Raw genomic sequence first — 65151 nt, forward strand, 5'->3', positions numbered from 1 at the left:
CTGGGCCCCGGGCCGGACCTCGTGGAGCAGGCCAGACCCCTGGAGAAACCGGGGCCTGGTCCTAAGGCCCTGGGCGGGGGTCAGGCGGAGCACGCTGGACACCCTGAGTACCGGGGCCGGGTTGCAGGATCCTGGGCCCTGGGTGGGATCGCGTGGAGCACGCCAGACCCCTGGAGAAACCAGGACCCGGTCGCAAGGCCCTGGGCGGGGGTCAGGCAGAGCATGACAGACCCCTGGAAGAGCCGAGGCCCAGGTCGCAGGACTCTGGGCCCCAGGCTGAGTTGTGCAGAGCACGCTGGACCCCTGGGGAAACCAAGCCCAGGTCACAGTGCTACTGAGTGCCTGATCCCACAACCTCCTCAAACCACACATACTGTCTTCTCTTATTAAAAAAAAAAAAAAAAAAAAGGAAAAGGAAAAGGAAAAGAAAAAGAAAAAGAAAAAAAAAAAAGAAATATATCGGAGAGGGGTCAAGAAGGCCATGGCGATTGCCAGGATACTGGAGATGCAGACAAAACTTATCCAAATGAACTGGAACTTTTGGAAAAATTCCCCGTGAAGGAGGACTGCTTCTTCTCTACATTGTTAAGAATCTTGGACATAACCTGTAAGGAGAGAGTTTAGCGGTGACCAAGGAGAAAGGCGGTGTTGAAAGCGGTCTCTGTGATGGCGGTGGAGACTTGTATTCAGGAGAAGCAGAAATCAGATCCTACCAACCTTATTTTTTGGAGAAACTATACCAAATGTCAAATGCTACTGTCACGCATGCTTAGGAACACTGGACAACATGGAGAGTGGAAAAAGAGCTTGGGAAAGATTTGAAATGGTGGAGGCAGTGACAATGGCAGTGGCCAGTACTTAGGGGAGGCAGAGATCTGATGCATTACATCTGGAACCTTTTAAGTAATAACCCCAAAGGCAGAATACTACCACCATGCACCGAGAATGTGAGACAAATGGCTGGGCGAAGAGGGTGCTCGGATTGGAGCCTGCCGAGGAGTGAGGCCAGCGACGGACAGAGCAAAGCTGGGATTGGACAGGCAAGGCCGGTGCTGGAGCCTCCAGGGCCGGGATTGGAGCCTGCTGAGGGGTTAGGCCAGTGCTGGGGCCAGTGAAGCCGGGATTGGAGCCTGCTGAGGGGTTAGGCCGGTGCTAGGGCCAGTGAAGCCGGGATTGGAGCCTGCTGAGGGGTTAGGCCGGTGCTGGGGCCAGTGAAGCCGGGATCGGAGCCTGCCGTGAGGCAAAGCCACTACTGGGGCCTCCGAGGCCGGGACTGGAGCCTGCTGAGGGGTTAGACCAGTGCCGGGACTAGCGGCCGACATTGGAGCCTGCCGTGAGGCAAGGCCGCTACTGAGGCCTCCGAGGCTGGGATCGGAGCCTGCCAAGAGGTTAGGCCGGTGCTGGGGCCTGCGAGGCCGGGATCGGAGCCTGCCGAGGGGTTAGGCTGATGCCGGGGCCAGCAAGGCCGGGATCGGAGCCTACCATGAGGCAAGGCCAGTGCTGGGGCCTCCGAGGCCAGGATCAGAGCCTGCCTAGGGGTTAGGTCGATCCGGGGCCAGTGGCTGGCATCGGAGCCTGCTGTGAGGCAAGGCTGCTACTGAGGCCTCTGAGGCCGGGATCAGAGCCTGCCTTGAGGCTAGGCCAGTGCTGGGGCCACTGAGGCCAGGATCGGAGCCAGCTGAGGGGTTAGGCCAGTGTCGGGGCCAAAGATACCAGAATCGGGGCCTCCCATGGGCAAGGCCGCTGCTTGAGCCAGCAAGGTCTGGATCAGTCCACCAGGTAGCCAGTCTACTACTGGGGCCATCAAGAGTGGGATCGGTACTTGCAACGCGGCATGCACAGAGAAATATCACAGAAAATAAAAACCAGATGCTTCCCCTAATCAGCAATTACTAGGAGGGAAGGGGCAACAGGAAGTGGTTGAGCTATAGAAAGGGCCCTATAGTGAAGCAATTAAGGTGACCAATCAGAGGGTATGGAATATGGGAGGATGGAGCCTCTTTAAAAAGCAGGAGGTACATAAACAAATGTATCAAAGTTAATCACCAAACAAGCATGGGATGGAGGGAGGGGGAGGGAATGGGATGGGGACTGGATGAGGGCTAATTGGATGATGTGTGCTTGTATATCCTCTCAAGTCTTGTATTCCAATGTGATGTATGATTACAATGCACCAATAAAAATAAAATTAAAAAATTAAAAAAGAAAATAAATCAAAATAAAATATTATAAAAGAAAAAAAAAACTCACTGATTTAAAAAAATCTCAGCTGGGCGTGGTGGTGAACGCTTGTAATCCCAGCATTTGGGAGGCTGAGACCAGAGGATTGCTGGACAGCCTCAGCTACTTAGTGAGGCCTTCCATAACTTAGTGAGACCCTGTTTCGAAATAAAGAACAAAAAGCAGGGCAGGGGTGTAGCTTGGAGGTCGAATGCCTCTGGGTTTCATCCCCAGATCCGCAAATAAAATAAAAAATGAAAACACTCCTTCATAGAGGAAAACAGGGTTATATATTGTGACACTTAGGCCTGTATAAACATTACAAGAATATTCCTTTATACAAACTGTGAATTTGTGATTATGTGGCAAAGATCTATTGCACACATTCTAAAATATCAGAAATGTTTTCAGCACTAACTACGAAGAAGGTGTAAATGGGTGCTTTCAAGAGAGTGCTATTGGAAGTTAGTAACTAATATAAAAGTGGCACTTCACAGTTAAAAGAGGAACTTAAGCTTGGCTTAGTGGTGCATGCCTATAATCCAGGTACTTGGATGGCTGAGACAGGAGGATCCTAAATCTGAGGCCAGTCTCAGCAATTTATGAGACCTGATTTCAAAAATAATGATTTTAAGCCGGGCAGGTGGTGGCACAGGCTTGTAATCCCTGCGCTTGGGAGGCGGAGACAAGAGGATCGAGCAGGTTCGAAGCCAGCTGCGCTGCTTTAAGAGACCCTGTTTCCAAATAAAAATATGAAACAGGTCTGAGAGTGTAACCCGAAGGTAGAAGGGTTTCCAGGAACCCCAGTACCACCAAAAAAAAAAAAAAAAAAAAAAAAAGAAAAAAATGATTTTAAAGAAAAGGGTTGGGGATGTAGCTCAGCGGTAGAGCATTCCTGGGTTCAATTCCTAGTACACCCCCCCCACATACACACAGGCGCACACACACAAGAGCATGAGACATTTATAGATCCATCTCTTTTTCTCTCCTCTTCTTCTTCTTCTTCTTCTTCTTCTTCTTCTTCTTCTTCTTCTTCTTCTTCTTCTTCTTCTTCTCTCTCTCTCTCTCTCTCTCTCTCTCTCTCTCTCTCTCTCTCTCTCACTAGAAATTGATCCCAGAAATGTCAGATCTCTGAACTACACCCCTAGCTCTACTTTATTTTTTATTTTGAAACATTGAAACATGGTCTTGCTAAGACGCTGAAGGTCTTAATTGCTAAGGCTGATCTGGAATGTGCAATCCTATCTCAGCCTTCCAAGTACTGGAATTATAGGTATGTGCCAGCACGTCCTGCTTCAGATCCACTTTTATCTACTTTGTTATTAAATAATGTGGATGAAAAAATGCCTCGAGAGGGATTTTCTAAACGTTTCTAACTAATTAAACAAAAAGAGCCATAAGCCTCCCTAAGGATGCCGAGTTCTACAATAATCTAAATAAGAAATAATATCCTAGCCCGGAGTAGTGATGCACGCCTGTCATCCCAGTATTTCAGAGGCTGAGAAAGGAGGATCACAGGTTCGAGGCCAGTCTCAACAATTCAGCAATACACTCAGCAACTTAGTGAGACCGTGCTTCAAAACAAAAAAATAAAAAGGGCTGGGGGTGTAGCTTGGAGGTAGAATGCTTCTGGGTTCAATCCCCAATACCAAAAAAAAGCAAAAGACAAAGAAACAATATCACACTACGAAAACAAACTGTTAGAAAGAAAGCTGAATCCCAATGTCAAAGCTTTGGGGACTTTTCAGGGTGAGAGTTTCGCTGTACGGAGCGTGGACCGATCCTGGAGAGGACTACTCCAAAAAGAGAACTTGGAACACTTTCTCTAGGCCGGTGACTTCTCTAAAAAAGGCTTAGCGATGGATGGACAGCAGCCCCCCACAAATCCCCGGCGGGTTGGGATTCCTCAGGTGGGGGTCTGTCACCTGAGCCACAGGTGTCAGCGACGGCTGCAAGGACCCAAGACCTCGGCGCGGGCACAGGCGAGCTCGGGCAGTGCGAGCAGCGGCTCCCATCTCAGCCGGCTCCCGAGTCCTCGGCGGCTCGGCCGCGGGGTCGAGCGTCGCCACAGCTCACCTACCGTGTCCCCGGCGCCTCGAAAGCCACCCGCCGCTGGGCGGAGGAAGGGCCGAGCGGGCTCCGGGCACCGAGGAAGGAAGCGAACACTGCCCCGCCGTCCGCCCCGGCTCCCCGCGCGGGTCCCGTCGGGGTCAACCGACACCACCCACCGGCGCCGCCTCTGCTCGTCCAGAATTTGAAGGCAAATCCTCCAAGGCCACTTCCGGTGCTGGGGGCCGTCCGGGTGTTTCTGCGCACGCGCGGCGACGCCCCGGGAGCGAGGACGCCGAGCGGCGTGCGCGCGCCGGGCGGGGCGGAGGGGCGTGGCCTGGGGCCCGGTCGCGCCTGCGCAATCGGCCGCGCTCCCGTGCCGAGGCGGGTGCAGAAGGGCGGCGCGGTGAAGACCTTCATTGGTAACCAGCTGGAGTATCTCGGTAACTTTTACCCGAGCGCTTGCTCTCTTTTCCTCCGGTTTGACTTTTAATAGATTCCTCGAAGGTTAGGAAGTCAGAATGTCTATTTTACACGTGCGTGTCAAGGGTCAAGCATTTCGTTTATGACAAACCCTGTTTTAGAACCTAGTAGACCGAATAGACCAACTGGGGCCCCTGTCGCGGAGTAACAGGGATAAAATTGGACGTAAACAAAGACACTGGGATACGCTGCTGGCGGAATTGTATTTTTTCATTTTTTTGTCATCGTTTTAATATAACCAGACAAGTACAGTTACGATGTTTCGCGAATTACAGTTATCTACAGAACAGTGATACTGGCCCTGCTTCAAGACTCCCTCTCCATCCTCTACCGCCCCCTGGAGTAGGATGAAGGCATTTAATACACGTTTGCTTTTAAGAGGGCATGGTAATTAAATTTTAATTTAAAACTTCCCAAACGCCTGGCGTGGTGGCGCAAGCTTGTAATCCTAGCGCTTCGGAGAATCGCACAGGTTCGAAGCCAGACTCAGCTACTGAGTGAGGCTCTCAGCAACTTGGTGAGACCCTGTTTCCAAATAAAGTATAAAATAGGTCTGGGAGTATAGCCCGGAGGTAGAAAAGCTCCTAGGTTCCACCTCTAGTACCACAAAATAAATAAATAAATAAAGCTTTGCTTAAAAAAAATTTTCCCAGACAGTTAATGCCTAGTTATATAAAAATAATTAAGGGAGCCGGGCGTGGTGGCGCACACTTGTAATCCCAGCATTTGGGAGGCTGAGACCTGGAGGATCGCGGTTCCTGGACAGCCTCCGCTACTTAGGCCCTCTGCAACTCAGTGAAACGCGGTTTCAAAATAAAGAATAAAAAATAGGGCAGGGGGTGTAGCTCGGAGGTCAAATGCCCCTGGGTTCTATCCCCAGACCCACAAAAAAAAAAAACAAAAAAAAAATAATAATTAAGGGGAAGTAACATCCATTCAGTTATCAGTTTGGGGGCATCTACTATGTTCCAGTATACAACGGACAAGAAAAACGAATGTTTCATGGGGGTTAAAGTCTTATAAAGCTGGGTGTGGTGGCACACGCCTGTAATCCCAACATGAAATAAGTTTCCTTATTGTAAGTTTGAGACCAGCTTCACCACTTTAGTGAAACTCTCAACAACCTAGAGAAAACTCGCTTCAAAATAAAAAATATAAAGGGCTGGGGCATACCTTGTAGGTAGCATGCCCCTTGGTTCAGTCCCCAGTAAAACGCACACATAGCACCCGCACAATGCTCATCAACCCGGGCATGGTGGCCTAGGCCTGTAATGCCTGCTACTCTGGAGGCTGAGGCAAGATGTAGCAAAAAAATAAACTAGAAAGAAAGGCTGGGCAGCAGAAGCTCTGGATTGCAGGACTGTTCTAAGGACTTGGCAAGGCCAGTGGGGAGTTTTCCAGTCAAAGCTCCCTTCAGAGGAATCTTGTAACAATGGGTCTCAGTGTCCCTGCTGGCCTTGAAACCAGTGAAGCCTAGGTACAAACAGGATGGATTCAGAGCACAGCAGCAGAGGCTATTAATTATTCTCTCTGTGTAGGGGTGTGTTTTACTGGGGATTGAGCCCAGGGTTATTCTACCTATTAGCTACAGCCCTAGCCCTATTTTTTATTCTGTATTTTGAAACAGCTGAAGCTGGCCACGAACCGCCATCATCATCATTTTTGTACTGAGGATTGAACCCAGAGAGGCATTAGTTCTGAGCTATAGCCCAGCCTTACTACTACTACTACTACTTTGGTACAGGGGATTGAACCCAGAGGCATTCTACCGCTGAGCTACCCCTCCAGCCCCTTTTTTAAATGTTGAGACAGGGTCTCAGGAAGCTGCCGAGGTTGGACTCAGATCTGCAGTCCTCCTGTCTGGCCTCCCAATTACTGGGATTAAAGGCATGTGCCACTGCACCTGGCTATCTGTTGTACTTTCCACCAAACACTGGGTTTCATTTTCTTGGCTACCAAAGGTGCTTTTCTGTGGTCATCTTTATCCTGTGTTGTGGATTGTTGTAGATTTTCAGTTGCTTGAATCTGTAAATTTATGTCCATCATGTTTGGGGCCAAAGACTCCTTTTTTTTCCTGTTTCATTTTCCTACTGAGAGAGAGGTATACTTATTATCATCATCATCATCATCATCATCATCATCATCATCATTGTGGTACTGGGGTTCCTGGAAACCCTTCTACCTCCGGATTACACTCCCAGACCTATTTTATATTTTTATTTGGAAACAGGGTCTCTTAAGCCAGCGCGGCTGGCTTCGAACCTGTGTGATCTTCCTGTCTCCGCCTCCCAAGCACAGGGATTTCAAGCGTGCGCCACCACGCCCGGTCGAGGTATACCAATTATGTGTATGTTATGAAAGGCTCCATTTAGAAGAAAAATCATAAGCCCCTAGCAGCTAGCTAATAGTTAAAACAGCCAGCTAATAGTTAAAAAGAAAAAGTATATTTTACTGCAGCTTACAGCTTAGGGATGTAAGATATGCGATAAGCCCACCCCATCTTATCTATACTGTCTGGGCCAGAGCGCCTTGACCCGGGAGCTTACTGACTGCACCTGGTATTTTATCTAACACTTGACTACAGAATGTACTTTTCAAATGATTCTGTAATTTTCTGTATACGCATGCAATTTAGCCCAAAACCCCCTAACTAATGGTCTTTTCCCTATAAATACCCTCAGTTTCAGTGGCTCGGGGCCGAACTCCTATACAAGTCGGCCCCAGTGCACTAGCTCCTTAATAAACCTTTTACCTTTTACTTTTGCATCAAGGAAATTAAAGTTTCTCGTGTGTTCTTGCTGTCGTCGCTTATCCCGAGGCTGATTGAGGGTCTCCCCTCGGCGGGGGTCTTACAGTTACAGGTTAACCTTTTGTTAATTTTCTTTTGGGTGGTACTAGGGACCGAAAACAGGGTCATTTTTCTTCTCAATTACATTCTCAGTCCTATTTTATTGATTTTATTTTCTGTTTTACTTTTTTTTTGCAGTACTGGGGAGGGAAACCAGGGGCATTCTATCTCCAAGCTACACCTCCAGCCCTATTTTTTATTCTGTATTTTGAAACAGGGCCTAAGTAGCTGAGGCTGGCCGCAAACCGCTATCCTCCTGTCGCAGCCTCCCAAATGCTGGAGTTAAAAGCTTGCACCACCAAGCCTGGCTCTATTTTACTTTTTGTGTGTGGTACTAGGGATTGAACCCAAAGGCATTCTACCTCTGAGCTACACTCCGACCCTATTTCTTCTTTCTTTCTTTCTTTCTTTCTTTCTTTCTTTCTTTCTTTCTTTCTTTCTATTTATTTACGGATCTGGAGATGAAACCCAGAGGCATTTGACCTCCGAGCTATACCCTCCTACCCTAGTTTTTATTCTTTATTTTGAAACAGGGTCTCACTAAGTTGCAGAGGGCCTCACTAAGTAGCTGAGGCTGTCTGCGAACCACGATCCTCTGGTCTCAGCCTCTGGAATGCTGGGATTACAAGCGTGTGCCACCAACGCCCACCCTATTTTATTTTTTCAAACAGGGTCTGTTGAGTTGTGGAGGGCCTTGCTAAGTTGCTGAGGCTAGCATAGCTTGATCCTACTGTCTCAGCGTCCTAAATACTGGGACTATAGTTGTGGGCCACAACACCTAGCTTATTTTTTATTTTGAAACAGGAGTTCACTAAATTGCTGAGGCTTCCCTCAAGCCTGTGATCTTCCTGTCTCAGCCTCCCACATACTAGGATTACAAGCATTCACAACTATGCCTGGATTACTCTTTTTTCCTTTTGCAATGCTGGGGACAAGTGAAATCCAGGACCTAGTGCACTAAGTATAACTCCAGCCTTAAACTGGATAATTTCTTCAAATTGGATAATTTGGTTCTTTTCATTTAATCTTTCCTGTCATCTTTATTCTCTCAAGCCCATCAGATATTATTTTCAAATTCCTTTTGGTTATTTATTTATTTATTTATTTATTTATTTATTTATTTGGTGGCACTGGGGGTGGAACCTAGGGCTTTCTACTTCCAGGCTACACTCCCAGACCTATTTTATACTTTATTTGGAAACAGGGTCTCACTAAGTTGCCGAGAGCCTCACTACGTAGCTGAGGCTGGCTTCGAACCTGCGCGATCCTCCTGTCTCAGCCTCCCAAGTGCTGGGACTACAAGCGTGTGCCACCACGCCTGGCTTCATTTACTTTTTGTAGTGATAGGGAGTCAAACCCAAGGCCCCATGCATGCCAGGCACGCAGTCTACCCCTGAGTGACATGCCTAGTTTGGTTATTTCTTGTAGTCTCTACTTCCTTGCTGAGATTTCCTATATTCATATTTTTTAGAATATTTTTCTTTACAATACATAGTTAAAAGAGTTGTTATAATGACCTTGACTGCCAAGTCCAGATGTTGGAAATAGGATCTTGGAGTCAGCCTCCACTAGAATAGTTATATTTTATTTCTTTTTGCTTTAAGTCATTTATTCCTTCAGTTCAACAAACTCTAGCTGGGCGTGGTGGTGCATGCTTGTAATCCCCGCTCTTGGGAGGCTGAGACAGGAGGATTGCGCAGGTTCGAAGCCAGCCTCAGCTACTTAGTGAGGCTCTCGGCAACTTAGTGAGACCCTGTTTCCAAATAAAGTATAAAATAGGTCTGGGAGTGTAGTCCAGAAGTAGAAAGCCTCTGGGTTCCACCCCAAGTACCACCAAAAAAAAAAAAAAAAAACCTGTGTTTTTTTTTTTTTTAATGAGTAGGAAGGAATTTAGGTCTAAAGGCTTTTTGAGTCAGCTACAGAAATATCTCCTGGAAAGCAATTAACTGACCCTTTTGGAACCCCTAAGAGTTTTTAAAAAATTAGTTCAGGAAAGGTATCAGATGTTGAAATCACAGCACCCATTTTTAAGTCAGTAAACCCAGAATTTGGAGATTAAGAGCCATTCCTTCCATACTCAGTTACCCTGGGGAACAGAAACCTAATCTACTAAAAAATGATTCAAACAGAAACCAAACAATGGTGGTATGTTTAGTCAAAAAGCCCCATGGAACTTAACAAGATGTTGAGGATAATTTGACCACGGACAAGAAAAATGACTACACAGCCAGGTATGGTGGCACATACATGTAATCCCAGCATTTGGGAGGCTGAGACCAGAGGATGGTGATTTGTGGACTACCTCAGCTACTTAGTGAGGCCACCTGCAACTTAGACCCGGCTTCAAAATAAAGAATAAAAAGTAGGGCAGGGGGTGTAGCTCAGAGGTTGAATGCCCCTGGGTTCCATCCCTAGACCCAGAAAGGAAGGAAGGAAAGAAAGAAAAGAGAGGGGAAGGAAGGAAGGAAGGGAGGGAGGAAGGAAGGAAGGAAGGATTCTTTATAGTATCAGATAATTTGAATTGTATCCTGGGCATTGTAGATACTCTGTATCCTGTGATGTCTCTGTAGGTGTTTTTCTTTTGTTGAACACTATGGTAACTTGGCTTGGATCCTTTTTTCTTGAAGAGCACCTCAAATGTCAGTTTGGTTCTTTTATTCTTAGGATGTTTGGATTCTTTCTTGCACATACATGGTTCAAGATTCTGCCAGAGATTTGGGCCTTTCTTAGGCAAGAGGTCATCAAAGGAGGAAAATTAACTCATGTTGTTTCATCTGCCCTCCAGAACTGGCCTGGTATTAGTTCCACTCCAGGATCTTTGAGTAGTTGTTTTTGCCTTTTTCCTGGAGTTTATAGATGCTATATGTAATAGAGTAAATCCATTAAGAGCTGACTTGGGCCGGGCGTGGTGGTGCACGCTTGTAATCCCTGCGCTTGGGAGGCTGAGACAGGAGGATTGCACAGGTTCGAAGCCAGCCTCAGCTACTTAGTGAGGCTCCCAGCAACTTAGTGAGACCCTGTTTCCAAATAAAGTATAAAATAGGTCTGGGGGTTTAGCCCGGAGGTAGAAAGCTTCTGGGTTCCACCTCCAGTACCACAAAAAAAAAAAAAAAAAGAGCTGACTTGGTTGTACTAGAAGCAGTATCTAAAATTATCTTTTATATAGGCTACATCTACATCAAGTAAGGAAATAAGCTGGGTGTGGTGGTGCACACTTGTAATCCCAGCATTTGGGAGGCTGAAACATGAGGATCGGAGTTTGCGGACAGCCTCAGCTACTTAGTGAGGCCCTTTGCAACACAGTGAGACCCTGTTTCAAAATAAAAAATAGGCTGCAAGTGTATTTGGAGGTAGAATGCCCCTGGATTCCATCCCCAGTACCGCAAAAAACAAAAACATAAATAGAAACAAACACAATGGAATATAAGAAACAGGGACTCGGTGGGGCAACTGAGGCTTGGAGGATGGGGGCTTAGTACAAGGGCAGAATGGACACTGGGGGACAAGAGTTGCCCGTCATTATTCTGTCACTCGGGAACGAGGTATGAGAACTTTTCTTGTGGCAGAGCAAACTCCTTTCCTCCCCAGGGGAAAACCCAGCTGTCCAGATTCTGAGTCCAGCAAAATGTTCAAGATCTCTGGGTAACTCTTATTGAAAGGAAGGAGATTGGATCCTGGAAACAGTAACTGCCTATGCTTCCTGAAGGCAGCGGTCGCTCTGCCTTCACACATAGACACTCATTTGTGGGGCAGGGGGACACAGTAACGTGTACTCACAACTTCAGGCATGCCAGAAGTGGTCCATGATACAGTAAAATGAATATATGAATAATGCAGTTTAGGTCAGTTAAGTAATATGTAACAGCTTCATGTAGATAAAAAACAGATTTACAAGGAGATACAAAACTGCTATAAAAGAAGACAAGAACGATGGGAATGCCTGAAAAGAGGAAGAAATCCTAGTATTTCATGTTCATGTGAGGTAGAGGTAAGATACAACATCTACATATTTTTTGACCTGGTAAGCATTTCATGTGATAAAGGAAAACATTAGAGATTTCATACTTTAAAAGTTGTATATTTAAATAATATTAAGTGTAGACCTTTTTGTGTATGTGTGTTACTGGGAATGAAACCCAGGGCATTCTACCTCCCAACTACACTCCCAGCCCTTTTCCTTTATTCTTTATTTTGAAACAGGGTCTCACTGAGTCGTAGAGGGCCTAAGTAGCTGAGGCTGTCCACGAACAGCTGAGGCTGTCCTCCTGTTTCAGCCTCCTGAATGCTGGGATTACAATCATGAGCCACCATGCCTGGCTAAATGTAGACTTTAACAATGAAAAAGTTTTAAGCTGAAAATCTGAAGGAAGCCTTTTTTTTTTTTGGTGGTACTGGAGGTGGAACCCAGGGGCTTTTCTACCTCCGGCCTATACTCCTAGACCTATTTTATATTTTATTTGGAAAACAGTCTCACTAAGTTGCTGAAAGCCTCACTAAGCTGCTAAGGCTGGCTTCGAACCTGCAAGATCCTCCTATCTCAGCCTCCCAAGCACAGGGATTACAAGCGGGTACCTCCACGCCCGGCTCTTTATTCTTTATTTTAAAACAGGCATGGTGGCGTATTATTGTAATCCCAGCATTCTTTATTTTGCCACTTATTTCTCACTAAGTAGTGGAGGGCCTCACTAAGTCGTTGAGGCTGGTGGCCTTGAACCTGCAATCCTCCTGTTTCAGCCTCCAGAATGCTGGGATTACAAGTGTGTGCCACCACACCCAGCTTAAAATAAATTTCTAAATGAAAAAAATAACATACCTAAGCAGCTTAAGTATCACCTTTCCACACATAATTGAAAGACTTGAAAATTTTTTTATTATCCCAGCAAACATTACACTAGAGGAAATGATTGGGAAAATACAAATAAAAGTCATTAAAAACAAAGGCTGATTATTCTGTTACATTCAGAAGTATGCAAAACAATTTAGTTATATTGCAAAGCTGTAATTCCTTTTTCTAACAAAGCATTATTTTATAAAACTGTAATGTTGCCATTGATTTCATTTGAATACAAAATACGTATATACACAATACAATATAAAAGTAAACTGTGTAGTGCCTTCCATAAAGGGATATATTAAGGCTTTACAAATATACCAATATGTTGACCCAAATTACTTTTTCTTCAGATTAAAACAAACAGGCTAAATGTTCACTTTAAATACCAAAGGGATGTTTTATTTTGTTTATTAAAGAAAAATTTCTAAAGTACCTTGGGTAACAGCAGCAGCAGTATCTAAAAATCCTCCCACTGTATTCTCTAATTTCTAACATATTATTAAGTCAGAATAAAATATTTCCACTCACAGTTTTGCACTTTGCAACAGCAGAAGATAATAACTTTTTTAAAAAGTCAATCTCAAAGTGACTTCTTAGTCATACATTCTATAGTTCTATTACAAATAAAAAATGTATAAAAGATACAGCAATAGGGCCTGCCTTAGAATGTCACTGGATAATACTTAACAGTATCTACAATTACATAATTATAGAACACATTTTATAAATACTATTGATATGCATAAAAGGGGTAAGTATAAGAAAGACAGCATTTTGTTAAGAGAAAATTAAAAATGACAACATGTAAAACCAATGTTTTCACTCCATTTCAATTGAGAGTATCCAGATTTTTTATATTGTTCTCATCATTTTGATTAGGGAGCACCATATTCTACACTGGAGGAACTAGATGTAGTGCAGAAATAACAAGATAGCTAATAAGTACACCTAAAGTATTAAAACTGTGATACCAAAGGCTTGTATACTGCTTCAGACAAGCACAAAAAACTTATGTCAGAAGAAATTTTAAAAGACTAATATAAAAAGCACAGTGTCTGTTATATTTGGGGAAAAGGGCAGTACGGATCTCGTGGGGAGAGAGGGAGAGTCAGCACCTTAGTTTTTCTACCATGTAAATGTAACAAAGTTGGTTTTCTACTGTATTGCACCACAGTCCAGAAGTAAAACATTAAATGAAAATTTAAATATATCTGCCTGAAAAAGCTCAAAGGATAAGAGGGTTATCTTATAAATGTGAGTACCAAACTAAGAATTCTTTAACTAGTTTTGCATAGGATTTTTATAGAACTAGACCAAATATTCCATTAAGTGAAGACTGCATTTTAATACATTTTCTTACACTTCTCTGATTAAAAGCCAAACATTTTAGTGCCCTCAGTATGGCATGTTTTAAACTCCTTAGTGTTGTACCAGCAAAAGAGAGGCATTCATAGAGTCACCTTACCACACGCTACAGACATTTACCATCACAAATTACCAGTACTTATACAAGATGTGCTAATCCGAGTACTCATCAGTAAGTTAAAAGCAAAGTTCTTATTTTAACATGTCAGTTTTTTTTACACTACGGAGGTATTTAACCTAGTTTGTGACAGGTTTCATCCTGTCCAGAATCTAAAACTGACTAAAACATTTTATATGTATTCATTGGTGTGCATTTTTTTTTTCTGGGACCAGAATCTAGGCCCTTTACTAGATTCTCAAAAGAGCCAGTGACCCAAAAGATCCACAATCATAGGCAATGGTTTGCAAGCTGAGCTCTGAAAGGACCACCTATAGAAAGGTGGGAAGTGTCAAGTAACAAATGTTTTCCCCCTCTGCCCCAATCCAACTGGAACAACTTTAATTTATAAATATACATAAACCACATGTGTGTATGTATATATACATATACATATAGATATGGTTTCCATTACCTTTTATATGAGGAAAGCTGAAATTCTGGATCACTAAAATATGGACATTAAGTTTTGATAACACAACTGTATATCAATGAAGCTTAAGAAAAGTCAACACATTACTAAGGGCAGGACAGAGCCCAACTCCTCTTCCTAAAAGATCATTTCTATGTATTTTGGTATGAAACTACAATTCTTCCTTAGAGCCTCAACATTACATAAACATGTTGAAAAACATACTACTAACCTTAAATAAGTTAGATGGAGCTGAATTTTCTACTAAGACCACTATGTAACTTTTCCCAATTACTAATCGCAATCTCAAGAGTTAATAATTATATTTTCACCAGTTAATCTGCCCTCAATTTAAAATATTGCCAGAGTCACATTTTCATTTGTCAATAATAATCTGTATTTGTACCACTGTTCTGAAAGAAGAAACCAATAGCTTTGATGACATAATCAAGACTAATCACTACATAGAAAAAGTACTTTCTTGTGTGCAGTGCTGGGGATTTAACCCAGGACCTGGTACATGCTAGGAAGGCAGGCCTTTACCACTGAGTTATATCTTCAGCCCCTGCAAAAAGTACTTTTTAGTGAGTAACAACTAATCATTTCTAATCAAAGTTTCATATAAACTGTAAATAATTCCTATGCTTAGGAGAATGGAAAAATTTTATTTCAAAATAAAAGTATGAAAGATCATAGCTTTTACTATTTGAAAATTTTGGTTTATGGTAACTTTTTCCCCCTTTAACTGGAAGCAGCATTAATACCAATATGGAAAAAAAGTAGTAGTACTATGCCTTCTTTTAAAGCCAGTAATTATTGAGATAAAATGCCAGAAGATTAAATATTTCACAGAGGGGAGAAAAAAGACAAATTGTATAATTTTCCTTCGGATGAACATACTGACTATTTCCACCCTGTATTTCTTAGTTCCAGGATATGACTTATATAGATTATCCTTAGGCTAGGAACATTCCCCAAAATGATGGCTTAATTTCTCTAGCTTATTCTATACCAAAAAAAAAAAAAAGGTTATGGGGTGGGGATAAAAAGAGTTCTGTAAATATGCGTATCTTTCATATTTGGTTAAAGCAAGATCAAACTAAAACTGTCTTTCAAAAACTTTTCAATTTAAAAATTATTTAGCATATATACAAATAGATATCAGGCCTCTCCTTTTAAACAAAGCACTATTTTTACTTTAAGTACTTTAAGTACCAAGAACTGAGTATAATATTCAGTTCATAACTTACTTTCCTTCTAACAATTTTTTTTCTAAATTACTGATTAAAAAGGCTGGAATAAATTAACATTTTAAAAGGATTTTCCATAATTTAGGAAAATAAAATATTATATACAGAGCATATACACAAAGCTCTGCCACATTTGCATAATTTTACTCTCAAAACTTAAAAAAAATCCCGCATTTCAGGCCTTTTTGAAATTCTCATAACAATTATTTCTTAGTGTGTTACACATATACTAGATCACGATTTTTGATCTCTGAACCTGTATGTTGATCATCTTCATCCGACTGTTGATCTAAGCCTTGTGAATTAATGTAGTCATATTCAATAGGCTTTGGGTAATTATATGGGTAGCCATTGTCATCAAAAAACCTCCGAAAAGTAAATTCATAGAAAGCATGTTCAGGGTGCTTTCCGTTTTTATACCATCCGTTGAGAGTGTCATTTACATTTTCTTCCTCATTATCATCACTCCATAACTTATCAGGATCAACAGGATCAAAATTTGATGTATCTGTTGGATGTGTAATTTTAGGAATATATGAAGCTGACTGCTGTCTCAGATCACTGGAGAAATCAATTGTTTTAAAAAATGGGTGAGCTTTTATTTCATCAGCACCATTCTTGCCTAAACGATCTTCTGGACCTCGACAAAGTTTAATGATCAGATCAGAGGCTTCAGGACTCAGTTTAGCTTGTGGAGGAATGTGAAGAGATGTCTGCCAGTTGATAACCTTTAAAAAACAATTTAAAAAATTATGAGGGAAGAGAAGAAAGATGAAAATTTCCTCCAAGTTTTATAACAAAAGACTTACTTTATTTTTTTTAATAAACTGCATGGCATTTTACCCTCCACACATTTAATAATGAATCACTGCTGGGAAATAATTTTTTCTCCTAACCCCTCCTTCCCAGGCAACTTAAACTCACACCACAAAGCTCACAAGTTTTTACCTCCTCTGCTAAGCCCTCTGGCACAGAAGGCTACTTACATTATTTCTACTCTGTCTCCCGTATACTATATATTTACTTCTATCATAATATTTTTTTTTTCGGGTCTGGGGATGGAACCCAGGGATATTCAACCTCCGAGCTACAACCTCTGCCCTATTTTTTATTCTTTTAAATTTGAAACAGGGTCTCACTAAGTTGCAGAGGGTCTAAGTAGCTAAGGCTGTCTGTGAACCACAATCCTCCAGTCTCAGTCTCCCGAAGTGCTGGGATTACAAGCGTGTGCCACCAAGCCCGGCTTCTAGGATCCATGTTTTGATTGTCTTTGTGTTTCCCAGTACTTGGCAAACTACCTGGCACAAGTTCAAGAAGACCAAGTTCTGGTTTTATACAAAATGCAATGAGGAGCCAGCTGGACATGGCGGCACATAACTGTAATCCTAGTATTAGGAAGGCTGAGAGAGGAGGATCATAGGTTCTCAGCCAGCCTCAGATAATTAGTGTCATATTGTTCCATCACTTATTTTAGATAGGATAAATGAAAATATACAACTAGCTTGATACATTTTTCATTTTTATTACTTTTTATTATAAGGAACATTTAGGAACTTTTAGTTTAACATTAAAAAAATACTAAAAACATCAAGAGTTAATTCAAAGATGAATCAGTATAAATTATGTTAAACCAAAGCAGAGAGAAAAAATAATAAAGCATAAGAGACAGAGGACAATATCAAACAAATATTTTATACATAACAATTAAAATTCCATGTTGTATATGGTGGTATATGCTTGTAATCTCAGTACTTGGAATGCTGAGACAGGAGGATAGCAGATTTGTGGCCAGCCTCAGCTAATCAGTGAGGCCTTCCCAACTTAGCAAGACCCTGTTTCAAAATAAATTAAAAAAAAAAAAAAAAACAAGGCTAACAGTATAACCCAGAGGTAGAATGCCCCTGGGTTCAATCTCTAGTATGAAGAGAAAAGAAGAAAAATCTCAGAGAGGGAGAGCCAGGCATGGTGGTGTACACTTGTAATCTCACCCCTTGAGAGACTGAGACGGGAGGATCGCACAGGTTTGAAGCCAGCCTCAGCTACTTAGTGAGGCTCTCAGCAATTTAGTGAGAACCTGTTTCTAAGTAAAATATAAAATAGGTCCAGGAGTATAGCCCAGAGGTAGAAAAGCTCCTGGGTTCCACCCCCAGTACCACCAAAAAAAAAAAAAAAAGAAAAGAAAAGAGAATGACAGGTAATGTCCCAAAATGTCATCAAGGACTTTAGTGAATACCAATCAAGATAACTGCACAGAAAACTGCACATGGGCACATCATACTCAAACTTCAGAAAACTTAAAGAGCTGAGTGTGTTGGAATCCCAGTAACTTGTGAAGCTGAGACAGAAGGATCTTAGAATTTTGGGCAGCCTCAGCAACTTAGTGAGGCCCTCCACAACTTAGTGAGACCCCACTCTGTTTCAAAGTAGAAGATAATTTGGGCTTGGTGGTCCACACTTGTAATTCCAGTACTTGAGAGGCTGAGACGGGAGAATCACAGGATCAAGGACAGTCTTACCACTTAGTGAGACCCTTTTTCAAAATAAAAATAAAAATTTGGAGCCAGACATGGTGGCACATGATTGTAATCCCAGTACTTGGGAGGCTGAGACAGGAGGATCACAGGTTGGTGGCCAGCCTCAGCTACTTAGTTAGGCCCTATTTAAAAATAAAGAATAAAGCCCGGCGTGTTAGCGTATGCTTGTAATCCCCGCACTTGGGAGGCTGAGACAGGAGGATCGCACAGGTTTGAAGCCAGCCTCAGCTACTTAGTGAGACCCTATTTCCAAATAAAATAGAAAATAGGTCTGGGAGTATAACCCAGAGGTAGAAAGCCTCTGGGTTCCACCCTCAGTAACACAAAACTACATACACACATACATACATACATACATACATACATACATACATACATACAAAAAAAATAAGGCTGGGGGTGTAGCTCAGAGGTAGAATACTCCTGGATTCCATCCCAAGCACCACACACACACACACACACACACACACACACACACACACACACACAAATTGGACTGGGGGTGTAGCTTGGAGGGACAATCCCCTTCAGTTCAATGGTAGGTACCACTATAAATAAATCTCCTACAAAAGTCATAGTGAGGTTCCAGATTTGAGTGAGAGAAAGTGATAGAGCCAGGAGAATCCCTCATAGTTATGGCTCAGGGAACTTCCTGAAAGGAGTTTCCTGCAGAGACACAGGTGACCATAGGGCACATAGGTCCCTAAAACTGAGTGAATGCCTTCCTCCAGTTAGTAATAAGATCACTTAGCATGGGGTCCCAAGAAGATGGTTTCAAGTCCTGTTGCTTGTTTTCTCTCTGTCCTCTTGTTACATTACTTTGGATGCTGGTGTTATTATGAGACATATATATATAGCAGAGTGGGAGCAAATAAAGCCTCCTTTTCTTTTCTTTTTTGCGGTACTGGGGATGGGACCCAGGGGCATTCTGCCTCTGAGCTACACCCCCAGCGCTATTTTTTATTCTTTATTTTGAAACAGGGTCTCACTGAGTTGCAGAGGGCCTCACTAAGTAGCTGAGGCTGTGTGAGAACCGTGATCCTCCGGGCTCAGCCTCCCAAATGCTGGGATTACAAGCGTGCGCCACCACACCTGGCTTTTTATTCCTTATTTTGAAACACAGTCTCACTGAGTTGCAAAGGGCCTCACGACATAGCTGAGGCTGTCTGTGAACTGCGATTCTCTGTCTCAGCCTCCGGAATGTTGGAATTCCAAGGGTGCACCACCACACCCAGCGAAACCTCATTTTCTGATGAGAAAACAGAGAAGGGGAGCCCTAGGTAACTGCAAAGTTCTATGAACATTGGAAAGGGAGATTTAAAATCAGTCCCATAAAGTTGTTTATGAACTGCTGGGGTCATGCTTCAAACCATATGTGGATCTAATGCTAAAGAGTACACCAGAGACTTTGAGAACTAAACCAGGAAAATGCCACAGCCCAGAGAGAAATCTGCCTAGTTTTATACAAAGGCTCTGGGATGAAACATTGAAAATACAATGGAACTTGTGGCCTGAATTTAACCAGGTTTTAATGCCTGCCTAAATAATACAAAATATGCATAAGGCTTTAAATAAGACCCAGAGGCTCATAACATAATATTCAAAACTCCTGATATAATCCAAAATTATGTGGCATACAAACGATCAGGAAAATTTCAACTCACACAGGAAAAGACAATACTGTTGAAATGACACTATGGTAGAATTATCTGACAAAAAACATTATAATAATAAATAACAATAAAAATAAACAAATAAATAAAAATAAATAAAAAACAAATAATGGCGACTACCCTGGAAATAAAGAAAAAGCATGTCAGCAAAGCAGGTGAAGATATATAGAAATACCAAATGGAAATTTTAGAAATGAAAAATAACTAACAGAACTCAAGTGGATAGGCATAATAGCAAATGTCAGAGAAAAATGTAAGTGAACTTAAGATATTAATAAGAAAAAAATTTTGCAGAGAGAACAAGGATTTAAAATATGTATAGACCCGGGCATGGTGGCTCACGCTTGTAATCCCAGCATTCAGGAGGCTGAGACAGGAGGATTGCGCAGATTCGAAGCCAGCCTCGGCTACTTAGGCCCTTTGCAACTCAGTGAGACCCTGTTTCAAGATAAAGAACAAAAAAATAGGGCTGGGGTGTCGCTTGAAGATTGAATGCTTCTGGTTTCCATCATCCCCAGTACAGAAAAAAAAAAAAAAGAAAAAAAAATATATATGTATGTATAGAACCTCAGGAATCTGTAGTAATATACCAGAAGGTCTAACATTCCTGTCACTGAGTCTCAAAAGGAAAGAGTTTGTGGCACACAAAAAAAATATATATTTTTGTGTGTGGTACTGGGGATGGAACCCTTCTTCCTTTGGGCTACACTCCCAGACCTATCTGGAAACAGGGTCTCTTAAGCCAGCGAGGCTGGCTTCGAACCTGTGCCATGCCTCCCAAGTACGGAGATTACAAGCATGCGCCATCACGCCCAGCTACACAAAAATATTGTAAGAAATGATACCTAAACCGGGCATGGTGGTGCATGCCTGTAATCCTAGAGCTTGGGAGGTTGAGATAGGAGGATCTCAGATTCACAGCCAGCCTCAACAACTGGTTGATAGGGATAGAGGTATACCTCAGAGGTATAATGCCCTTGGGTTCAATCCCCAATAATACAAAAAAAAAAAAAAAAAAAAAGACAGCTCTAAACACTCTCCAAAATGATAGAAAACATAAACCAACAAACTTAGGATACTTAACACCAAATAGTATAAGCCATAAGAAATCCATGCCCAGATACATCATGATTACAATACTGAAAACTAAAGACAAAAATTACTGAAAGCGTCAGAGAAAAATGATGCATTACTCAAGGGATATGAGACTACAGTATGTGTTAAATTATGGAGGACCTGTTTCAAAATTAAAAGAATAAAATAAAATAGGGCCCTGGGCTTAATCTCCAGTAATTTCCCCTCCCCATTAACATAAATCAAGGGTAGAAGGAAGTAGATTTTTTTTATTATTTATTTATTTATTTACTTTTTTTGTGGTACTAGTCATGGAATCCAAGGACATACTATCTCCGAGCTACACCCACAGCCCTATTTTTTATTATTGATTTTGAAACAGGATCTCACAAGTTGCAAAGGGCCTCACTAAGTAGCTGAGGCTGTCCTCAAAAAGTGATCCTCCTGTCTCAGCCTCCCAAGTGCTGGGATTCCAAGCATACGCCACCATGCCTGGCAGATATGGATAGTTAAAGGTCCTTCAATGACTGAAACCCATACTACTATGGTTTGACTCTGGTTTGGCCTCATCAAAACACATGATGAGGCTTGGTCCCCAGTATGAAAGTGTTTAAAATGGCAAGGCCTATAAAGAAACATCTGAAGCAGGGCATGGTGGTGTGCACCAGTAACCCCAGCAATTTTCAAGGCTGAGGCAGGAGGACTGATGTTTGAGGCCAGACTGGACAACTTAATGAGATGCTGTTTCAAAATACATAAAAAAGACAGAGGATGTAGCTCTGTAGTGAACCCTGTGCCTAGTATGTACAAGGCCTGAGGTTTAATCCCTAGTACTTTAATAAATACATTTTTTTTTTTTTTTGCGGTACCGGGCATGGAACCCAGGGGCATTCTACCTCTGAGCTACACCCCCAGCCCTATCTTTTATTCTTTATTTTGAAACAGGGTCTCACTGAGTTGCAAAGGGCTTAAGTAGTAGCTGAGGCTGTCCGCGAACCATGATCCTACTGTCTCAGCCTCCCAAATGCTGGGAATTACAAGTGTGAGCCACCATACCCGGCTCATATGTTATTTTTAAAAAGGCATTTATATGGGCCATGAGGGTTTGGCCTTCATAAAAATAATAATAATGCCATCTTGCAGGAGTGAGTTTGAGTTGTTGCTCTCATGGGACTGGATTAGATATCATGAGAGGAAATTATTATAAAACAAGGCTGCTGGGCATGGTGGCCTACACCTGCAATCCTAGAACTTGGGAGGCCGAAATAGGAGAATCACAAGCTCAAGGCGAGCCTCAGCAACTTACCATCCTGTCTTAGATCCTGTCTCAAAATAAAAAATAAAATAGGGCTGGGGGGTAGAGCTTGGAGGCAGAATGCCTGTGGCTTAATTCCCCATTACCCCTGCCCCTAAGAGCAAGCAAGCAAACAAACAAAACATTGTGGGCAGTTTCTCATTAAGTGCCAGTGGTATTTTCAAGTAGAGATACAGATGTATGCTTGTGATTTGGGGCTAGAATATACATGGAAAGTCATACAGGTGACTAACAAGGAGTAAACTGGAATAAATCTTCTAAAGACCCTAAAGATCTTTATAAGGACCTGGGTGTGGTGGTGCAGGCCTGTAATCCCAGTACTTGGAAGATTGAGACAGGAGGATCATAGGTTCTCAGCCAGCCTCAGCAACTTAGCGAGGCTCTCTACTGAGACCCTGTTTCAAAATTTTAAAAAGTAAAATAGGACTGGATTGTAGCTCAGCAGCAGATGCCCCAGGGTTTAATCCCTAAGAGACTCTCCCAACACACACACACACACACACACACACACACACACACACACACACACACTCTCTCTCTCTCTCTCTCTCTCTCTCTCTCTCTCTATATATATATATATATATATATATATATATATATATATATATATATATATATAGTTGTATGAGTGAGGACAGGAATATTGGGATGATGGGGATTAGAGGTCATACATGGAATGTTAGTGGGCTAATATACCTTTATAAATTAACCTTTCAACTCCATTTTAAGATGCTCCAAGTGAAGTACAGTTTGAAAATCCCTAACCCCAAACCCCAAAATCTGGAATGCTCTAAAACCCTAAACTTTTAAAATGTTGACATGATGCCACAAATGCATTCTATGCTTCACCTCATGTGATAGTCAAAGTGAAGGTGCAGGGGCTGGGGATGTAACTCAGTGCTAGAGCACGTGCCTAGCACATATGAGATCCTGAGTCTGATCCCCAATCCTGCACCAAATTAAGCGAAACAACAAAAGCCCATAAAACAGCTCTAAAATCACTGTTAAAAAAATGCCTTCAGGCTCTATGTATAAGGTGTACATGAAACATAAATGAATTTCATCCTAGGACTTGGGTACCATATATATATATATATATATATATATATATATTTTTTTTTTTTTTTTTGGCGGGTCTAGGGATGGAACCCAGGGGCATTCAACCTCCGAACTACACCCCCTGCCCTATTTTTTTTTTTAATTCTTTATTTTGAAACTGGGTCTCACTGAGTTGCAGAGGGCCGCACTAAGTAGCTGAGGCTGTCCATGAACCGCGATTCTCTGGTCTCAGCCTCCCGAATACTGGGATTACAAGCGTGCACCACCACGCCTAGCTCACATGGAAATATTTTTAAAAATCTAAAGCACTTCTGGCCTCAAGCATTTCAGATACTCGACCTATACTAATAAAGTTTCATGGTTTAGAGACTCTGATAATTCTGTTAGTATAGGTTGTATATCTTACCTTCATTTGTGTTTCTAATGGTGTCTGTGCCAAGAAAGGAGGTTGTCCCACCAACATTTCAAAAAGAATAACACCAACACTCCACCAATCACATAACTGTGTATATCCTAAAGATACCAAAATTATAATTATTCATAAGCACTTCTAAAATGCTCAGAATATAACCAACAACATTAAATCATCAGTTTACACTGCAAAATAAATACTTTTTCTTTTTTTTTTTTGCAGGTCTGGGGATGGAACCCAGGGGCATTCAACCTCCGAGCTACACCTCCTGCCCTATTTCTTATTCTTTATTTTGAAACCAGGTCTCTCTCACTGAGTTGCAGAGGGCCTCACTAAGTAGCTGAGGCTATCCGAGAACTGGGATCCTCCTGTCTCAGCCTCCCAAATGCTAGGATTACAAGCATGCACCACCACGCCAGGCTCAAAATACTTTTATCATAAATCTGAAAAATAAGGCATATTCCACTCTAGGTTTTGGCTTGTCCAAAGGTCTTTTGAGATTTTTTATTAAATACAGCTTTACCTGTTCTTAGCAACACTTCAGGTGCAATGTAATTAGGGGTCCCAACCAAAGAATGTGCTAGACATCGCTGATGCTGGCGTGCAGCCCTTCGCTCCAATGGCTTTAGTCTATCTCCACATCGACAGTTGGAGGGGTCACCCCACTCGTTACTGAAATCCATACTATCTTGCCGTGGATGGTCTCCTGTAAAGAGAAAGAAAGAAAAAACTTTATGAAAACAAGAGAAAAGCTAAAGCCAATGGTAATCAACGTTCTCCTTTGTAACAAACTGAAACATGAACTATGCCCTATCACTGATGGTGCTTATTACTAAGGCCTAATTTTCTGAAATATCAATAGGAAAAGTTGTACACTAGGAAAACCAGAAAGCTCAGCAATTTACTCAATGTCAAATGACAATCTGAGTCATAAGTAACATTACGTATGTTCCACAGAGGGACAGCCATATGAGGACACAGAGAAGGTGACATCTGCAAACCAAGGACAGAGGCCACAGGAGGAATGAAGCCTGTCTACATCTTAATTTTGAATTTCTCCAGAACTGTGAAAAAAAAAGTGTGTGTGTGTGTGTGTGTGTGTGTGTGTGTGTGTGCGCGCGTGTGTGCGTGCGCGCGCTTTACAGGGTTTAAACCCAGGGGCATTCTACCTCCCAACTACATCCCTAGCCCTATTTTTTATTTTGAAACAAAGTCTCACTAGATTCATGAGGGTCTTACTACTTATTGAGGCTATCCTCGAACCTATGATCTGCCTATTTCTGCCTCCCAAAGAACTTGGATTACAAGCATGGGCCACCACACCCAGCTTAAACACATAGAACTATGTACATAAATGCTTTCTACTTCTGAGCTGCACCCCCAGCCATTTTTATTCTTTATTTTTAAATGGGGTCTTGCTAGCCGGGTGTGGTGGCACACACTTGTAATCCCAACATTCGGGAGGCTGAGACTGGAGGATCGCGGTTCGCAGACAGCCTCAGCTACTTAGTGAGGCCCTCTGCAACTTGGTGAGACCCGGTTTCAAAATAAAGAATAAAAAATAGGGCAGGGGGTGTAGCTCGGAGGTCGAATGCCCCTGGGTTCCATCCCCAAACCCGCAAAAAAAATTAAAAAATTTTTAAAAATTAAAAAAAATAAAATGGGGTCTTGCTAAGTTGCTGAGGCTGGCCTCAAACCTGTGTTCTTCCTGTCTTAGCATCCCCAATACCAGAATTAGAGGCATGTGTCATCATGCCCAGCTACATAAACTTTTGGGGTTAAGCAAATTGCATAATAGTCACACAATGAAATACTACAAAGCAGTGAAAATAAAATTTATATGCAATAACATGAAGAAACCTTAAACAACAACAACAAAAAACTCAACACAGTATATGGAATGATCATATTTAAATAAAGGTTTAACAGCAGGCAAAATGAAATAACACTGTTAAAGGATATGGACATATTATAAAAGTATAGAGAAAAAGAACTAATTATGAAGTTCTAACAAAATGGTTATCTCTGGAGGAAAGAAGGGAAGTGATTGTTTAGAGTTTCTAAAGTACTTTTTATTTTGGTGAATATAGGCTTCATTTAAAAATTTTTTTAAAGTGAGTGTGGTGGTACACACCTGCAATGAGACCAGGATGGCAGGTTTTTGGTTTCTGGGTGTATGTGGTACTGGGGATTGAACCCCAGGATATTCTACCTCCAAGCTATAACCCCAGCCCTTTATTTTTTATATTGAAACAGTCACTAAGTTGCATAAGGCCTAAGCTGCTGAGGCAGGCTGCAAACCTGCAATCCTGTCAGCCTCCCAAGTACTGAAATTACAGGTGTGTGTCACCACACCAGGCCGACTGCAGGTTGAAGGATAGCCTCAGCAAGTAGCAAGACTCTCAGTGACCTAGGGAGGCCCCGTTTCAAAAATAAACAAACAGGGCTGGAGAGGCGGAGTGCCTGTGGAGCGCAATCTCCAGTAACCCCTACACAGACATTATTTTTATTTTTTGAGTGTCTACAAAGATTTTATCAAATTATTGAAAATGTTGGCATTTAAGTATTCATGTGTATACATAAAATAGTTACATGGACTCTTCAAGTCACTGGGGTACATATGCATACACATGAGCCCCACAAGGAAGCAAATGAGACCAGGCCTGGAGCCACAGGACTTTAAAACCTGGATGTCCTAAGGGTCTGAGAGCAGAGCAGCAGACTTTATTTATTTATTTATTTATTTATTTATTTATTTATTTATTTATTTATTTATTTATTTTGCGGTACTGGGAATGGAACCCAGGGGCATTCTACCTCTGAGCTATACCCCCCAGCCCTATTTTTTTTTCTTTATTTTGAAATAGGGTCTCATTGAGTTACAAAGGGCCTAAGTACATGAGGCTGGCCTTGAACCAAGATCTTCCTCTCTCAGTCTCCTAAATGCTGGGATTACAAGTGTGAGCCACCACGCCCAGCTGGCAGGCATTTTAAAAACATATCTGACATTTCAAAATAAAATTTGTAAAGAGCCTTATCTCAAAAATGTGAATTAGAATTAATCAAATAAAAAATTCTTTTATTTTGTAAGCCTAAGTGCCTAAAGGATTTACCCAAGCTTATCCAACAGAGTCCAGACCCAGATCTTCAGCTCCCATCTAGTGATACCATTTTGCATTTTACTTCATAAATAAGTAACATTACTATAAACTAAAATAAATTTTGAGTTTGCTTACCACTCTGATAGTACTTAGAATCATGTGTCCATCTGAAGCCAGTGCAGAGGCCGAAGTCTGTCAATTTAATATGACCATCACGATCAATCAAAATGTTATCGGGTTTAATATCTCTATGAATAAAACCCATTTTATGAACACTTTCAACTGCACAGGTAAGTTCTGCTATGTAGAATCGTGCCAGATTTTCTGGAAAGATGCCCATTCTAATTAACAGGCTCATCATATCACCCCCAGGAATGTAATCCATCACAAAGTATAAATTGTCCTTATCTTGGAATGAATAATATAAGCGAACTACCCATTCATTGTCAGCTTCAGCCAGTATATCTCTCTCAGCTTTTACATGAGCAACTTGATTTCGAAGCAGAACATCTTTCTTCCGAAGAGTTTTTGTTGCATACAAAGCCTTTGTATCTACTTTTCTTGCTAGACAGACTTCACCAAATGCTCCTATTCCTAGTGTCTTTATCTTCACAAACATAGACTTGTCCATTTTTGCCCTCTTAAGACGAATGTAATTAGACTCTTTCTGGCAAAGCATCTTTCTCATTTGATCCTGGGCATCTTGAGATAATCCAACCTAGGTAAATAAACTAGATGTTAAATGAGGAAATGTCTTCTTCAATATTGAATATTTTAAAATGCTTATAAAAAATTGGGGCATAAATTTAAAGGTTAATGCATAATAATCTTTAATAAAGCATGTTAGAAAACTAGAATGTATTTCAGAGAAAACTAATGACCAAGAGTGCAGCTTAAGATAGCTAACAGTGTATAAAAGGTGAGTATGCAAATTCAGCTGAAGAAAACAAGATATTAACAGTTTTCTATTCTTTTCTAGCAGAGTACTCAAAATATAGGTTCCCAGTGTGCAATAAATAAATGTCTGTTAACATGCATCCTCAACTCTCCATGCATATTCAAACAAAATTACAGGATAAATTGCCTTGCTTTTCTTCTTTTTTTTGTGCTGGGAATTGAACCTAGGTTCATTCTACCTACAAACTACATCCCCATCCCTTTTTATTTTTAAGTAAGGTCTTGCTAAATTGATGAGGTTGGCTTCAAACCTGTGATCCTCCTGTCTCAGCCTCCCAAGTACTAGGATTACAGGCGTGGGCCACCATGCCTGGCTCTAAATGGTTCTTTTTGTGAAATATTGAGGCCTCAAATATTCCTCTCATTTTATTTTGCATGAAAAAAAAAATTCTTCCATCCCAGCTCTGGGATGGAAGAATTTTCTGAAAAAAAAAATCATGTGTTATGAACAACAAAAGAATGTTTTCTCTAACTCACTAAGCCTTTCTCTGTTCTCAAGAAATACACAATAGTATTGACAGTTTTTCTTTTCTTTTTTTTAATCTTTCTTAAAGATTAGAAAAAGTGGGCCTTACAGCCCACTACTATCATCACATAATGCAAAGTGTTTCTATCTCATTTAAAAAGACAAACTGGTTAAAAACAATCTCCCAGATATTTTTTAATATTTCAAAGAATAGTGTGACTTACAAAGACACATAGGTATCTCTATAGAGAGACAAATATATATATATATGATAAAATAACTTCTAAGTAAATACTTGGATTTCTTCTGGCTAACTATTAAGAACTGAAGGGTCTAACCAGAAAAGGATTTCAACTAGAAAAGTAGTCTAATTTTAGAAATGCCAAGACTAATTCAAATACAGCAACCTCATGCTTCTGTTAGGATGCACATTTACATGCAAGTCTTTTCAGAAGAGCAACATGCCAGACGTAGCATAGAACTTTTTCTCTTAAAATCTTACTTGCCTACACAGTAATGGAGGCTACAGAAGTCAGCAAAGCTTCCAACACCATAAAAGTTTAAATCAGCTATTAGTGAAAGTGAAGAGGAAAAAGGAAAAATAAACTAAGAAAATACATACAGACTTTAGTAAGAAATCCCAAGGACTAAAAGAACTATAATATGGTTAAGTCACAGAGATTTATCATGTATTTTTCATCTAACATAATTCAGTTTATATTAAGAATAATAATGCTATACTATACAATGAGATTTGTAATAATTTTTTTTTTTTTTTTTTTTTTTTTGGTACTGGGGATTGAACCTAGGGGCATTCTACCTCCAAGCTACACCCCCAAGCCTATTTTTTTTTTTTTTTTTTTTTTTTTGCAGGTCTGGGGATGGAACCCAGGGGTTCCTCTGAGCTACACCCCCTGCCCTATTTTTTATTCTTTATTTTGAAACCGGGTCTCACTGAGTTGCAGAGGCCTCACTAAGTAGCTGAGGCTGCCCGCGAACCGCGATCCTCTAGGTCTCAGCCTCCTGAATGCTGGGATTACAAGCGTGTGCCACCACGCCTGGCTCCCAAACCTAATTTTTATTCTTTATTTTGAAACAGAGTCTCACTAAGTTGTGGAAGGCCTCACTGATTAGCTGAGACTGACCATGAACCTTCAATCCTCCTGTCTCAGCCTCACCAGGCACAGCTCGGAATAACCATTTTAAAAGAACTCTGGCCGGGCGTGGTGGTGCACGCTTGTAATCCCTGTGCTTGGGAGGCGAAGACAGGAGGATCGCGCAGGTTCGAAGCCAGCCGCGCTGGCTTAGGAGACCCTGTTTCCAAAAATAAAAATAGGTCTGGGAGTGTAGCCCAGAGGTAGAAGGGCTTCCAGGAACTCCAGTACCACCAAATAAAATAAAATAAAATAAAAAAATAAAAAAATAAAAAAAATAAATAAAAGAACTCTGAAGTATACAAAGTTGTTTAACCAAAAGGTTGATCTTGGATTTCTAGTGGTAGATGTAAAATTAGGAAATAAAATCTAAGCACATGATAATCTAAGCACATAATCAAAACGATGATACAATATCTAGTGAAGAAATTTAAATGAGATCATAAGACAGATCAATCTAAAGTGAGTCTTTATATATTCTGATCTCCTTTTTAGCACACCGTGTGTGTGTGTGTGTGTGTGTGTGTGTGTGTGTGTGTGTGTGTGTGTGTTTGATACCGAGGGTGGAACCCAGGGGTTTTTCTACCTTTGGGCTATACTCCCAGACCTATTTTATACTTTATTTGGAAACAGGGTCTTACTAAATTGCTGAGAGCCTAAGTAACTGAGTGAGGCTGGCTTCCAACCTGTGCGATTCACTGGTCTCAGCCTCCTAAGAGCTGGGATTACAAGTGTGCGCCACCACACCTGGCTTTAGTACACTTTTACTTAATAAGTTTAGCACATTTTTCTCTAGGACATTATAATGATGAAATTAAAGGGGGAAATAACTGAAGGGCTCTATCTTTGACAATCTGACTCAGATATTTGTAGTTGATTTTTAGTTGTTATTAAAATAATGAGTGCTGGTGTAGTGGTACACGCTTGTAATCCCAGCATTTGGGAGGCTGAGACTGGAGGATCGGAGGATAGCGGTTTGCGGACAGCCTCAGCTATTTAGCGAGGCCCTCCACAACCCAGTGAGACTCTGTTTCAAAATAAAGAATAAAAAATAGGGCAGGGGGGTAGCTCAGAGGTCGAATGTCCCTGGATTCCATCCCCAGACCTGTAAAAAAAAAAGATAATGTGTTAAATCTAAAAATAACCCTTGCTCCGATTTCCATATAAAGGAAGTATGTACACCTAAAACTATATAATGTAAATATATTTTCTAAAATTAACACAAGAGCTTTATTACCAGAAATTCTGAATAAATCTTGAAATACTGAAATAAGATGATATAATCAAAAATACTTTAAGCTTGCCAACTTGATAATATATTACATTAATCTCTAAGAAGTAAGAAAAATACTAGAGCACAACTTTTAAAAATAAATACAAAAAACAGATGGCCAAGTATAAAAAGTTATTTTAAAAGGTTTTACCCGCATCATTTCGTTCTCTAATTGTGTTTTGCGATGCAGACGTTGCTGATGAGATTTGAGGACATTTTCTACATGCTGCTCCATAAAAAATTTAAATGCCTGAGGAGAGTAGCTCTGAATGCGAGATTCCCTCCGCTCTTCATCCTTCTTGTTTTTCCTGACGGTGAGAGGTGAGGTTGTAATCTGTTTTTTTTCTTTATCCCCACCATCAACATCTTCAAAACTTTTCTCACCCTCATCTTCCTTAGGCAAAGTGGGCTGGTCCTCTTTACTGGATTTATTTATTGACTCATATGGAGGAACAGATGGGTTTTGGTGTAACAGATGTTTCGGATAAGGTGGTGGTGGACCTTGATAGTTTGGAGCTTCAACAACAGGTGGCATAACAGTCATATTTGAAGTGGTACCCTCAGAAAAAGGGCTGGGTTGAACAGTTTGAATTGGTTGTGCAATCCAAGAAGGGTGGGTAGGTGCTAAAGCAGTCTGCAGCTCTGGTTTTAATACACGCATGCTTTTCACAGGCTGTTGAATAGGAGCTGGTGTAATTGCAGTGACTGTTGTAGCTGAAGGCTGAGAATTAGCAGAGTGACTTGTTCTGTTTCCTAATGGATTGTTAAAAGAATTTGACCTCACTGGTATGTTAGGCTGCCATGGAGGAATATCATGCCCGCTGCTCGGGGATGACTGGGCAGGAGCAGAAGATGACTGAGGCCAAGTTGTTTGTAGTCCAGGTACATTAATGTTATAAAGTTCCATGTTATGACTGTTTCTGTTTGGCACCATCATAGACTGAGGAATATTTCCATTTGTGTATGAAGAAGGAGCAGCAGATCCCCCTGTCTGTAAGGCAGAAGGGTTTTGTCCACTAGCTGGGGTCAGAGGATATGGTGGGGGTGGCTGCCGATTCACAGCACCTCCAGGGACAACATTTTGATGTATCATAAAATCAGCCTGACCACCACCATTCTGAATTCCTGGTCTCCCGGGTGGAAAATTAAATTTGTTAGAACTCTGCATGATGATTGGTTGTCTGCCAACGGGAACAGAACTAATGGCCCTCTGTCCCTGATTGGGAGGATTCATGGGAGAAGTGTTAAGAGGTGGTGGAGGAAAGCCCTCTTGCCATGCCCCAGGTGGGACAGGAGAGATTCGGGACATTCCATATTCCAAGTTCCCTGAATAGCGCTTCGTTTGAGAGTTTGGTTCCCATGAGGGGGGCGGTGGAGTTGTTCCTCGTGGAGGGGGAGTCTGGCCTCTTGGAGGTGGTGGAGGAGTGACACTCCTTACTTGAGGTGGTGGTGGAGGGTTCACTCTCTGTCCGTTGCTAGGGTGAGCTTGAGTAAATGATGTTATACCAGATCCAGACAAAGGTCTTCCTACATCTGTCTGTGAATTGGGACTTTCAGAACAATAGGCCACACTTTCCCCAATAGGTGGGCCATGTCTCTGAGTAACTAAGGACTCTTTAGAACCTTTCCAGCTTTGTTTTCGGTTAATTGATTGTTGCACACTCCCTAGGATCACAAAAGAGAAAAACCGTGGTTTTAGCCTCTTGTTTTTGAAAAATTTTAACTTGGAATCCTGAAAATACTAAATAACACTCAACTCTCTTTCAAAAATTATAAAAACGGAGCTAGGCTTGGTGGTGCTTGCTTGTAATCACAGTACTTGAGAGGCTGAGATAGGAGAATCACAGGTTCATGGCCAGCCTCAGCTAATCTGTGAGGCCTTCCACAACTTAGTTCCCTGCTTCAAATAAAGAATAAAAATAGGACTGGGGATGTAGCTCAGAGGTAGAACACCCCTGGGTTCAACCCCCAATATTGGAAAAAAAAATTTTTTTAATGGGGGAAAAGTTTAAGAGATGTTTTACAAAATGGTAACTATCGCTGATAACAATGTACTACATTCCTGAAAATTGCTAAGAGAGTAGACTGTGTATGTGTGTGTGTGTGTTTGTATGTATGTGAGTGTGTCTGAGTGAGTGAGTGAGAGAGAGAGAGAGAGAGAGACAGAGACAGAGACAGAGAGACAGACAGACAGACAGACAGACAGAGACAGAGAAGGAGAGAGAGAGAAAGGGGGGGCTCACTAAGTAGCTGAGGTTGGCCATGAACCCTAATACTCTATCTCAGCCTCCCAAATACTGGGATTACAAGCATGCACCATAAAACCCAGAGAGAGTAGATTTTAAGTTTTCTCACTACAAAAAATAAATAAATATAAGCTCGGAGTTGTGGCACATGCCTGTAATTCCAGTTCTTGTGAAGCTGAGACAGAAGGAGTATAGGTTCAAGGACAGCATCATCAACAACTTAATAAAATCCTGTTTCAAAATAAAAAGACTGGGAGTGCAGATCAGAGGCAGAACACTTCTGAGTTCAATCGCCAGTACCAAAAACAGAGGAAAAAAAGAAAAATGATAAAATTCAATCTTTACAAACTTGCTTTTTTCATCGTAATGTACTTTCATTCTCATTGTAAATTTTGATAGGGAGACTATAAGTTTATACTGTCTAAACAGCAATATCTTAAAAAAAACTTCAAAATTTTGACAAGCACTTAAAATTTACTCTTAGGAAATCATTAAGTATTTATAAAGATAGCCAGGCGTGGTGGCGCACACTTGTAATCCTAGTACTTGGGGAGCTGAGACAGGAGGACTGCAAAGTTTCAAAGCCAGCCTCAGCTACTTAGTGAGGCTCTCAGCAACTTAGTAAGACCCTATTTCTGAATTAATTAAAAAAAAAAAAAAAGGTCTGGGAGTGTAGCTTGGAGGTAGAAAGCCTTTGGGTTCCATTCCCAGTACCACACACACACACACACACACACACACACACACACACAAAATTTAGCCACACGGGTTTAAAAAAAAAAAAAAGAAACATGGCAAATGTACAAAAATAAGAGACTAGTTAAAGTATGTGATAAATCTATTATTATTATTGTTATTATTATTATTATTATTATTATTATTTATTATTATTATTTTGGTGGTACTGGGGTTCCTGGAAGCCCTTCTACCTCCGGGCTACACTCCCAGACCTATTTTATATTTTTATTTGGAAACAGGTCTCTTAAGCCAGCACGGCTGGCTTCGAACCTGCGCGATCCTCCTGTCTCTGCCTCCCAAGCGCGGGGATTACAAGAGTGTGCCACCACGCCCGGCCTGTGATAAATCTATTTTAATGGGCTACTAGAATTATTCTGTAAAGCCGGGTGTGGTGGTGCACGCTTATGATCCCAGCATTTGGGAGGCTGAGACAGGAGGATCATGGTTCACTGACATCCTCAAGCTACTTAGTGAGGCCTTCTGCAACTCAGTGAGACCCTGGTTCCAAAATAAAGAATAAAAAAATAGGGCTGGGAGTGTAGCTCGGAGGTAGAATGCATCCCCAGTACCAAAACAAAACAAAAAAACAACAACAAATATATATATATGTAGTAGTCCTGGTGATACAGCCCAGTGGTAATAAGTGCATGCCTAGAATGCATAGGGCTTGTTTGATCCCCAACACCAAGTATACCAAAAACATCTTGTACTACATTTAAAAACAAAGAAAGCTAGGCATGGTATATTAGATGAATAAAGTAGGATTTATTATGATCCCCTTCTTTTGTCTAAACCATAAGAATCACAAGAACACACACATACAGTGGGGCATGATGGTACATGACTGTAATCTCAGCAATTCAGAAGGATGAGGCTGGAGGATTGCAAGTTCACGGCTATCATGGAAAACTTAGCAAGACTGATCTCAAAGTAAAAAAATAAAAACAAAAGAGCTGGGAATGTAGCTCAATGGAATAGCAGCCTGGGGTTCAATCTCAAGTACCAAACAACAGCAACAACAACAAAACAAAACACACACACACTCCCACTCATATTTTCCATAAGAAAAAAGACTATAAAATAACACATCAAAATAATGGAATTAACAGAGGTATTTCTTTTGGGCTTAACTTTTGTCTAAATAGTCTATAATAAACACATATTACCCTTAAAATATGAAACTAAAATACAAAAAAGGGCTAGTTTAAATTATAGTATTGGGGAGCATGATATATTTTATGTAGTACTGGGGATTGAACCCTGAGGCATTCTGCCTCGGAGTTTTATTTTTTATTTTTTTACGGGTTTGGGGATGGAACCCAAGGGCATTTGACCTCCAAGCTACACCCCCTGCCCTATTTTTTATTCTTTATTTTGAAACTGGGTCTCACTGAGTTGCAGAGGGCCTCAGTAAGAAGCTGAGGCTGTCCGCAAACCGTGACCCTCCAGGTCTCAGCCTCCTGAATGCTGGGATTACAAGTGTGCGCCAGCACGCCCAGCTCATATTTTATTTTTGAAACACGGTCTTGCCAAGTTCTGAGAGTCTCTCTTGAATTGCTGAGGCTGGCCTCAAACCTATGATGCTGTCTCAGCCTCCCAAGTACTGTGATTACAGTCGTGTGCTACCACACATGGTTACTTACCAACTTTTAAGGCTGATGACCCATTCTCCAATTAATTTTGGTACAATACTATATTATTCTCTTAATTTTAGGCTTTCATTTACTGAGATACTTTTAGGTTTTCTAAGATCAAAGACTTGATAGACTTATGTGTTTTAAAAGTATACCATGAGAGTTCAGAAAAAAAATGTGTTGATGAATCACCTGGTTTCATGTTGGCATTAAGAGGTCTGGCAGCTGCTGCAGCCATCTGTTCCCGCCGAGAGTCTTGGTAACTCATTTTACTAATGAATTCAATTGCTGCTTCTATACTTCTGTTATTAGTTTTCTGAAGTGCTTGTATAACCATATCCTGATATGAGGTTAGAGAAAACAAAACAGAAATAAATTTTAAATCTTATGATTTGTAGGAGAAAAGAACACTGGGTTACATGGGAGCCAAACCATAATCCCCCTCCCATACTGAGGATGGAATCCAGGGTATTCTACCTCCAAGTTATACCCCTAACCCTATTGTTTGTTTGTTTGTTTGTTTGTTTTTGCAGTACTGGGGATGGAACCCCAGTATTCTACCTCTGAGCTATATACCCTCAGCTCCAATTATTTTTGTTTTTTTTGGTTTTGTTTTGGTGGTACTGGGGTTCCTGGAAACCCTTCTACCTCCAGGCTACACTCCCAGACACCTATTTTTTATATTTTTATTTGGAAACAGGGTCTCTTAAGCCAGCGAGGCTGGCTTCAAACCTGCGAAATCCTCCTGTCTCCGCCTCCCAAGCACGGGGATTACAAGTGAGCGCCACCATGCCCAGCCTTGTTTTTTTTTTTTTTTAAACAGAGTGTCACTGAGTTGTGAAGGGCCTCCCTAAGTAGCTCTGGTCTCCGTCTCCCGAATGCTGGGATTAGAAAAGTGCGCCACCATGCCTGGCTCTCCATCCCTTTTTTTTTTTTTTAAAGTGGTACTGGGGTTCCTGGAAGCCCCTCTACCTCCAGGCTATACTCCTAGACCTATTATGTTTTTATTTGGAAACAGGGTCTCTTAAGCCAGCACAGCTGGCTTCGAACCTGCATGATCCTCCTGTCTCCACCTCCCAAGCACTGGGATTACAAGCATGCGCCACTACGCCTGGCCCCCTATTGTTTACTCCATTTTGAAACCGGGTTTCACTAAATTGTAGAGGGCCTAAGTATCTGAGGTTAACCACAAATCTGCAATCCTCCTTTGTCAGCCTTCCAAGTACTGAGATTACAAGTGTATACCACCATACCCAGCTAATTAATATTATAATATCAGTTATTAATATTATATTAATAACAATATTACTTATAATATTAATAACAACAGTAATGTTGATTATAATTATATTAATTAATGTTAACAATAACATTAACTAATATTAACAATAATAATAATAATAATGTCCTGTTTGTAGCTAACATTAATAAAGGAAATAAAGCCTAAAATCTTTCAAATGATTCTTTAATACTTTCACCTTTATGTAGCATATTACTGTTTCTTTCTGGGATGAAATCATTCTAGGATTAACTTCATGTTACAATCAGAGCAACATGATTCTGATTGTTTCTCATTCTTAGTTTCATTCCTATATAAACAGAGACTATCAGATTGTTAAAAAAGCTACTGACCACCCAGGCATGGTGGCACACGCTTGTTATCCCAGTACTTGGGAGGCTGAGATGGGAGGATCGCGGTTCACAGACAGCCTCAGCTACTTAGTTGTTTCAAAATAAAGAATAAAAAATTGAGCTGGGAGTGTAGCTCGGAGGTAGAATGCCCCCAGGTTCCATCCCCAATAACACACACACACACACACACACACACACACACACACACACACACAAAAGCTATCAACCAAAATACTAGAAACAATTTTTGTGTCATTAAGGTATTTATAAGTATCCTTGCAGTTATGTATAGTAGTAAAAGAACTACCTAGTTATGATGTTTTATCTTCTTACAGTTTACATTTGCAGAAAACTATATTTACAGAGACAAAAATATGTGGAAAATGGTAGAGGAAAATACTAAAGAGATATAATTATGTGAGGAAGGCTTTAGGAGGTTAGATAGTGTGATGAAGCAAACAGGATCTGGAATCAGACTGATCTGTGGTTGAGTTCCAGTAGCTTCATTTTAGACATGTATCAGCTTTGGTGAGTTATTTAACACTTCAGAGCCTCAGTTTCTTTAACTGTGATAAACTTACAGAGCTGATGTGAGGAGTACCTAAGAAAACACGTAAAGCACAAAAGCATAGCACCTAGATCCCCAAAACTGGTTGTTATTCTCCATCTTTACACTTTATGCTAAAATGTAAGCATAAAGTATACACTAATATCCAGAAAGTATACTGACATGCATTTTTCAAGAGTGGAGGCAATCACTTGTCCTAGAGGATTTAGTATTTCAAATGACATTTAAAAATGGAAAATGGCTTTAAAAGACGAATGGTCACAGGCTACTAACAGACGATACCCTATATAAAATAAATGATACCCTATATAAAATAACTAAAAGCCAGGCATGGTGGTGCACGCTTGTAATCCCAGTACTTGTGAAGCTGAAATAGGAGAATTGCAGGTTTGTGGTCAGCCTCGGCTACTTCATGAGACCATCTGCAACTTAGTGAGACCCTGTTTCAAATAAAATAATAAAAAATAGGGCTAGGGTGTAGCTCGGAGGTAGGATGCCCCTGGGTTCAACCCCAGTATTGCAAATAAAATAAAATAAAATAAAATAAAATAAAGTGACTAGAGATGAATGTGAGACCAACCAAAGATTTTGATGGAAATCCATTCTTCCTTTCCTGAAAGTTACTGATCTTGTAGGAAGAAATGATAATTTTCCTACCTCTGATTTAAGGACTGGTCCTTCCCCTTGCATTCTATTTCCAAGGCGATCTGTATGATAACTGTGCTAGAACATGCTGCCACCAAGAAGTCAAATTTAAGCTGGGTGTGGTGGCGCACGCTTGCAATCACAACACTCGGGAGGCTGAGACAGGAGGTTCCGGGTTCCGAGACAGCCTCAGCTACTACATAGTGAGGCCCTTTACAACTCAGTGAGACCGTTTCAAAATAAAGGCTAAAAATGCTTCTGAATTCCATCCCCAGTACTGGGGGAAAAAAAAAAAAAAGCAAATTCAGGAGACTCATAAGGGTCCTAGCATCTGACATCTTTCAGAAGCTGAACCAATGAATGATAATTATTTAAACTGAATCATCTTATTTGGATTTTTGTTAAAAGCAACCAAATTCAATCCCTAACTGAAACAAAAATATAGTGTGATCACATTTTTTTATTTATTTTTGTGGTACTGGGGATGGAACCCAGGGGGACATTCTACCTCTGAGTGACAGTGCCAGCCCTATTTTTTTATTATTCTTTATTTTGAAACAGGGTCTCACTGAGTTACAAAGGGACTCACTAAGTAGCTGAAGCTGGCTTTGAACCTGCGTGATCTTCCTGTCTCAGCCTCCCAAATGCTGGGATTACAAGCATGAGCCACCACGCCTGGCAGTGATCACATTTTATGCCAACTAGACTTTACAAATTTGCAATGAGATAGGAAATTAATGTCTCATTTCATATGCAAGCTAGAAGAATACAAATGACCCCAAATTAAAATTTATCAAAAAGTCCTGAATTTTAAAATTGGTTAAGCCAACTGAACTTCCTATTTATGCTATTATCACATGGCAATGCCCATTCAGCTGGCAAGCAAATTGGCAACCACTAGCCTTTTTCGATATTGTGGAAATCATCATCTTCTTAAATACACTGGAATTTTGGCCAATCACAGTGGTGATTATGTTGGCTTTTATTTTTAAAACTTTTTGCTATACTTTATTTGATTGACTGATTGATTGATTGAGGTAGTAAGGATCGAACCTTAGGGGCATTCTACCTCTAAACTACATCCCCCAGCCTAATATTTAGAAACAGGGTCTTGCTAGGTTGAGGAGAACCTTACTACTTGCTGAGGTTGTCCTCAAACCTGTGATCCTACCTCAGCCTCACAAATACTAGGATTTTGAATATGTGCCACCATGCCCAGCCCTACTGCTATGTTTTAAAATATTTTTTATAAACCAGGCATGGTGGCACATGCTTGTAATCCCAGTATTTGAGAGGCTGAGAGAGGAAGCTCAGAGGTTCAAGGTTATCCTCAGCCTCGGCAACTTAGTGAGATCCTGTTTCAAAATAAAAAGGGAGCCAGGAATGGTGGTGCATGCTTGTAACCCCAGGATTTGGGAGGCTGAGACAGGAGAATCACAGGTTCGAGGACAGTCTCGGAAAGTAGTGAGACTCTTATCAACCTAGTGAGGCCCTGTTTCGAATAATAATATAGAAGCTAAGCAGATTACAAGTTCTCAGCCAGCTTCAGCTATTTATTGAAGCCTTTTGCAAGATAGTGAGACCCTGTTTCAAAATAAAGAATTAAAAAAATATAGGGCTGGGGATGTAGCTCGGAGGTAGAATGCCTCTGGGTTCAACCCCCAGTACCAAATGAATGAATGAGTGAATGATGAATAAATGAATGAATGAAAGAGGCCTGGTTTAGCTTGAAGTAGAATGCCCTTGGGTTCAATCCCCAGTGCCACAAAATAAATAAATAAAATAAAAATATAAAATAGGCCCGGGGTTGTAGCTAACAGGTAGAATGCCCCTGGGTTCAATCCCTAAGTAACACAGACACCAATAATAATAAATAAAAATTTTAAAGTAACAAAATATTTTTTACATCTGTAATACTATCAAGAAACTGTTCATTAGGTTGAAGTGTTAAGAAAAAACAGCTGGGCATGGGGGCGCATGCTTGTAATCCCCGCGCTTGGGAGGCAGAGACAGGAGGATCACACAGGTTCAAAGCCAGCCTCCCTGGCTTGAGAGACCCTGTTTCCAAGTAAAAATATAAAATAGGTCTGGGAGTGTAGCCCAGAGGCAGAAGGGTTTCCAGGAACCCCAGCACCACCAAAAAAGAAAAGAAAAGAAAAAGGTCCACATATTTATGTCTGTTTTTATGTTTATAGAAAAATACACATCAGCCAGGCATAGTGATGGAGGTTTGTAATCCTAGTACTTGGGAGGCTGAGATAGGAGGATCACACAGGTTCCAAGCCTGCCTCAGCTATTTAATGAGGCTCTCAGCAGCTAACTGAGACTGTTTCCAAATAAAATATAAAATAGCTCTGGGAGTGTAGTCTGGAGATAGCCCCTGGGTTCCATCCCAAGTACCCCCCCCACACACACACACAAAAAGAATAAAAAAAATAGGGCTGGGGGTGTAGCTCAGAGGTAGAATACCCCTGGGGTTGCATCCCCAGAAACCCCTCCCAATAAATAAATAATATACCTCAATGATTATAAATTTATGTGCTCTAAGAATGCATCAATCCTGTTTTCATTTATTCCCATGAGGAAATTAATCCTGGAATATTTGAGTTTATAATACTACAGAATTACCAGAAACACATTCTCAAAAGAAAAAAGAGCCAGGTAAGGTGGTATAAGCCTGTAAGCACTTGGGAGACTGAGACAGGAGGATTGCAGGTTCAAGACCAACCTCAGCAACATAGTGAAACCCTGTTTCAAAATAAAAAATAAAACTGGAAAGCTGGGTGTGGTGGTGGTACATGCTTGCAACCCAAGCATTTGGGAGGCTGAAACAGGAGGATCCTGGTTCAAGGACAGCCTCAGCTACTTAGTGAGGACTTTTGCAACTCAGTGAGACCCTGTTTCAAAATAAAGAATAAAAATAGGGTGGGTGGGGGGGGTAGCTCAGAGTTAGAATGCCCCTGATTTCAGTCCATAGTACCACCAAAAAAAAAAAAAAAAGAAAAGAAAAAGAAAAAAGAAAAAAGCACCTACCTTGAACTTGGCATTGGTATGGTTAATGAAAGGAATAATTAGGTTTTATGAAATGATAAAAAAAAATGAAATGAGAAACTGCAAGAATTATGAAGTACCAAGTTCTAAGAACCAAGCATTTATACTTAAATGCTAACAATATAAAGGGAAGTTCCCATAATGAGTGATTAAACAAAGTAGGAAGTAGGAGAAGTGCCCTATTCCTTACATCACAATCACTGCAACTAGTACCATGCCTGCACGATGTGGACAAATGATGATCAATATGTGCATGAATGCTTTCACTACAGCAACCTTGCTTAAGGTTATCTTTTTTTTTTTTTGGTGGTACTGGGGGTGGAACCCAGAGGCTTTCTACCTCCGAGCTATACTCCCAGATCTTTTTTATATTTTATTTGGAAACAGGGTCTCACTAAGTTGCTGGAAGCCTCACTGAGTAGCTGAGGCTGGCTTCGAACCCATGCAATCCTCCTGTCTCAGCCTCCCAAGCGCGGGGATTACAAGCGTGCGCCACCATGCCCGGCTTGCTTGAGGTTATCAGTGTCATAAGGGGACAATTTTCAAATGTGTGATTTATTAATGCTAACATATCTTTGTAATTGCAAAGCAATTAATATTATTATTGTCTATAAATAAAGACTAGGACATTGAGGCTGGGGATGGAGCTCGGTGTAGAGGTCTTGTCTAGCATGCACCAGGCCCTGATTTAAATCCAAGGTTCTTCCCCTACCCTCACCTCTGGCTTTCTCCAACTGTACTTCTACTCTGATGACATGCCTGACCATTTAAACTCTAGAAGCTTCAGAATTTAGTGATAGGTAGCATATAAAAACTAAAAAACAAAACAAAAACTTATTATTTTGTTATAATAATTAATGGCATTGTAAATGTAACATTATTGATGGAATATACACATAGGTCTTACCTCATCAAATCCAGCAGCCTGCAAATCTTGAAACATCTGTGGATTAATTTCTGAAGTACTCCTGGAGGAAGAACTTGCTTCATTTGCAAATGGTAGTAGAGAGTTTCGAATTTCTTGCAAGGCTTTATGATGTGTCCCGAATTTGGGTGGATTCCTCACTTGTCGAGGGTCTTCTGTTGACATCTTATTCACATTATGCTCAGCTTTAGCAGCATCAGATGGTTTGGATAAATTCCTAAGGGATTCCCGAATTTCTTGCAACATCTGCCGGCTACTACCAGTGTAGTTACTGGCAGGAAAGGTCTTAGGCCTCATTTGTCTATATCCTTCGGGCTTATCACTCCTCTTCATGAAAACATTTATATATGTAACCCACTCAAAGGACTTTAAAAGCTACTTGATAGTTTCAGAGTCTTCTCTTGAGCAAAAAATGAAATGATCCTTTGAGGAAGTCCCCAGGAATGTTCAAATTCTTCACAACTGAAATAATTTACTCTATAAAATAAATAAATAGATAAAAGCTATGACATGAAGAATAAAACAGTACCATGTATTAGAGTAAACTTTCATTAGTACAGGAGTTAAGAGATCTAGGCTAAGTAGGGTGTGGTGGTGCATGCTTGTAATCCCAGTATTTGGGAGGCTGAGACAGGAGGATTGCTGGGTGGACGCCAGTCTCAACAACTTAGTAAGACTCTCAGCATAGTGAAACCCTGTTTTGAAATAAAAAATAAAATACATCTTGGGCTGTGGGCCAGGGGTAGGATGCCCCTGGGTTCCAATACCTGTACCATAAAAACCCCAAACAAACAAACAAAGAGAAAAGAGATCTAGGTTACAGTTCTGGCTCCATTAAGGATTACTATAAGATCAGGGCAACTTAACCTTTTTGTGCTTATTTCCCAGTCTATACAATGGACTTATTTATTTCCGTAAGTATTTACGATGATAAAATAAAAATTAAGATCAATGTGGTGGTACATGGCTATAATCCAGTACGTGGGAAGCTGAGATGGGAAGGTCATACATTCAAGGCCAGCCTCAGCAACTTTGTGAGACCCAGTTTTAAAATAAATATACAGAGCCGGGTGTGGTGGCTCATGTTTATAATCCCAGCATTTGGGAGGCTAAAATAGGAGGATTGGGGTTCTCGGACAGCCTCAGATACTTAGTAAGGCCCTTTGCAACTCAGTGAGACCCTTTTTCAAAATAAAGAATAAAAAATAGAGATGGAAGGGTAACTTGGAGGTAAAATGCCCCTGGGTTCTATTTCCGGTATTACAAAAATAAATAAATAAATAAATAAATAAATAAATAAATAAATTTAAAAAAAATACAAAGGGCTGGGTTTCCACTCAGAGGTAAAATGCCCCTGGTTTCAATCCTCAGTACCAAAAAACCAAAACAAAAAACCCAAAGAGATGCTTGGGTTTATTCCCCAAACTGCAGAATGGAACTATAAACACAGTGAGCTTACCAACAATGAGACAGAGTAAAGGTCCAAGGTCATCTTGTTTTATCCCTCAATATACTGAATGCCTTCTACAATATACTATAAGAAGAGTCATCTAAAGTCACTTAAATGTCCCCACTGATAGGGAAAATGACTAACTCAACAAAGCCATCCCATCATGATTTGCATGGTTAGGAATGCTTTCTTCATAGGAAAGCATCAAGAGACTTCACGCAGTGCCTGTGGACAGCTTGCTACTGATCAATGCTAACCAATTCGCCTATGCTCTTATCCAGTCATACTGTGGTATTGGGGACAAACCCAGAGCTTTCTACCTCCTAGCTAAACCCCTAGCCCTTTTTATTTGTTGTTGTTTTGAAACAGGGTCTTGCTAGTTTGCTGAGAGTCTCAGTAAGTTCCTGAGGCTGGTCTTGAACTTATAATCCCTCTGTCTCAGCTTCCTAAGTACTGGGATTAGAGGTATACACCACCAATCCTATAAAAGAGCACCACTTACAATTATGTACAGTACATAATACTTGATAACACTGATAAGTGACTATGTTACTGCATTATGTGTTTACTATATTCTACTTAATTTTAGTATACTACTTTACTTAGTAACAATAAAGTTCACTGTAAAACAGTACCCCAGGTTACACCTGCAGCAGCCTCAGACACCTGTATATCTTGATTACATTAAGAGACTGCAGGGAGCCAGGCATGGTGACTGCACGCTTGTAAATCCCAGTACTTTGGAGGCTGAGACAGGAGGATCACAGGTTTCGGACAGCCTCCGCTACTTAGTGAGGCCTCTGCAACTTAGTGAGACCCAATTTCAAAATAAAAAATAAAAAAATAGGACTGGGGGTATAGCTCAGAGTTAGAATGCCCCTGGGTTCAATCCCCAGTACTGCAAAATAAAAGAGACCACAGGAAGATACACATGCCTATAATCTCAGCAAATGAGAAGCAATATCAAGAGGAACACAAGTTCTAAGCCAGCCTGGGCAACTTAGTTGCCCTGTTGCTGGGCATGGTGGTGCAAACCTGTAATCCTAGTACTTGGGAGGCCAAGACAGGATCGCATGTTTGAGGACAGCCTCAACATAGGGAGGCTCTCAGCAACCTAACAAAACTGTTTCAAGGCCAAAATTAATCCAGTTTACCACTCCTGGGTAGCTTTCCAAAGAGACTGAGATCAGAGAATTAGAGTAATACATGTATATCCATGTTCAAAGCAGCACAATTTACAGTAGCCAAATTATGGAACCAACATAGGTGTCCATCAATAGATGGACAGATTACAAAACTGTGGGATATACAACACAATGGAATTATACTCAGCAATAAAAAAAATTATGTCATTTGTAGGAAAATGAATGGATCTGAAGAACATTGTTAGGTGAGATTAGCCAGTCACAGAAAGTGCAGGGTCATATGTTTTCTCCAATATGTGGAAGCTAGGAAGTTATCAGGATACTACAGGGACTTCAGATAACAGAGGAGATACTCCAGTGGAGCCAGAGAGGTAGTCTAGGGGAGGGGAGAGAGATAGGGGATCAAAGAAGGAATTACTTCCATTGACAGTTTATACTTATGTGAGAACACCAATATTAATTTCAATGCCCTGTGGGAGTGGAGAGGAAGCCAGGGAAAGCCCTCCAAGGGCTCTGTGCATGAATGTGACTATCACTATGATTTACATTTTGATGTCAGGCTATAATGCACCAATAAAAGAAAAATAAAATAGGGCCACAAGTATGGCTCAGAGTTAGAACACCCCTGGGTTCAATCCCATGACATGCATGCACGCGTGTGCACACACACACAAACACCACAGTTGCTGAACACCACTGAAATCTCTTACCTAAGAAAGTACAGTGGTAGCCAGGCATGGTGGCGCACGCTTGTAATCCCTGTACTTGGGAGGCTGAGACAGGAGGATCGCGCAGATTTGAAGCCAGCCTCACCTGGTTTAAGAGACCCTGTTTCCAAAGAAAATATAAAATAGGTCTGGGAGTGTAGCCCGGAGGTAGAAGGCCCCTGGGTTCCATCCCCAGTACCACCACCAAAAAAAAAAAAAAAAAAAAAAAAAAAAAAGAAAGTACAGTGGCAGAGATCACAGTAAGGGCGTAGCCTTCCCACTCAAACCTAAATAGCCTCAAGTAGCCAACTAAGAGCCACAAAAGCTCTCAAATGTTTGGATGGCATTAACACGTGATCGCTGGTTGTTGTTACTGACAGAACTAATTGGAACCAATCTATAAGATCAGAAAAGCCTTAACAAACTTTGAGAAAACAAGTTTTTTAACATCAATTCAAGTTCAGACTAAAAAAAAAGCTCTTGACTATTCAAAATTTAAAATTCAAGCTAGGTGTGGTAGCACATGCTTGTAATCCCAATACTTGGGAGGCCGATATAGGAGGATCACAGGTTCACAGCCAGCCTCAGCTATTTAGGCCCTCTGAAATTTAGCAAGACTCTTGTTTCAAAATAGACTAAACCAGCCGGGTGTGGTGACGCACACTTGTAATCCCAGCGCTTGAAAGGCTGAGACAGGAGGATTGCACAGGTTCAAAGCCAGCCTAAACTACTTAGTGAGGCTCTCAGCAACTTAGTGAGACCCTTTTTTCAAATAAAATATAAAATAGGTCTGGGAGTATAGTCCAGAGGTAGAAAAGCCACTGGGTTCCACCCTCAGTAACACACACACACACACACACACAGACTAAACAACAGGGCTTGAGTTGTAGCTTGGAGATAGAATGCCTCTGGGTTCCATTTCCTTTCTTTTTTTTTTTTATTGGTGCACTGTATTCATACATCATAGCAGGATACAAACTTTTGTAGACATACATGCACACATCGCCCAGTCAGCCCCCACCTGATCCCCATCCCATTCTCTCCCCATCCCTCCTTCTCATGCTTGGCTTAGTGGTTGACATCTAGTATTACAGCAATTTATCCAAAATTAAAAATGATAATTTCACATAACAGTTTCATTTGTCTGATACCAAGTTTTTGATGACTTAAAGATAACATTTCAATATTTCTTTTTGCTTTCTTTCTTACCAGAGAATATTTTTTTCTATTTATTTTTTAGGTGAAACTAGCATATATTTATATATTTATTTTTCAGAAAAAAAATCTATCCTAATATGGAATATGGACTCTAGATACCCAAAACGATCTTGAAAAAGAACAAAGCTAGAAGATATATATTTCCTGATTTCAAACCATATAAAGCTACAATAATTGAAACAGTGTAGTACTGTTCTAAAGACAGATAAATAAACCACTGGAGTTAAATACAAGCCTAGAGCTAAATTCTTCCCTATATTGTCAAGTTATTTTTGACAAGGTTTCCACAAACATTTGGTGGTGGAAATAATAATCTTTTAACTAAATATTGTTGAAAAATAATAATTACATGGAAAAGAATAAAGTTGGACCCTTACCTAACACATATACAAATATTAACTCAAAATAGATAAAAGACCTAAATATAAATCTTAATACTATAAACTTTTAGAAGAAAATCTGGGTCATAAAACCTCACAACATTGAAATTGGCAGTGATTTCTTGGATATGATTTCAATGGCACAGGCAACAGAAGAGTATACAAACTCCCTAAAAAATAAAAAAAATTGTATATCCAAAGACAATGTAAACAGTTAAGTTACTAATAGAATGGGATAAAATATTTCCAAATGCTATATCTGAAGGTATATTAATATTCCAACTAAACATCCTAAAAATTAACAACAATAAAGGCAAACAATACAATTTAGAGATAGGTAAAAGACTAACATAAATAATGAATCTCCACAGATAACCAATCTTAGTTGTCTGTTGGATGGAAAATCTTGTTTCTCTGGTTCTGGTGTGTGTTACCTATTTCTTTTTTGTAGTTAATCTCTTTGAGTATTTTCTCTAGCGCTGGTTTTGAAGACATAAATTCCTTCAGTTTCTGTTTGTCATGGAAGCTTCTTATTTCTCCATATAATTTGATAGAAAGTTTTGCTGGGTAGGAAGTTTTTGGCTGGAAGTTGTTTTCTTTCAGAGTTTGGAATATGTTACTCCAAGCCCTTCTGGCTCTCATAACTTGGTTTGGGAAGTCTGGAGTGATTCTAATTGGTTTGCCTCTGAATGTCACTTGGCCCTTTGCTTTTGTTGCCTTTAAGATTCTCTGCTTGGCTTCCACATTGGTCATTTTGACAATTATATGGCGTGGGCATCCTCTTCTCCAATCCTGTCTAAAGGGAGTTCTATAAGTTTCCTGGACCTGTGTATCGACCTCTTGCTCTATGTTTGGAAAATTTTCTGCTATTACTTCCTTGAAGAGATTGTTGATCCCTTTGGTTTCACCTTCTTTTCCCTCCTCTATTCCAATTATTCTTAGGTTAGCTCTCTTAAAATGGGCCCATATTTCTTCAATGTCAGATTCCTGCTGTCGGATATTTTTTTCTAGATTAGAAACTATGCGTTCATTTTTGGATTGCTCATCTTCTAAGAGCGAGATTCTATTCTCCATGTGGTCTAATCGGTTGTTTGTACTTTGAATTGAGGCCTTTACTTCATTAATTGCATCCTTTATCTCTTTTTGGCTCTCTCTGAATTCTTTTCGAAACACTTCTATTATTTCTAGTTATTTTCCTGATTTGATCTTCTAGAAATCTCTGATTTCTGTTTTATTGGGTTCTGATGTTGTGGGGTTGTGGGCATTCATTGCTCCATTGTTATTCCTCTTTCCCATGATTTCGGGAGTTTGTGCCTTCTCTGGGTTCTTCCCTTGGGTCACTATGACTTCCCTTAAGGTGCTCTGGATCTCGAGTCTGTAGTATCTCTGACCCCACTACTCCTTTACTGGGTTGTATCACAGAGTCTCCGACCCAGGGAGTCGACAGAGGCTGCTTTAGACTATGGGGGGTGCCAGGTTGCACGTTCTCCTATGGTGTGATATCTCTGCCACCGCCACTCCCCCACTGGGTCAAGTCCCAGGGAGTACAGTCCTGGGATTTCTCCTCTGTGGCCTGCAATTTGACTCACTGTTCTTGAGTACGCAGATGTAGCTGTACTGGACTCGGTGAATTCACTGCTGCTGCCGCCGGTGGCAATATGGCTCCGCTGCTACGCCCTCGGCCGTGAGGCTGGCGTATTTTTTCTTCTCTGGTTTTGAGTTCCACTCTGAGTCCCTGCAGCGTGTGCTGAGCTCAGCCACTGGGAGCTTTAGATGCTCCCTGCGCCGAAAGATCCCGCCTGGCTGTTCCGCAGCGGCTCACCTCGGCTTGCTGTAGCCGTCCGGTGAATTTGCCGCTGCCGCCGCAGTATGGCACTGCTGCCGCGTTCTCAGGCGTGAGGCCGGTGTATCTCCTCTGTGGCTCTGAGCTCTGTTCTCAGTCCGCTTTCTCTCTGGAGCCTGGTGATTTTTTTGTTTCTCTGGTGATGGTGTTTTCTGGCTATGAAAGGCACTGATATTGTGGTAATGGAGATTGGTTGTTAGCAGGGCTCTTAAGCCCCGCTTTTCTCGGTCGCCATCTTCCCGGAAGTCTAGGTTCCATTTCTTGTATCACACACACACACAAAAAACAACAACAACAAAACAAAAACCTTTGGCTCTCACTTTCTATGAGCAGCAAGAGAGATGAGAAAGGCTCATGTCTTACAAAGGGGGAATATTGCAACAACACAAACTTCACGTGTGACCACTGATAATAAATGAAAAGAAACATCCCAGGAGATTCTCGGAGGGTCGGAGAAGAGTCAATGGAAAATACATGAATGAGCTCCTCCCACATAACTGAATCAAGGTCCAATCAAAGAATCTACACGTCCTCCAATTCCGGGTGCTTATACACGACCTAAGGAACCTGGCACCACCGCCCATGCCTGGAATTCTGGACTTGGGCTGAGGCAAGCAAGGGGATCACAAGTTAGAAGCCAGCCTGTGCAGTCTAATGAGACCCTGTCTCAAATAAAAAGGGGTAGGGATACAGCTCAGTAGTATAGCTACCTTGGGTTCAATCAACAGTACCACAAAAGAAGAACACATGAGGAAGTGAACTATCTGCCTAAAGAGAATTCTGAAAAATTATAGATCTACCACTGCTGTTTATCTCTGGTCTTTCTTTCTTCCTTCCCTCCTTCCTTCCTTCTTTCTTCCCACTGGGAATTAAACCCAGGGCCATGCTACCTTCCATCTATACTCCCAGCCCATTTTATTTTTGCACGCACATGTGTGTGTGTGTGTGTGTGTGTTACTGGGGATTGAACCCAAAGGCACTCTACCTCCAAGCTACCTCCAGTCTTATTTTTCTTTTGAAACAGGGTCTTGCTAGGTTGAGAGTCTCATTACTTGCTGAAGTTACCCTCAAGCCTGCAACCCTCCTGTCTCAGCCTCAAGTACTAGGATTATAGACATGCGCCACCATGCACCCAGTTTATTTTTACTTTTTTTTTTTTTTTTTTTTTTTTAATGTGTGGAACTGGGGATTGAACCCAGGGGAGTTCTACTCATGAGCTATACCCCCAGGCCTATTTAATTATTATTATTTTTTTTTAACAGAGTCTCACTAAGTTGCTGAGAGGATTACTCATTTGTTGAGGCTGGCTTTGTAACTGTGATCCACCTGTCTCAACCTTCCAAGTACTGGGATGACAAGTATCCACCACCACACCTGGCTTTCCTTTTATTTTTTAAATTTTTTATATTTTGGGGGTTTATTTTTTGTGTGTGTGGTACTGGGGATGTAACCCAGGGGCCTTCTACCTCCATTCTTTACCTCCAGACCCATTTTATATTTTATTTGGAAACAGGGTCTTAGTTGCTGAGAGCCTCACTAAGCTGCTGAGGCTGGCTTTGAACCTACAATCCTCCTGTCTCAGCCTCCCAAGTACTGGGATTATAAGCATTGGCCACCATGCCCAGCTCTACTTTTTATTTTGAAACAGGGTCTTGCTAAATTTTTGAGGCTGGCCTCAAACCTGTGATCCTTCTGTCTGTGACAGCCTCCCAAGTGTATGACAACAGGTGTGTACCACCACACCCAGGTCTTCTAACAGCAAAGCAATGACACTCCTATCCGTGTTCCACTATTACGTGTTGTGGTGAGTTAGTGGGAAAGAAAAAAAGAAGGGTTGAGGCTGAAAGGTGAAAGTAAGAAATGTGTGTGCACGGGGCAGATTACTAGCTCGTAGGTCTCTAGACCAAAAGGAGCCATATGTGGAACTAAAGGAGAAGTTATTAGCATGTGGACCAGAGCACCTATGAATCTAGCTGCTATAACTGAGTAGGGCTCACGTTGCTGGCAAAAGAGCAACATAAGATTATCAACATCCTTACACAGCAATAAATATATGTCCTTGATTCTGAGATGCATGTTTTTTCCATATTTTGATACTTCTGGAATTTAGTATATCTTAAAATCAAAATTAAAAGAAACCATCCACCTTAAAACAGAATTCTAGAAGACCCATTGTTGACATGTCTAAGTCATAATAAAAGGTGAAATCTCCTTGTCTCCTCAGTTATATTATTTTCATTGGTTGTACCACATATGATCCTCAAACTATTTGGAAACATTCTACTATAATGTAGCATTGTGCACAGGCAAGAGGCATAGTAGTTAAAAGCATAGAACATTGCTAAGTTTTGGCAAGACCCCAGAGTGTTTGAAGGGAAGATGGATTCATGAAGTCCATGAAACATGCCAAATGCGTCTGTGGTGTTGGAGGTGACACATGCCTGTGCTTCCATCTACTCAGGATGAGAAGGCAGGCGAATCACAAGTTCAAGGCCAGCCTGGGCAACTTAGCAAGACCCTGTCTGAAAATGAAAAATAAAAGGGGCTGGGATTGTAGTCAGTAGTAAAGCACTTCAAGCTCAGGTCCCTGGGCTCAATCTCTAGTGCTGAAAAACACAAACACATATACACTCAAACACAAAATGGTAACCGGCAAGGCTTATAAAAAACAGCACGTAGCCGGGCATGGTGGCACAAGCTTGTAGTCCCCGCACTTGAGAGGCGGAGACAGGAGGATCACGCAGGTTCGAAGCCAGCCGCGCTGGCTGGAGACCATTTCCAAATAAAAATATAAAATAGGTCTGGGAGTGTAGCCCAGAGGCAGAAGGGTTTCCAGGAACCCCAGTACCACAAAAAAAAAAAAACCACAAAAAAACCCAAAAAACAAAAAAACCCAGCATGTCACCATGTTATGCATCAACTACAAGAGCTCATAGGAACTCAGAAGAATTCTAGATTGTGAAGCTGGGCAAGGTGGTGCATGCTTGTAATCCCAGCATTTGCGAGGCCGAGACTGAAGGATCGCGGTTCGCGGACAGCCTCAGTAGTATGGACAGGTCCTACGCAACTCAGTGAGACCCTGTTTCAAAATAATGAATAAAAAAGTGGCCAGGGGGTGTAGCTCAGAGGTCAAATGCCTCTAGGTTCCATCCCCAGACCCACAAAAAAAAAAAAAAAAAAAAAAAAAATTCTAGATTGTGAATGTAAGGCTGAGACTCTGATTTTAACAGAGGAAAATGGTCTACAATTAAATGGATAAATCATATGTTATTGATGATTGAAAAAACCATGTCTATTTTCTTCCTCCTGAAAAATTATTAGTCTTGTATTTATTTATTTATTTGTTTGTTTGTTTTGGTGGTTCTAGGGATGGAACCCAGGGGCATTCTACCTCTGAGGTACACCCCCTGCCCAAATTTTTTATTCTTTATTTTGAAGCAGGGTCTCACTAAGTTGAGGAGGGCCTCAATAAGTAAGCTGAGGTTGTCCGTGAACTGCGATCCTCCAGTCTCAGCCTCCCGAATGCTGGGATTACAAGTGTGTACCACCAAGCCCAGCTCAGCTTGTCTTGTACTTAATGGTGTTTCAGAACTGAGAAAATGACAATTCATATTTATCCCAGTAAATAATTATATGAATTTCACTATGTAATAGATGTACTATAATTTATCTCTCCACTACTGACAGACATTTAGGTTGTTCCTGCCCTCCTTCTTCTTTTTTTTTTTTTTTGGTATTAGTGTTGCAAACACTAATAATTACTTCAGTTATACTGGTACTATTTTATAGATGGTAATTTCATGGATGTCCATTTTATTATACTTCATAGTTTAAATGTGTATCGCATATTCCTTAGCCATATCAAAATTAGCTGTCAGAAACAATGGTGCAAGCCTGCAACCCCAATATTTGGGAGGTTGAGTCAGGAGGATTGCAGGTTTGAGGACAGCCTCAGAAACTTAGTAAGACCCTCAGCAACTCAGAGACCTGGTTTTAAAAAAAAGACTAAAATAAGCCGGGCATGGTGGCGCACGCTTGTAATCCCAGCATTCAAGAGGCTGAAACCAAGGATCTCGGTTCGGTTCGCAGACAGCCTCAGCTAATTAGTGAGGCCCTCCACAACTTAGTGAGAGGCTGTTTCAAAATAAAGGGGGGGTGGCTCAAAGGTCAAATGCCCCTGGGTTTCATCCCCAGACCTCCAAAAAAAAAAAAGTAGCTGGGCGTGGTGGCGTGGTGGTGCAAGCTTGTAATCCCTGCACTTGGGAGACTGAGACAGGAGGATCATGCAGGTTCGAAGCCAGCCTCAACTGGCTTAAGAGACCCTATTTCCAAACTAAAAAAAAATAAAAAATAGGTCTGGGAGTGTAGCCTGGAGGTAGAAGGCCCCTGGGTTCCATCCCCAGTACCACCAAAAATAAAAAAAATAAAAATAAAAAAAGTAAAAAGTGTAGGGATATAGCTCAGCAGTAGAGTACCCCTGAATTCAATTCCTAGTATGGAAATGAAAAGTTAATAAAAATGGGCTGCAGTAAAAACTCTTGTGTGTATATTGTTGAGCATTCCTTAAAATAAATTCCCAGATAAAGATATGCTGGATCAGAAAGAATGCATAAACTGGGCATAGTATAATCCTAGTATTTGGAAAGCTGAGACAGGAGGATTGCAGCAGATTTGAGGTCAGCCTCAGAAACTTAGCAAGACCCTGTTTTAGAATAAAAAATAGAAAGGGTTGGTGTGTAGCTCTGCAGCAGAACACGCCTGCATTCAATCCCTGTTACCCCCACCCCATCCAAATACAAAAAGGAACCACAGAGTTGGGTACAGGTCATTGGCAGGGTGCTGGCATAGCATGCTCCAGGTACTAGGTTCAACCCCCAGTACTGCCCACATGAACACACACAGACCGCAAGGCATATTTTCATTGCATACTGAAATTTCTGCTACTTTTTAGGGAGAGAGAGTACTAGGGATTGAAACCAGGGGTATTCTATCTCTCAGCTACACACCTGACCCTTTTTATTTTTTATTTTGAAACAGAATCTTGCTAAATTGCTTAAAACTGTCATCCCCCTATCTCAGCCTCCCAAGTACTAGGATTTCAGTGTGCACAACTGTGCCTACCTAAAATTCTGATACTTATTGTCAGATTGCCTTCCAAGAGACGTACTAATCCATAATCTCTTGAACAAGGTATGGCCAACACAGGCATTATCAAATCTCAATAATTATTATTACCATAAGAGGTCAAAATCCAAATTAATAACAGGCAAAAAAAGAATTTTTAAAGAACTCTTCAAAGTACAGTGGCACATGCCTGTATCCCACCTACTCAGGAAGCCAAGGCAGGAGGATTACAAATTTGAGGCCAGCCAGAGCAACACAGTGAGTCCGTCTGAAATACAGTAAAGAATTCTTCAAAGCAAACAGCTTGCCTCTTCTACCCGTGGCACAACGGTGCCAAATGCATCTTCCTCGGGAAAGCTCCCATCAGGTCAGTTCCCTGGTCCACAGCATTAAGTGGCTTCTTTAACTCACTGGTTAAGTAAGAGCTCGGCAAGACCCGGCTCTGCCACTTACTAGCTGTGTGAGCCTGGGCAAGCTGCTGAGCTGCTCGACTAGGTCCCATCTCACAGGGCTGCTGTGAGCAGTAAGTGTAACACATGTCAAGTGTTAAGAATGCACTCCTGACTCAATGTGGGTCTTATCTGACCCTCGCTTCCTGGTATCTCCATAGTGGTACCTTAAACCCTAACCAAAACAAATCACTGGCTCTTAGATAACATATCTTGTGCTTTTCTACTTACATGTCTCTGCTTATCCTGTTTATTCTTATTTGGAGAGCCCTAACCCTATTTCTTGACAAAATTATGTATACCCTTCAAGGTCTCATTTACTGTCTCCTCTAAATAGAAACTTTCATTGAACTCCCAGCTGTTCCTCTTCTCCCAACACCAATGCACTTCCTACCATTCAAGTAAAACTTACACGTCGTCCTACTGCGATCCTCCAGACTCAGCCTCTAGTGTTATTTTTCCCATGGGGGCCACAGATTCAGAGGGCATAATGAGTTTAGAGATACACACATACTTTCTAACAGACCAGGAAATGACCTGCAGAAGGCCAGGCAGTAAGCTAGAGATAAGGCTGGGAATCGACTCCAGCAGCCCTAACCCAGCCTGAGGCCAGAGCCTCCCAGGCTCAAAGAGCACAGTTCACTTGTGCAGGTTTTGTTGTGGTTGTTAGGGATATTAGGGATTAAACCCAGAGGCATTCTACCTTTGAGCTCTGCCCCCCCATCCAATTTTATTTTATTTTTTTATTTTGAAACAGGGTCTCAATAAGTTGCTGAGGGCCTCACTAAGTCGCTAAGGCTGGCCTTAAACCTGTGATCCTCCTGTCTCAGCCTCCCAAGTACTGGGATTACTGGTGTGCCACACCGCACCTCACTCATATATGCTTTGAAGAGGCACATAATTATATTACTTAGAACGAATAGACAGAATTTCAATTTTTAAAAAATGTAAACCTTCCAGAATATAAATATTCTGGAACACTTACAAACCAAAATGCATACTGTTTTCTTGTCCAACTTGGATAGAAAAGAACAGGTACCAACTATATAATAAGATTTCAAAGTTACCTTGAGTTGAATAAAGTTTATTTATTTATTATTATTATTATTTTTTGGTGGTACTGGGGTTCCTGGAAGCCCTTCTACCTCTGGGCTACACTCCCAGACCTATTTTTTATATTTTTATTTGGAAACAGGGTCTCTTAAGCCAGCGCGGCTGACTTTGAACCTGCTGACTTCGAACCTGCACAATCCTCCTGTCTCCGCCTCCCAAGCTCAGGGATTACAGGCGTGCGCCACCACGCCCGGCTGAATTAAGTTTATAAAAAAGATAACCTGTCTCACTGCTTTGAGCAGTAAGAAAACAATACAATTTGCAGTGTTTCTTAGCATAATTTAAGGTGTTCAGATAGCAATAGTCACAAAATCTCTGCAAAATAATATTTTATTTCATTTAGTCTCTAAGAAATAGCTGATTGAGCTGGACTTGGTGGTGCACACCTGTAATCCCTGTACTTGGAAGGCTGAGACGCAGGATCAAGGTTGGAGGACTACCTCAGCAAGTAGGAGACTCTGATCAACCTAATAGTGAGACCCTGTTTCAAAATAAAAAGAAAAACAAACAAACAAACAAAAAAAAAAAAACAGGGCTGGGGGTATAGCTCAGAGGTAGAATGCCTATGAGTTCAATCTCCAGTTCTACACACACACACACACACACACAAATAGAATTAATTTATCAAAAGTGAAAACAATCACTGGTATTTTTATTTTCATACTAAAAATGATCATTTTTCCTGATAATGTTGTGTGGTGACTAACAAACATTGATGGTGTAAAAAAAAAGTCATCTACTAATATAAATATCACATCTAAAATAACTAAATAACCAGAGTAGGAACTGATGCAAGACTGTATGTACATAGAATGACAAGAACTGATATTAAAAGCAAAAACAAATATAAAAATAGCCTATAGAGTGAAAGGCAAATATCATACTTAAAAAAAATGTAGTGGCTGGGCATGGTGGCACATGCCTGTACTCCCTGTAACTTGGGAGGCTAAGACAGGAGGATCACAGCCAGCCTACTGGGTGATATCACTCCCAAACCGGAGTGATAACAATGTTATTTGTGTGTGAGAGATTATAGGTATGGCTCACTAGACTTATGAATAACTTCTAGACGATGATACATATTTCCCAAGTCCTGTTTACACAAGAGTGGACAAAAATTAACTTTGTTCCCTTAGAGAATGACTTTCAATAGAAGGTCCTTCATTTTCTGTATTTATAGAGACCCTCAGCAACTTGTTTTAAAACAAAAAGTTAAAAAAGACTGGAGGTATAGCTTGGAGGTGTAATACCCCTGGGTTCAATCTCCCGTTCCACAAAAAGAAAAAAGGTGAAAGTATTTTTAATTGTTTTGGAGGGGCAAGGCATACCCAATCAATAGGCACAAAAAGAATGTGCCTTTACCAGCCTGTGCCATGATCTAGTTTCCTGCAGCAGCCTATCAAAACACGGTGCTGCTCTCTTACTGCAAAATCAAACTCTTGCACTGTGTTGGGGAATCAACTAGCCCATTTTACCAGATGATTTACTTAAAGGTAAAAGAAAACCTTAGTTAAGACAATCACAAATATAGTATTTTAGCAGAGAACATTCATTCCGACCATAATAATGTCCAACCTTTTCTTCCTCATGGGGAAAAATTGATAAAAAAAAAAGTTTAACTTCAATATTTTATAAAGTTCTGGCAAGCTTCATGATCTCAGACATTCGAATCCATTTCCAAAACTGGAGTGATAACGATGTTATTTGTTGAGATTATACGTACGGCTCACTAGACTTATGAATAACTTCTAGACGATGATACATATTTCCCAAGTCCTGTTTACACAAGAGTGGACAAACATTAACTTTGTTCCCTTAGAGAATGACTTTCAATAGAAGGCCCTTCATTTTCTGTATAAACACTCCAACTCCATAAAGACACCTCCACCTCTCCCACCACTTCCAATTAGGAACCGTGAGCTAACAAGAAAGAGGACTGGAAAGAGCGAGCCCCCGGATTTCATCAAGTTATTACACCAGGACCGGGGCCCTCGGCGATCCAAGGAACTGCAGCTGCTCCCCGTGCAACTTTCCTGCAGAACCACCTTTCGCTTTCTTCCCGGACTCCACGTCTTGGGGGTGGGGTGAGACGTCGGGCGCCGGGCCTGCGGCTGCGGGAGCTCTCCGCGGCCAGCGAGGTGCAGCGCCCGCCGAGGTGCAGCGCCCGCCGGGCCGACCAGCCCAGGCGGCCCTGCAGCCCGGGTGCGGCCGGCCCGCGCTTCCCCGGGGCAGGGCTCGCGCGGTCCCTGCAGCGGCCGAGGCGGCGGCCGGCTCAGCCCGCCCGCGGCAGCCCCTGGACCCCCGCCAGCGGGCATGGGCGTGGGCCCCGGCGGCTGGGAGCCTGGAGCGGCGCGCGCCCCACCCGCCCGGCCAGCCCCCGACCCACCTGCAGGCAGACGGGCGCCCGGGCAGCGGCCGCGGCCCGAGGCCGACGCCGAGGCGGCCGGAGCCCGCCCCGGGCCTAGCGCGCCGGGAGGTGCCGCGCGGAGAGAGGCCGGGCGCCGCCGCGGCCCAGCGCGGCCCGTCGCGGGGGTCGCGAGGACCTGGCTCTCCCCTCAGCACCAGGCCGCCGCCACCGCCGCCATTTTGCCTTCCACTCCGCGTCGCCGCGGCCGCTCGCGGCGCAGGGTTCCCGGATGTGGGCATTTCCCGGCGGCGCTTGCGCGGCCGCGGACCGGGGGCTTCGGGCGGCCGGGAGGAGCGGGGCGCCGCCTCCGACCTCCGCCGCCCCGGCCCCGCCGCGGGCTCTCCCGCCCGGACGGGGACGCGCCCCGGAGGAAGATCTCAGGCGGGAACGGCAGCCTCGCGGTGGACGTCAGGACTGGAGAGTTGTAGGACTTAAGCGAGGTCCGATGGCTGCTTAGTACCTTCTCCCCGAGTAAGTCTTTGGGCTTCGGGCATATGCGTTTCCTTTTTGGGAATGAGAATGGGAAACTGGGATTACTGAGCCCAAGGGCATTCCGCCTCGGAGCCACGCCCCCACCCCAGACCTATTCTATTATTTTATTTTGAAACAGGATCTCTGTAAATTGCTTAGGCTGGGCTCGAACCGCTAGCCTCCTGTTTTAGCCTCCCAAGTACTGGGTTCACAGGCGCGCGACCCCGCCCCCGGTGAGCTTGTGTGTTTTCTGAACCAGCGGTCTAACCAGGACCTATTGATTACTAGAGGTCGCATATCTGTCAGCCGAATCACTACACGAGATCATTGTCATAACGGGAATAACAGTGACGGTGTGAAGAGGGTTTATTTCTTACATTGAATTGGGAGTTTGGGTTGGAATCATTGGACTTGTGATAAAGATACTACTGCCTGCCCTTTATAAAGAGTGCCTCTGCCAATTTTGCCTGTAGAAAATACAATATGTTCACATATTTACTTTTGCCGTTTTTCTGCTAGAGATTATAAAACTTTTTCAAAAATTAAAGGCTGTTTTTTATGCTCTTAAATTAACTGCTGGCTGCTGTATCCAAGAGCTTAAATATTACATATCTCTGCTGGGCTTGGTGGCTCTAATCCCAGTATTTGGGAGACTGAGATAGGAGGAGCCCAGGTTCATGGTCAGCCTCAGCAACCTAGGCCCCCTGCAATTTACTGAGACTTTGTTTAAAAAAAAAATTATTATTGGAGGGAGCTGGTGTAGCTCAATGGTAAGCACACTTGCCTCACATGTATGAGGTCCTGGGTTCAATCCCCAACAGAGCACAAAATGAAAAATTAAAAACAAAATTTAGGCCGGGCGTTGTGGCGCACGCTTGTAATCCCCACGCTTGGCAGGTTCGAAGCCAGCCGTGCATGCTGGCTTAGGAGACCCTGTTTCCAAATAAAAATGTAAAAATAGGTCTGGAAGTGTAGCCCGGAGGTAGAAGGGCTTCCAGGAACCCCAGTACCACACACACACAAAAAAAAAAACTTGCAGGATCTGGTAGCTGGCTACTGCTACAGCATCTCGTGCAAGCCTCGAGCAGAGGACTCACAAAGGCCTGAGTCCCTGCGAGAAAGGCTAGCCTCTCCCCCTTCAAAAGAATTATTTTGAAATTATTTGGATTAAAATGTGTAATTGGAATTTTATGAATAAGCATTATAAATAATGGGCAGCGGTGCATGAGAGACTGAGTCATCAAGGATTTTTTTCCCAAGGACAAAGTCCCGGCCAACATATAAGATTAAGTTCAGGCTGACCTGGTGATATGAGGCGTGATATGAGGCAAAGCATACTTTCTATGATTTATTAAATGTCTGGCACCCTGCCCTGAAGTCTGTTAAAGACTTTTTCTGTCCTTGAAGTTTTCTGCTTGCATGACTGGTTTTGTCTATCCTGCCAGGAAAGAAAGTATAGACTGTAGCAGGTCCTGAATAAAGTTAGAGAAGCTTGCATCTGATCTTGTGTGTCAGTGTTTTCTCTCCAGACCTCAACTCTTCTCTCACCAACACACGACCCCTGATTCCTGCTAGGCCTGGACCCCAGCAGGCTACCTCTTATAAAACAAACAACAAAAAAATTTACATGTAACACCCTAAATCACATGTGACTACTGGACCCGGGTCATCCTCACATACCTCCCTCTGCCCACCGCTCATGAAAGTCCCCTAGGAATCAGAGCCCTACACTCTCACAAGTGCTACTCTTGCTTTTGGAGTGGCGCTACTCTCCCTTGAATGTGCATTTCCTACTTTCTTAAATAAATCTCTATGTCTCAGAAGAAGAAAAAAATAAAGACGTGTCAAGCCTGGCAAACCTGTAATCTCAGTTACTTAGGAAGCTGTGGCAGGAAGATCTTAAATTCAAGGCCAACCTGGGGGATTTAGGGGAAACCTGTCCAAAAAGAAAAAAGGACTGGGAGTGTAATTCAGAGTTAAAGCACTTCTTGGTTCAATCCTCCGTACCTCAAAAAAGAAAAAGATTCCATTTCAGCTGAGAGTGTTGCTCAGTGGTAGAATAACTTGTTTAACTTGCAGTAGATCCTGATCAATCCCTGACACACTCACCAAAAAATATGTATTTCAAAAACATTTTTGAAAGTATGTATCCCTTGGTTGAGCATGGTGGCTCAAGTCTGTAATCCCACTACTTGGGAGGCTGAGACAGGATTGCAGGTTCAAAACCAAGCTGAAGCCAAGCATGGTGGCACACACTTGTAATCCCAGGAGTTGGGAGGCTGAAACAGGAGGATCAGAGATTTGGAGCCAGCTTAGGCAATTTAGGGAGACCCTGTTTCAAAATAAAATAGAGCTGGGGTATAGCTTAGAGGTATAATGCCCTTCAGTACCATCTCCAGTTCAAAAAAACAAAAAAGACCAGGCTGAGCAACTTAGTAGACTCAGCAACCTAGTGAGATTCTGTTTCAAAACAAAAACTTAAAATAGGGCTGGGGGTGTAGCTCAGAGGTAGAATGCCCCTGGGCTCAGTCACCAGTAACACGCGCGCGCACACACAAACACACACACACACACACACACACACTTTCTAAGTTAGCATATATGGGATACAGAGGTGGCCTTTGGTGGGCCACTAAGAAGCTCTACTGGGTCTTTCTTAAACTGGAGGACTAAGTAGCCTGTAGGGTCCCTTTTAGCCCTAAAATATATGTGAATCTAACATAGTCACGGGCCTGCTTGCCATGACCAGAAAGGTCAGGTACCTAACTAGAAGAGCATACCACCTCCAGAATCTTGTCACATGTCACCAACCCATGGAACTTCATAACTTAACCTCCTCAATGTACTTTAAACCTAAAGGAAAGTATCTCCATAAACCATTGTCTTTGGGGGAAAATAAAATGGGCTGGGGTACAGCTCAGAGGTAGCATGCCTTTGGGTTCAACTCTCAATACCCTCCCCCAAAGAAGCCATGTTCTCTTCTTGTGGCTCAGTAAGGCAAGACACACTGCTAGCTTGCTTATTTATTTGCCATTCTGGAGATGAAACCCAGGAGCATTCTACCTCTGAACTACACCCCCAATCCTAATTTTTAGTCTATTATTATTATTATTATTAATTATTATTATTATTATTTTGGTGGTACTGGGGTTCCTGGAAGCCCTTCTACCTCCGGGCTACACTCTCAGACCTATTTTTACATTTTTATTTGGAAACAGGGTCTCCTAAGCCAGCGCAGCTGGCTTCGAACCTGCAGGATCCTCCTGTCTCCGCCTCCCCAGAACTGGGATTACAAGCGTGCGCCACCACGCCCGGCTAGTCTCTTCATTTTTTTTAAAACAGGGTCTGAGTTACAAAGGGCATAAGAGGCTGAGGCTGTCCACTAACTGCGATCCTCCTGCCTCCGCCTCCTGAATGCTAGGATTACAAGCGTGCACCACCCCTGGCTTCACGCTGCTTATTTAAATTCTGCACAATCAGTTGTTTTTTGGTGGTACTAGGGATTAAATCCAGGGGCATTTTTTTTGTGCGTGTGTGGGTCTGGGGATGGAACCCAGGGGCATTAGACCTCCGCTACACCCCCTGCCCTATTTTGTATTCTTTTTTTTTTTTTTTGGTGGTACTGGGGGTGGAACCCAGAGGCTTTCTACCTCTCGGCTATACTCCCAGACCTTTTTTATATTTTATTTGGAAACAGGATCTCACTTAGTTGCTGAGAGCCTCACTAAGTAGCTGAGGCTGGCTTTGAATCTGTGCGATCCTCCTATCTCAGCCTCCCAAGCGTGGGGATTACAAGCGTGCGCCACCACGCCCGGCTTGTATTCTTTATTTTTAAACAAGGTCTCACTAAGTTGTAGAGGGCCTAAGTAGCTGAGGTTGTTTGGGAACCTAGATCCTCCAGTCCCAGCTTCCGGAATGCTGGGATTACAAGCGTGAGCCAAGCTCTTGCTGGGTTGTTGAGGTTAAGTTACTGAGGCTGGCTTCAAACCTGATCTTCCCATCTTAGCTGAGAGCCTTGCTGAGTTGTAAAGGCTGGTTTCCAACCTGCAATCCTCCTGTCTTAGCCTACCAAGTACTGGCATTCTTATTTAGGTGTGGGGTGTGTGTGTGTGTGTGTGTGTGTGACTAAGGATCACACCCAGGGCCTCCCATGTTAGATAAGTGCTGTATTGCTAAGCTCTATGCCAGCCACATTTCCCCCATTATATATGAATATATACATTTCTCTGTAGAAACAGTAAGGGCTTCAGGCTCAGAGCTATTAATTTTCATTAAAAATGCTTTCATTGCCAGGGGTGGTGGTGCACGCTTGTAATCCCCGCACTTGGGAGGCTGAGACAGGAGGATCGCACAGTTTCGAAGCCAGCCTCAGCTGGCTTAAGAGACCCTGTTCTAAATAAAATATAAGTCTGGGAATGTAGCCTGTAGCCCGGAGGTAGAAGGGTTCCATCCCCAGTACCACACACACACACACACACACACACACACACACACACACACACACAGAAACTTTCACTGAAGGAACCAGCTTGTCTTTATAGAACTTTTCAAATTTGGATTTGGCTAACCACACCTTCAAGCTGTCATTTGATGTGCCTCTAAACTGGCAGACAGGTAAACCACACTGTTTGGGGAGTTAGGGAAGGACAGCTAAACTGAAACTAGTCCTCAGACTGGAATTTAAGGTAACAGAAATTATCGAATTACTTAGTCTACCTCTTTTCAGTGCTAGAGAAAAAAAAAATCTACCTGAGAATACCACAAAATGAAAGAAAGGTAGCTTTTGAAGGCAAAAAATAACAGCTGGCACTATTTACTCCTTTTGCATCAATCTAGGAAGCACGATCAGTGGGCAAATATATTGTCTGCTTGATCTATTCATTATAAACTGACATCTCAACAAAAAAGAAACAAGAGCAGCTGAATGTAGTAACACTTGGCTATGACCCCACCTACTCAGGAGGCGGAGGCGGAGGTGGGAACAGACTAAGGCTAGCCTATGCAACATGTGAGACCCGTTCACAATAAAAATGTCAGAGGGGCTGAGGATGCAGCTCAGCACAAAAGTGCTTACCTGGTGTGCTCAAGACCGTGTTCAATCCTCAGTACTGCAAAACACACACACACACACACACACACACACACACACACACACACACACACCAAAAACAGATGGGGAAGAGGAGGTAGGAAAGAAGGAAAAAGAAAAGAAACGTGTGCAAATCTGTAATCCCAGTACTTGAGAGAGTGAGACTGGAGGCTCACAGGTTCAAGGCAATTGTTTCAAAAAGGGGGGTGAGGTGCTGGGGGTGTAGCTCAGAGGTAGAATGCCCCTGGATTCAATCCCCAACAAAAAAGGACTGGAGGTCTATCTTTTATATTTTATTTGGAAACAGGGTTTCACTAAATTGCTGAGAGCCTCACTAAGTAGCTGAGGCTGGCTTCAAAACTGTGTGATCCTCCTGTCTCAGCCTCCCAAGCACAGGGATCACAAGCGTGCGCCACCATTCCTGGCTCCCTCAAAACTTTTTTTTTTTGTTTGTTTGCGGGTCTGGGGATGGAACCCAGGGGCATTCCACCTCTGAGCTACATCCCCTGCCCTATTTTTTATTCTTTATTTTGAAACAGGGCCTCACTAAGTAGTAGCTGAGGCTGTCCACGAACCACGATCCTCCAGTCTCAGCCTCCCAAATGCTGGGATTACAAGCGTACGCCACCACGTCCGGCTCCCTCAAAACTTTTTAAGATGTTGTTGTAAGTTTTTTTTTTTTTTTTTTTTTTTTTTTTTTTTTTTTTTTTTGATGCTGGGGATTGAACCCAGAGGCATTCTACCTCCCAGCTACACTCCCAGCCCTATTTTATTTGGAAACAGGGTCTCACTAGGTTGGTAGTCTCAGTATTTGCTGAGGCTGTCCTCCAACCTGTGATCCTCATTTCTCAGCCTCCCAAGTACTAGGATTACAGGTATGTGCCACTGCACCCAGCATAATTGACTTTTTAATGTAATTGCTTTGTTTTTCCATTTTTGATCTTGGATATTGAATCCAAGGATACTCTACCATTGAGCTACATTCCTATCCCTTCTCATATTTTATGTTGAGACAATCTTGCTAAATTACTCAGGCTGACTTAAAACTTGTGATATTTCTGCTCAGCCACCCAAGTAGCTATGAGTACATGAATGCCTTAGGTAATTAATCTTTAACTGTGACGACTGCATGCAAACTATACAACCTCAAAACAGAATTTTAGGCAAACATTTATATAAACCTAAGATAGAGATACAGCATGATGCAAAGATCATAAATTGTAAAGAACGAAATCAACTGGTTTTTCCATGTACAAAATCCAACTTCTATGAAAAACCCATAAGTAAAGCCAAAGCTAAACTGAAAAAAACTTATGACCATATGACCAAAGCCAAAAAAATAATCTTCGTATATAAAAAGGTGACAAGTTAATAAGGATAACCTACCTCAGAAAATAAAAATGGCTAAAAATATAAGCAACTTTTAGAAGAAATACTTATTAGACATTCCAGCACTAATCATAATATTGAGAAACTGGGAACATATAATAATTAATACTAAGCAGTCAAATGAAATTATGATATACATATCTTTACCTTTAACATTATCTTAAATATTACCTTAGAGTATTAAGTAAGGCCGGGTGTGGTGGCGCACGCTTGTAATCCCCGTGCTTGGGAGGCAGAGACAGGAGGATCGTGCAGGTTCGAAGCCAGCGGCGCTGGCTTAAGAGACCCTGT

General features: G+C 41.8%; 1 protein-coding gene across 2 annotated transcripts; it reads right to left on the reverse strand.

Moving 5' to 3' along the window:
- Positions 1–15836: 15836 nt before the first annotated feature.
- LATS1 (large tumor suppressor kinase 1) lies at positions 15837–42408 on the reverse strand (the record flags this gene model as incomplete). 2 transcript variants are annotated; one of them, XM_080699829.1, is made up of 7 exons in its annotated part: positions 15837–16346; positions 23680–23786; positions 24209–24391; positions 26922–27504; positions 30788–32301; positions 35447–35594; positions 42058–42408. In XM_080699829.1, 7 exons carry the CDS (start codon positions 42406–42408, stop codon positions 15837–15839), a joined length of 3396 nt encoding a protein of 1131 aa, XP_080555955.1. The 2 variants fall into 2 exon arrangements, with proteins under 2 accessions (XP_080555955.1, XP_080555956.1); XM_080699830.1 differs by lacking the exon at positions 42058–42408 and adding an exon at positions 37646–37678.
- Between the last annotated feature and the right edge of the window lie 22743 nt (positions 42409–65151).

The sequence above is a fragment of the Muscardinus avellanarius genome (genome assembly GCF_963383645.1).
Source record: "Muscardinus avellanarius genome assembly, chromosome: 8".
Classification (NCBI taxonomy): Eukaryota; Metazoa; Chordata; class Mammalia; order Rodentia; family Gliridae; genus Muscardinus; species Muscardinus avellanarius.